The sequence below is a fragment of the Sinohyriopsis cumingii genome, chromosome 17 (assembly GCF_028554795.1).
Source record: "Sinohyriopsis cumingii isolate HCF-2022 chromosome 17, ASM2855479v2, whole genome shotgun sequence".
NCBI classification, from domain to species: Eukaryota; Metazoa; Mollusca; class Bivalvia; order Unionida; family Unionidae; genus Sinohyriopsis; species Sinohyriopsis cumingii.
Window position 1 is genome coordinate 60,909,187 of NC_142977.1, and position 72,089 is coordinate 60,981,275.

General features: G+C 36.2%; 2 long non-coding RNA genes across 5 annotated transcripts; one reads left to right on the forward strand and one right to left on the reverse strand.

The window, feature by feature from the left end:
- Window positions 1–30,112: 30,112 nt before the first annotated feature.
- Window positions 30,113–40,180, reverse strand: LOC149779058 (uncharacterized). Its single transcript, XR_016415366.1, has 3 exons — window positions 39,997–40,180; window positions 35,065–35,352; window positions 30,113–30,787 (listed from the first exon to the last, which is right to left on the reverse strand). It is a non-coding gene; the product is annotated as an uncharacterized LOC149779058 (long non-coding RNA).
- A 212-nt stretch (window positions 40,181–40,392) lies between these two features.
- LOC149779059 (uncharacterized) lies at window positions 40,393–54,649 on the forward strand. Of its 4 annotated transcripts, none has more exons than XR_016415559.1 (5): window positions 40,393–40,655; window positions 40,941–41,168; window positions 41,428–41,781; window positions 48,867–50,793; window positions 52,417–54,649. It is a non-coding gene; the product is annotated as an uncharacterized LOC149779059 (long non-coding RNA). The 4 variants fall into 4 exon arrangements; XR_016415557.1 differs by having other exon boundaries at window positions 48,867–49,295; window positions 50,385–54,649; XR_016415558.1 differs by having other exon boundaries at window positions 48,867–49,295.
- Window positions 54,650–72,089: the final 17,440 nt, after the last annotated feature.

The window sequence follows — 72,089 nt, forward strand, 5'->3', positions numbered from 1 at the left end:
TGCTGGATTTTTAGGTGCATTTCACACACAGATTCCCTAACACAGAGATCCCATAATAAAATTTTAATTCCTCATTCATGAGTAATGACAAGTCTAGAATTTATTTTGGACATTCAAATCTGCAGGTATTCCTACCTGTACACTACTTTGGAAATAAATGAAATGATGTTTTTTTTTTTTTTTGGGGGGGGGAAGGGACCCAAACTCAAAGGATATATTCTCTGCAATTTAGAGAATGCAATTGGAGAACTTAATGGGGGGGGGGGACACACACAACTGCCCACCACATGCAGGTGCCATGCATGTTTATGATTCTTTGACAATAGGCACAGTCTAAGAATCAAAAGTAATCTTTTATATGAACTATAAGGATTTATGGTACAATGGCATAGCTTCGACTGAGCAGTGTGGGAAAAAGGGCACTGGCTGATAGTCAATTCTTGCCAATTTCTTGAAGCAAATATTATTTTCACTTTTAAACAACAGTTAAATCACATGCACTTTTGAAGCTTATCATGTTCCAAGATTAAAAGCTTTAGTGTACCTCATGAATAGTGAGTCACTAGCAACTTTTCTGGGAAGGGTAAAACATGAACTGTAACTAGGGGTTAAACAATATGATTGTGCCACTAAATTATTCATATCAATGTACACAACATACAATCTATTATATATATCAATACACATTTAGGAAATAAGGAGATAAATGATTATCCTTGGCTAATGAAGATTAAAAGTAACTTTAATAACTGAAGTATTTGTTTTTATCTTAATATTCAGCCTTTTGTATTGCATGTATCAAACCAGCAAAATTATGAATGCATTGATGCGCTGGTGAATCATTTCACCCCTATTTGTAACTTATGACTTTTAAGTGTATGAGTTTGTGTGCACTTTGGGTAGTTAATGTAGCTTTAACAATTTTAGTCATAGTGCTCTGATGTCTGCAGTGAAGCAGCTTATAGTGATGTCTAGCACTGGAGCATCATGTCCCACCCAGTCCCATTATCCTGACATTAGGCTGACCAGTCCTAACTCTAACCTCTTAATGCTGAGATACTAGCAAGGCAGCTGACAGTACCATTTTTATAAGTCTTTGGTATGACTTTTTATAAGTCTTTGGCATGACTTTTGGCCAGGGTTCAAACCTGCAACCTCCCAAATCCAAAGTGGATGCTCTAACCACTTAAACCACTGGAGTTGTCGATGAGTTCTAAAAGCACCAATATATTAGTTTAAACTTTATAAAATGTATGGAATAAAGGTGTACATGATTATGAGTGTGTGTGTGTGATTTGCATTTTTAACGTAGCTTTAACAATTATTCAGTCATACCATGTATGCAGTGTGGCAGTTTATAGCAATGTCTAGCACTGTCTATAACTCCCCATTGTTGCCACCATTTTCCATTATTGTGATTTATTTGATAGTTTCTAAGAGTGACTGCATCATGCTGCTTGATGTAATCAAAAGTTCCATCTTCACAAATAATTAATCACCTTTTACATGATTGTTGTTGTTGTTGTGGGGTTTAATGCCATTTTTCAGCACATGATAGGCTGGCGGCCAGTATTAACGGTGGAGGAAGAACATGGGGAAAACCCCAGGAAGAACCACCGACCCAAGAGAAGCTACTGGCAAGACCTTTTCCATGAACAAGTTTTATAGTTATGCGAACCATATAAGAGTAACCATAATTCTTCAGTGATATAAAGAAGAGAGAATTGAATTGAGACTGTCAAAGGTGGTGCAATTAATGATGAGCATTGAGGTTTAATTTGCTTGATACATGCAATAAACTGTACTGTGCTTTTTAGTTTATGATGTAGATACAACAGGCTGTGCAAGCCAATGTGTTGTTGTAGTGGATTTAACGCCAATTTGCAGTGCATGATAGGCTATACATGGCTGTTAATACATGTATAACTGATGGAGAAAGAACCTGGGAAAACTCCATTAAGAACCAATGACCCACAGGAAGCAACTGGCAAACTTTCTCACATCCACGTTGATCAAGCCAAAGTGTCAACCACATGTGGACAGAGGTGTGATGGCAGCTAGCGGTAAAGTTAAGCACTTTCAACCACTCGGCCACCCTACTTAATTGTTAATTGTGTGTCTTCAAGGCATGACTCAGATGCATTTTTCCTGTCTTACATGTACACATAAAATTAAACCTCATTCATTTTATCATTTTAGTATTGTGTTAGATTTCCTTAAGGACATAGAATTAATAAAGAATACTGAAAAAATAAAACAACCAAATACAAAATGGCTATGACAATGAAAAGAAAGAAATATAAATCTTGTAATTGTCCAATTCAGTAATTACCTCATTAGACCTTTTATGTTTTTCAAGATCACTGCAGTAACTACAAATAACACATTATAGTTTTGTCTAACTAGTAGGAATACCCAGATTACATTGCTGTAATTACAAATAGGTATTAATAGCTAATGTATATTACGTTCTTGTAATTTCAAAATGGGTATAAATAGCTAATGTATATTACATTGTTGTAATTACAAAATGGGTATAAATAGCTAATGTATATTACATTGTTGTAATTACAAAATGGGTATAAAATGCTAATGTATATTACATTGTTGTAATTACAAATAGGTATTAATGTATATTATGTTCTTGTAATTACAAAATGGGTATAAATAGCTAATGTATATTACATTGTTGTAATTACAAAATGGGTATAAATAGCTAATGTACATTACATTGTTTTAATTACAAAATGGTTATAAAAAGCTAATGTATATTACATTCTTGTAATTACAAATAGGTATTAATAACTAATGTATATTATGTTCTTGTAATTACAAAATGGGTATAAAAAGCTAATGCATATTACATTGTTGTAATTACTAATATGTATAACAGCTAATGTATATTACATTGTTGTAATTAAAAAAGGTATAAATAGCTTATCAACTGCCACTAGAACATTTTTTTAGCTTTCAAAACTTTACCAAATACTGACCATGTTTAAAATATCGTGACCTTGATTTGAATAATTCCCCATGACATGTAGCTCAGTCGCAAAGGTGAAAGTTACTCATCCAGAAACATTACTGAATACTATGGTCATGCATAATATTTATAGGGGTTGTGTCAAAATTTTCAAATGTTTGTAACATGTACTTTGTTTTTTCTGATGTGGTTTTTATGTTAACAAAAAATAAATTGCTTCTTTAAGTGTTTGTACCTACATGTATTTGTAATTAAAGTAAGTCATAAGCCCAAAATGCAATGTGTAATGACCAAAAACGGCACATACCAGATCTTTCCTTTGTACTGAATAATCAAACATTCTTAACATTTTCTTAAGTTCATCAGGGTCTGTAACCATGTTACATCAATCAAGAGTAAAGATGTATAATATCTCTCATATATATTTAGGTGTTTATTACACTTAAAGACCTAGTCATGATTTTTACTGATATGACTTCACTAGTTTTCTTTCAGCGTGTTACATGTACTGGCTTTATCATTACATCATCACAACCTATTCTGAAGTAACAAAATTGGAATGGCAAATCTCTTTCCCTACAAAGAAGACCATCTTCAGTGCCTAAGTTTTTGCTGTCAGATTTTGTATGGATTTGTCTACCAATTATGCATACAGTGACAGGCAAACATGGCATAAATTGATGCACACACACACACACATATACACACACACACACACACTACTATCTTTGACAAATATGTATGTATGATTATATTTTTTTTTACAGCCTTTCTTCAGTGTCCATAGAATCAACAGTGTTGTGATCATCTTTTACAATGGCGGTAAGAGACAGCAGTCTTTGAAAAAAGCACCAGTCTGAAGCACGAGGCCAGTGTTTTTCAACTTGGGCCAGCAAAATTTCTATGTTCACTGGCCTGCTGGGCCAGTAAATATTCACAGATGCAAATAAAAATTGCTGATGCAAACTAAACATTGAAGAGGACTCTGAATTTTTCCAATCCGTATTATAATATCCAGTCTGGCATGTTTTTATTGACTCAACCTTCATGTGTTAATGTAGCAAACTGAAAGCGGCAGAATAAAAAATCGGAATTATTCTGATTAAATAATTGGCATTTCTTATACTAAAGGACAATAGCCTTTGGACAATATTTTTTGCTCCTGATAGATTTTGGACAATTTGTTTTGTTTTTATCAGCATCTTTTTGTTTGCATTTTACCTGTCTGTGTTTCATTGCATATTTAAAATATATTTCTAACTTCACTTTCTTTTCTTGCCAAAATGTAAGAAAATAGTTAACCCAAATAATCCAGTCATTATTGTCTACTTCTCCTTAAAGCATATATGGGTAAACTGCTTACACTAAAGCAGTTCATCTTCTATTTGGAATTTTCAGTACTGGTATTTGTATTGCAAAGATTCGTTAGTACCATCCTTATTGAATGTATCCAAATTCAGACAGCATATCACACATTTTAAGTACGGAACATTCAAGCCCTTGTATAGTGGATTGAGGCTGCTGAATTATTCAAGTTACTAAGTATCTGGATTCTATGCCTTGTGATGTCATCCTATTTTGTTCCCCGTTTCTGTATTTGCAAACAGCAAGTTCAATACGTTACCAGTGAATGAAGTTTTGACATTTTAACGGAGCCAAACTAGGTAAAAAGCCATGCCAGATAAATATGAATCTCAGCAACTGCAACAAACTAGGTGAAGGCATTCCTTTCAACCCACATGGCTGAAAGAATATGAATGCTGAGGTATGATTATGAGAAACAATCATGTACTATTCTTCAAATAAAACAAATGTACTATTCTTCAAATAAAACAAATCATGTACTATTCTTCAAATAAAACAAATCATGTACTATTCTTCAAATAAAACAAATCATGTACTATTCTTCAAATAAAACAAATTCAAGAATTGAACCCCAACCATTTGTCAAAGAACTGACAACTTCAAAATTAATGCCATCAAAACTCACCAGTCTTTTAAAAAACACATAAAGTGCTTTTACTTTTTAAAACCTGCATCCAAACCAGCAGCAACTAGTGCAGCATCACAGTGTTTATTCAAGCTAATGCATGAAGAATATGACAAACTGATTATTCACAGAGATGCAAACAAAAAATCTGCACATACTCTTTGAAAATGTCAGCTGAACTTTAAAGAACCATGTCACTTAGACAAAACAAAAAGCTTGGAGGTTGGTTGAAATTACTTGAATCACCAAGCAACAGGCACATTTGTAACTGCTATAGCTAATACTGTCAAAGTGTGGTAAAAAAAAGTAGGAGAGTCCAGACTTTGCAGTTTGACCATTGATGGTACAAATGACTTCACTGGTGATAACCTTGAGAACATACATGTTAGAAAATGCAACAAGGGTAAAATTAAACAAGGGTAAAATTAAGTATACTTTCTAAGACATATCAACATGTTAAAGGCTTCACTTAACCTTGGAGTGACAGTTAAGAGTATATAGTTCGTGTCCTAACAACATATATTGGATCTCATGAGTTGCTTCCCTTAGTATGTAATGCCAACTAACCAACTGTGTGTTCCAGTAGTGCATTGTACACTGGATGAAAATGGTAGAGGCAATTTACTTAAAAAAGGATAATTTGTAAGTTTAACAGAATGACCAGAGGTATGCCACTACAGATATATTTGAGTGAAAGGTATTTGTACTAAACAAGGACTGGCAGTGGAATTGATCAGTCCAATCAAGTTGTATGCTCCCCTTCTCTTGATCACGTATGAACAGTGTTCAAATCTGAACAAATTAATTTTTATTGGATGCATGGCTTGCTGCTGCATCCAATGAAATTCACATACCTGAAGCACAGAAATAACCATGACTAGCAAAGATGAAACCTAAACGCAAAACTTGATCCAAGCCAGTAAAGTATGATATGTAGGTCACATTGATCTACTCTTCATGGTAAGTATGTGGTACTAAGAGAAATCCATATAATCATTTAGTCTGATGATTCTATCATGAACTGAGCTTGAGAAATGAACTACAAAATTTAATCAAAATCAGTGAAGCATGAAATATAGATCATAGTGATCTACAGTTGTGATATTCTGCAGTACTCATCAAAATGCATCACCTAACAATGTTTCGTGATTCCAGGTATCACAGTATTTAAAGAGTGTGCAAACAAGTGTGTGCAAACAATCCAAGCTATATGTTAAAACTAATATACAGTGGAGCCTTGTTAATCCGGACTCCGTTTATCTGGAAACCTCGCTATCCGGACATAATTCAACAGGAACGGAATTCCTAAATGTTAATTTGCTCCGTTAATCAAGAAATCCGTGTTCCGGATCCGGAAATCAAAATCGGGGACCCAAGTGTAAAATTACATTAAAACTTGTCTCGATAATCCGGAAATAATCTGTCCAAAAATAAGAAAATTCGAAAAATCGTATGTGAAAATACAATCAGAAGAATAATACATAAAACACAGTAGTGAAGCCCTTGAGAATCTATGGCCACTATCAATAACTGAGTAGCGTGACCATATTGTAACCAGCGATTGTATAAACAATGTCTGTTTTAGCCAGTCGCCGACAGGGGTGTTAATAATTAAATAAACACACTGGGATCAAATCGTCCACGCTTTTTGACATAACATATGGTAAATAAATTAAAAGTGTTATTAAGCCTCTTTGTTGTTTACCAATTGTATGTAACAATCACAGTTTATTGTTTGCTGTGCAAATACAGTTGACATTTTTAAGCTGTGGACAGTATAGGGCTTCAAAGAGTCCAGGCAAACAAAGGTTACAGTCTTCTTCAGGAAATTGACATAATAAATGTATGTACAGTACATACATGTACATGAACATAGTGTGATGTGTTCGATGTCTTAATTGTCTAAACTTCTATTTACTGTATATGTACGTACAAGCACATGTTATAATAATGTGAAATAAACACAAATTAAAAGATGTATTCATTAATTTATTTCAACCATTATTGAATATACAATACATTACATTTAAAGCTAGCATATACATGTACATATATACGGTGTGATGATATCGTAAAATAAAAAATGTGCATGATTCAATTATCCGGAAAACTCATTAATCCGGACATATTCGCTGGAAATGAATGTGTCCGGATTAATGAGGCTCCACTGTACATTTATGTACAAATTAAGCCTTCTTCCCTGGGAGTAGGTGCTATGAAACCCACTTCAAACTTACCTAGGACTTTGGAAGAAAAAAATGATGGTGTCTGTGCTATGCTTTTACCCGTGTGGATGCTAACTGTGATGATGGGGTTAGTACAATAGCTTACCTATACTTCATAGAAGCAAGCTAAAAAGCATATATTTGTAAACTTACCAGACTGTGTACTGAGGGAACTTCTCCTTGGAATAATCCAATAATATGAATAATATATCCACATATGAATAGCCAGATCTGATTTTTAGATCACATGTTTTTTAATTATATGGACTACACCAAAAACACATTATGAATCAGAAACCCTTCCTGGACTTGCACTTCAGAATAACACTTGACAACATTTTCCAAAAACACATTCTAGGAATGGAATGAATTATCAGTCCAATTTATATTTTGATAGATTTCCAAAAAACACAGAATCTATTTCTTGCCACTCTTGCACCGCCATGAAGATGTAAAAACTGAAGAGCTCAGTTTTCTCATAGTATCCATGTACCATATTTTACACACTCCGTAAACAATGCAGATGGATACAGAAGAAATCCAAGATGCGTAGGAAGGATTTCTTCCTCGGTTGCATGATTTTCACTCTCTTTTTCCTCCTGATTCTTGTTTGATTTTTGTCTGGCACATGGAACCTAGAAAAAGTTTGATATGTGTAGATGACTTTAGATGACAATAAATTTATTTGCAGTTGGAGATGTAATATGAATATTATTATGTCAAACATAAACACAAGCTATTTGTTTAACACATTAACCCCTGGCGATGAGTTAACGTGGAAGGAGGTAGTAGCCTACTGCCAAGCTCTGTAGCGTCAAGGTCATGTAGGATACACTAAAGTGGGTGGTATTATAGAAAGGTAGACAGACATAGCTCTACAATGATACCAGATAATTGGGAAGTTCTAGTTGCACAACAAAATACAAATGGAAAAATCTCATTTTTTGGACCCAATTTTTTTCCACCCATAATTTGCTCGTGGGCGGAATCTGATTTTGTGTCCGGACTTTAGACTTTTTGGCCTCAGATCTAAGGCAGACTGGTATGAACTGCAAACAGATAAATGAACACTTGCACAAAGTAGGATAAGATGGGCATTGGAATAAAGAGTGGTCTTGATACGAAAATAATGGGTCTGTTAAGCAAAAAAAACAAAAAAACTCAACTTTTACCCTTCTGCTCATGCAAGAGCCAAATAGCCAATGAGAAACAATGTTTATAACACAAGTAGGCATTAGGTTATCGGAAAATCACCTGGAAGTTGATGTATTATGATGTATTCAGAAATGGCTTTCAGAATGTGTTTCCTATTCGAATTTCAGGCGAAAATGACAAAAACCTCCAGGGGTTAATGTGTTAACAACGATGGCTGTTATATTGGATTTTAGAGCAGCGCCATTTCATTGAGAACAAAAATGATAACATAAGAAGTCTTTTAGTGAAAGCTCCATACTAATATGACCATCCATGCTTCTGGAGTCATGACTACAGGATGTGCAAGATGACCATTGTTGAATCCATATGGAGCATCAGACTGGCACCATTTAGGACCAACCAGACATAAATAATCTTTTGGTGAAAACCTCATATCAATCTGGCTTTTCCTATGTAACGGCAGCTGCTCCAGGACACTTTCAAGACCACCACTGTTGTGACCATATTGGACAACATATTGGCACCATTTTCATTAAAGAACAACCAGACATCATCATAAGAAGTATTTCAGTGAAAAGTCCATCTTGATATGACCATCCCTTTATGTGGAATAGCAATACAATTATGGGGACCTTGTTGGCTTTCTGTCTGAGTGGCACCATTTTCATTTCGGAACAAACAGACTATGGGATAAATGTGTTTAAAATTTTAGGAAGAGTTTCAATAATAAACTTGTGCTAATGAAAGGACAAATGACAGAAAATGGATGATTTAAAAAAAAAAGACAAATTTCAGGAGTCATTTTTTAAGTATGATACCTTGATTAAAGATACAATACTATAATTGAAGGCAAAAATATCTTATTTACCTGGCTCAACCATGGCTACGAATATAATATGATGATTGTTGCAAAATCATTCACTGCAAAGTTGCAGTGGAAAAATAACATATTTTCTCCAATAAAATTTTTAGTTTAGCCATTAAATAATAAATTCCTGGACATTTTATGAGAAAAAGTAATTTTCAGAGAGCTATACAGGGTATTTTCACTGAATTCAAGTTACAGGTGGATCTCCTTCAGGAGGGCGCAAGAACCCTTGATGATGGATGATGAGCTCATAATCCCTCCTGTTCTATGACCAATGAAGCTGCAAATGGCTTAAGAAAACTTTTGAAACACATGTATTAAAGGAACGGCGTTTCTAATTTTCCTATGCAGCTAAAGGTACGGGTTAGCTTTATATTGCAACTGATATGTTGATTCAAATAAAGCTGATATCAACTTGTAAACCAGTATCTTATCATTATTCACCATCTGTAAGCTGGTATTATCATACAAAAGATTCTGATGGTTTTGTTGTAGTCTTGATTACCTCTGTTTGGTTGTAATAACTAAAACTTCGTTACTGTCTATATAAAGCTTTCTGTTTTCGCTACGCCAGGACTTAAGTTGTGTAAAGTGTTACTTTGGAAAGGACATTCAAGTTCACTTTTGAGATTCTTATACATCTGATAAGAATGTATCATCTGAATAAAGGTCTGTTACAGTGACCTTGACCTCTGAAGTCTTGACATTGGAATCATAAGACTCTTCCTTACACAAGGTACAAACCATCTACAAAATTGGCTAACTGTAGATTGTGGATAACTTGAGCAATTGTGTGGAAAACGTTATTCTTCTTTCAGTCCCATTGACCTACCCCTTTCACCTCTTGATTCTCGAATAATAGGCTTTTTATTACTCTACATTCAAATCATCTATAAAGTTTAGTAACTGTAGATGGTAAACAATGCAAGTTATTGTGTGGAAATTAAAATTATTGGTAGCATGTTATAAAAACAAATATCTCGAGGTTTCTCCAGTGTATGCATATTTACTGTTATCTGATGGCACATTTGCATCACTTGTCCATTACTGAAAGGGCCCTATGCCAGGATGCTCTGCATCAAAGAAGACGAAATTCTGTTCTGCGGTTTTGTAAAATAAAACTACGTAAATGCTGGGTTTTTTTTACAGTAAGGGTAGCGTCATCTGATGGCAAAACAGCATCATCTGTCATAAATGTAAAAGGTGTCCATGCTAAGGGCATTTTCTATCAAGTTTCACCCAAGTCTTTTAATCAGGTTTCTTTTTGAAGTTATTAAATGGGTTTTCTTTATTCTCAATAACAGCAACCACATGTGATGCCAGATTGGCATACATGGTGCAAATTTAAAAGACCTACATGCCAGAATGCAGTTTTTAAAAATGTGGACGAAATAATGTGGCTTTTGCTGAGAAGTTTAAAGGATTTTCCATTTTTAGTAAATGTGACCATATTTAAGGCAAATTGTAAAATTTGAATTCTCATCACCACAACACTTCTGAGCAGTTTCTGAGAAGTTGGTCAAGTTGGGTCCGATTTTATTCAGTAACTCTAGTGAAAACATTTAAAGTTCTTTATGATTTTATGTAACAGTACCTTACTTGATGATAGACTGTCATAACTTGAATAAATTTTAAAGGTCTTCATACCTGGATGGTTTCTGTCAAATTTTGTCTACCAATTATGGAGAAGAAGTTGCTTCAAGGTTATTGTAATTTTAGTAATGGTGGCTTATTTAGTAGCAGAACAGTATCAGTTACACAAGTTTGAAAGCCTTCTAATGGCCAAATACTTCTAGTCATATTCTACTGAGTTTTGCGATCAAGTCATTTAAAGGTTTTCTATTTTTAGTAATAGTAGCCATATTTGAACACAGATTGTTTAATGATTTAGGAGAAGTTGCTAGTTTTAGTAATGGTGGCAATATTGGAATCATTTGTATAAACTTGAAAGGTCTTTATGCCAAGGTGCCTCCTTTCAAATTTGTAAGATTCTATTCAGTGGTTTTGGAGGATTTTTAACAAAAAAAAATTTCCCTTCATTTTTCTAGGAGGATGTGCAAGATTCCATTGAGTGGTTTTGGAGAAGTTGTTTCAAGCCAGTTTGTTTTACTTCTTTTTTCAGGGTTTTTGTGCAAGTGGCATATCTTACAATACATTAGTATCATTTGTACAAAATTTGAAAGGCCTTCATGCAAGGAAGCTTTCTGTCAAATATGATCACATTTTTTCAGCAGATTTGGAGAAGTCATTCTTTGGTTTTATTTTTAGTAATCACTGCCATATTTGATGTCAGATTGGCATACATTGTACAATATTTAAAGGCTTTGAGGGTTGGTTGATGGTATTTCAAATCTTGCAATGCTAAGGTGGAGATGAAGCTTCCAATAAACATGTCCACATCAAGCAGAACTCATCTTGTTCTTCCTGTGGTCCAGTAAGACTATGGACAACTCCAAGATATTATCTCTATGAAGGTAGAGAATCTCTGCATAGAGTGCCATGGCCTTATAACAATACAACCAGAAACCAAACATGGGCAGGCAACATATACTCCGATGCTGGTACTAAGAAGCACTGCTTCACCGAGCAAGATACAAAAACCATTCAAATTTAGCAAAGAGGAACAAAAAGTACTCAATTAAAAAAAGAACTGGGAAGAGAAAAATTCACAATAGGATATGTCTGACAAAAAAGGTTAAATACAGCAACAATGGCAAATTTGGTTGAGCACCCTGACACACAAGAGCATGAAAATCCAAAGAAAGAGAGGAAAATATTCTATATGTTGGCTTTGACTAAGCAATTAGACTGGGATCATATTCCTTTCCATTCTGGGATTCCAATCTCAAATTGGAGATGGGTATATTTAGGCTGGTCTTGGGACTTGGTTTTCCAGAAAAGGAAAGCAATACAACAATAGCAGATAATGCATTACTGATATTAAAACACTGCTTCTCTTTCAGTTAATTATTTGGTCAAGTACATTCAATTTGCCCAGTTATGGAGTTCATAAATCTCTCAAAATTAGACTTTGGAAATTAAGATTGTTTCCAGCATAAAAATATTTGTCATAATCAATATGCAAGGCAGATTCTTTTATAATTAATTCTCACAAAATTTTAATGTACATATACATGTACCATTTAAATATAATACAAGTCAGCATTTTAATGTTATATTTGACATTTCTACTGATCAACTTTTAGTGATAAAACCAATAAATTTGTAGGGTTTATTATATTCCCTTTATCTTTATAAACCTTTAATTATGACTGTATAATTTAATGCAAAACATTTTTGTGCTTTATAAAAGAAATAATAAAAAATTTGATTACTTACTATACTATCCACACTATTCTATATATGTGTGCCATAGTGATGGAATAATCTTTGAATTCACAAGTGAAAGAAACTTATGATTGCAGATTTGTAATGCATTTTTGTTCTTTAAAAATTCCTTTATTTATTTCAGATACCAGAGGAATTTGGAGAGCTAATTGACCAACAAATACAAATCTTGCAGGAGCTTGAAAGAAAAGGATATCGAATAGAATGCCAATTAGAAATGAACATTCCCCAGCTAATGAGAATCATGCCTTGGCAGTTTCCTATTGATGTATGACAAAAAAATAATTACATTTCGGTCTTAGATATATCTAATATCTATTTTAGGTTCTACTTTCTAAAATATACACAAACATTAAATACTGTCAGATTTTATAGTTTTGTCTAAGAAAACTGCAATAGTATACAGGTAAGAATACATACAACTTAAATGCAGCCCAAAAGCATAACTACTTAAGTAATTATCTCTTTTCAAGACAGTGTAAATTTAAAGAGAAATCTGATTTGTTTCCAATACTTGCCAGATAAGTCAAATAGAAAATATTAAGAGATAAAGAGTTACTCGACAATATACATATGAAGGACTGTAAATAAACATTTAAATTTTAAAACTACAACTGAATTCTGGGAAGCTACTGATCTAAACAAATTTATGTACATATGTACCTAATGTATATAGTTATGTAACAGTCAATTGCTTTTTTTATCCATCCATTTATCCAAATCTGCTCTTTGTAGATAAAACAAATATTCCTTTTTTCAGAAAATATCAACAAATTATTTCCTTTCTATATGATATCCACAGTGGTCTAGTTATAGACGGTTACGAAAACAAGAGTATGTTTCAATATGGTCTCTCCTCACTTTTCCATGTGATCTGATATCGCAGACAATGATCTTTTTCCTCAGAGGGTGACGACACCCATGATATGAGCACACATCAGAAGGAAACAAATTTTGTTATCAGAAAAGTTAGGATAGATCATGTGGCAATGTAACCTTTGTTCTCAATAGCCACCTTTACCAATACTACTAATTGGAGCCATCTGAATATTTTGCTAATGCAAGGCGATCATAATAGCCCACTGGTGCTGATATAATGGTTTTAACTAAAATGAAGGTAAATGACTACATTCTGATAGCAGTCTCTAGCATAAGATGCCTAAAGGAACTGAGTGAACATCATTTTATTTCTGAATGTTGGCATACCAGGAGATATCATTATTGGTCAAGTTAATGGCAACAATTTGAACAGCATCAAAAACTTACAGGCAGTATCACGACAGATGAATAATTTGTGAGGTGAAGTAGGAAAACACATGAAAACAGCTTAACAAATATCTGCAACAAATATCAATTTGGGTGAGCAAAAAATATTTTTTTTTCTATGTTCTGAAACATGGCACCAATGGACGTTGTTGCTGTTGTTGGGTTTAATGCCATTTTTCAGCACAAGATAGGATATACATGGCAGTCAGTATTAATGGTGGAGGAAGAACCTGGGAAAACCCCGGAAAAAACCACCGACCCACGAGAAGCTACTGGCAAGCTTTCTCACATACCCACACTGGCTGATTCTGAGACTCGAACCAAAGCAGACAGAAGTGAGATGGCAGTGATCCGTAACGGAGAGCGCTTTAGACCACTTGGCCACTCGGGACCCCCCAATGGATGTGCTATCATGCTTTGTTCCTTAGGAATTCAAAATAAATCATATTCACCAAACCCAGCTGTTGGTATGCTTTTTCTTTTGTGGACACTGCTTGCAGTCTCTTCAGGGATGGCACTGGCTTTAAAAAAGTTGTTGCCCAAAAAATTGCCAACCTCAACATTCTGTCGCCAATTTTAAAAAAATGTCGCCATTTTCATAATACAGTACTCTCCGTTTATCTCAACATCCTCAGGACCAAGGTAATATTGTCGACAAAAGTGGGTATTTAGATAAGGGGTGGGGGGCTGAAAATAAATTGAAATTTTGCATACAAGTAAAAATGACTAGGATTTATGCAGAGAAAAAAAATGGAAATGTTGATTAAATGAAGACAACTAGTCTGAAATATACTTGTATATTGACCACTTACATTTGTGGAGTATACTCCACAAATTGTTTAATAATATACATGCATATGAAAAATCCATGAATTCGAGTATTTGATCATATGTAGAAAATTCATGTATCAGTCAAATCCTATTAGAAAACACAACTAAAACATGTATATATATATATAAATAAAACAGTAGTCCCCGTTCAATCGATATCCCATTGTCAACAAACACGTTTCCTGAAATAATTCACTCTGATATTTATTCTCCTAGTAGCGCATGGCTGAATAGTTGTTTATATCTTCCATGTACATGTACTTAAATTGGCCTAGATTTTGGTCAGTCAGAGACAATTACCATGATGCTGAGGCTACTAAGGGGATGAGGCAATCCACTGGGAAATGAAAACATGGGAACAAGTTTTAACATTCCTGCGAGATGTCTGGCCTTCATTTAACTCAACAGCCAGATATCTATGGTTTGAAATTATTGAAACTTTAACTGGTCACAATCATAAGAATGAACATTTTTGTTGCAAACATGAAACTTTCATGGCACAATAAATATGTTTCAATCACTGTGAAAAAAATGAAACAATGCTTTTAATTAAGTCTGATGCTGACTTTCTGTGATCAAAGGTCTTTGGCTTGCTGTGGCGAAGGTTCATGTGTTACTGAAGGTGCCGCTAAAGGTGCTCTTTGAAAGACCAAACAAATGCATGTTTGTTATTGCTACACCAAAATCAAATAACTGTAAAAGATTAACCGAGACATATTTTTTATTCATTTGCTTAATATATATATATATATATATATATATATATATATATATATATATATATATATATATATATATATATATATATAACTATCAATGCCTCAAAGGTAATCAGTTTTCTTTGAAGTTTCAGCAAAACTAGTTTTTTCCTGGTAAATTATTCTGGTAGATTTTAGTCATTCCCGTTCCTGAAGATTTCAGAGGTGGTTGATTGTAGCTACTCAGGTAGCATGGCTGCTTGGGTTATATTACAGCAAAAAGTACTAAGGCCAGACATCAGCATAAGCAGGTTATGATATAACAATGCCATGATAGGGTGGATCGTCAAAATGAACAAAGGTTTTGTTCATGTAACAAAAGATTCCAGTGCAATTTTATATCGAAGTTTGCGATTTCCTGTCATGGTACCTTTTGAATTTCTCAACTCCAAACCCAAGACTAGATACAGTGTCTAACAGCCAAAAATGTTGTCTCCAAAAAGATCACCAGATGGTATATTTTGTCGCCAATAAGGAAAAAAATTTGCAATTTGCGACGTTGGCAAAGCCCAGTACGATCCCAGAGTATTTTTATATTCTTTGTCCTTTTCTACTGCTCTCTGCCTGATCTTGAATGTACAATTTGATACAGTATTATATTATACATTATGGCACGGCAACCACATCCTGTACAAGATAATTATGACGCTAATGAACTTGGTGAATTAAGCCATGTCAAACACAAGCAAATTCTTGCTAAATGGAAAAACAAAACTGGCTACATACTCGCTAGAATGTCTGCACAAATGGCAATAGTGGCACATATATTGTATACGAGTGTCATCATGGTTTCATACCAGATAAGCTTGTCACAGATCATTTGAACTGGAAGAGCAGACAATTGCACTGAATATCTGGTGGTGGTTACATTGCTGGAAAATAGCAGCATAGCTTATATTGAGGATGCCAGCAAATTTTATAAACTCAAACCATAGCAGCAACAAATTTAGAGAATGGTGAGCAAGAGACATCATTATTGGCCATGTGAATGGCAACAATTGGATACCAGGATTGAGAACACAGAGACAAATAATTTACAAAGTGAAGTAGAAAAGGACAAGAAGATAGCTTGACCAGTGCCCATAACAAATACTGACTGTATTCTGAGCCTAGAGCTCTCTAGGCACCTGCTGACATTGTATTCACAGCTGCTGGTATGCTTTATCTTTTGTAGACACTATCTAGAGTTGTGGTTGCAGTCTTGTGTTATATTCTTTGTTCATTTTCTTTTGTTGCTCTCTGCCTGATCTTGAACACACAATTAGAAATGGTATTATATTATATATCAGGGCTTGGCAATCATAGTTTCTGGCTCATTATGTAAGTCATGAAGCTCAGCAGAATATGCTAAATATACCTTGAAAACACAGCATATGTCATCATCACTATGTAATAATTTTATGTAAATGTTTCTGGCATCATCCAAAAAAGGTCAGACACAGGAATCTTCTTCAAAATTGGCATCCAAATACACAATACACTTTGAATCTAATGTTTCTTCGTATCCTGGCAGATGTTCCTTCATGATGATAGAAATCTCACCATGGATTCCTTTCTCGATAAACTTATGCATGTTGAGATCAATGAACAACCAAATTCCTATTTTCATTTGCTAGAGTGCAGCATCCAGTGAAAGAAAAGTACCAAGCTAGATCCAGCATATAATATAATATGTAGAAATCATGAAATGTTTCAAAGACTTTGGCAAGCAGCAGCATGTCCAGTTTCAAATACACACATTTGCCTAAAGTTATTATACTGAGCTTATCCCAGATGCTGCAAACATGGACAGTCTTCATCAGAAATGTCAGTGCCATCCAATTTACTGTAGATTTCTATTTTGCTACCGGCTTAGTACATACATACATACAGACAGACAGGTATACAGACATGAACTGCCAAACAACTGCTTATTTCATCATTTATAGTCAACACTGAATGTCCAGACTATTGTCTTATGTCAGTAACTCATCAAATTTTTCACACGACATCATATAATTAGATGGGGAAATTCCTTTGTGATTTATTAGAATGAACTTATCCCTACAAATTTTTTCTGCAGTGTATCAAGAAAATGATTTTGTAATCCTGACCAGCTTTTCAGTAAATTATCTTTTTCCCAGAATAATTACCCAGTCACATAACATTAGGAATATAAGCCCTGTTATCTTTCCTGAATCTGGTCCTATTCTATCTCCATGATATAGGCAAAGGGCAATAACTCTTGTTCATTATATCCTGTTTATTAAAAATGGTCTGTTCGGTCCCATTCCACACTGATCCTTGTAACGTATTCATTCCATATATTAGTTAGCCCACGACTCTCAAATAGCATTATGACTGGTCAAAAGTTTAAATTCATCCAACGAATCTTCGTGTAATGGAAACTGGCATGCTTGCAAAACATGACATCCCAAGTTGTTGAGAGAGACCATGACACAAGAAATGTAGATAAAGGTTTTTAAAAAAAATGTATGGAAATGGGAATGGAAATTTAGTTGGTCATATTATAAGAAAACTGAACGATAGAGGACTGGCATTTTGTGACTTCTGCTTTATGGTATTCGTGGTTGGAACAGCACCTACAAAAGAAGCTGCAAATGAAAAAAATGAAGCTCAGAAGGCATCTGAAAAAAAGTGCAATTAATTACTATAAGAAGAATGATTTCTTGCATGAGAGAACAGATGTAGCTCTCTGTCAGAATATGCGCATTGCATGTCACCAATACAAGCACCAGCTTGAATGGAAAAGCTCTTATTGAGAAGGAAAAGAAACGATTGCACATTGAACCAAAACAGTCAGTCAAAAAGGAAGGCTAAAGAAATCTTTGCCAAAGCCACAAAAAGAGCTTGACTGGCATATCAACTGGTTGTGTCCATTGGAGAAAAAGACAAGTGAATGTATGGGATTATTTGTATATAGCTGATGTACTTAATGTTTATTTAAAGATTTCTTATGAAAAGAGAGAAGTATAATATATTTGCTGCAAAAATTGAGAAATTATTGTGACTTAATTATGATGTGAACACCGATGTGCACATGAAATAACTCAAGCATCAATAGTATTAGAGAACAAATTCATGTGACAATAAATACTGTGAAATTATTAAAGTTGAAATCTTTGGTAAGTTTGTTTTTCAAATGATTATTTTGTTATTTATGATCACAAGTTGCCCCAGGAGCAGTTTTTTATGACTTTAAAATGCATTTTTGGCCCACATCGGGGATGCTGCCTCTCGAGACCCCGTTGGGGGAGGACCACCAAACCCCCCTTTTCACATTTTCAGCTTTTTTTGTGGAATACCAAAATCATGTCTGAAGAAATACAATAGTCACAGCAAGGTTCGCGAGCAGAGATCTTCATGAGACGACTCTGTTCATATGTCAGATTATGTTGTGTATATTACTCACTTACTCACTTCAACCAAGATATGAGGGCTTGAAAGGTTAATGTCCTCTTATACCAGGTTTATCTGGGTAGAAGAGGCATCTTTGAGCTCTCTCAGAATGCTTCAGATAAAGTCTGAGCAAACATACCAGGTCCTGTCTGAAAGCCTCTTGGGTTCTGTCAATACAGGGAAGAGGTTTTAAGATGACTCTTTGAATGCCCATGATGGTATCCAATTCCTGGTGATGAAAATGGGTTGTATCATAAGGACTGCAATGGAAATAGATGAAATCATGAAGAACAGGGTTACGATACATGAGAGTAGTTTCATAAAGGCCCATGCACTTATGTTTGAACCAGAAGGGAACATGAAACTAATAAAAATTTCATGGATATGTCAACTGCAGGAATTTCCATAAGGACAGATACATGAAAAAAACATGTCTCAAAACAAAGTGCAAATTCATTTTGGACAGATGGAGAGGTGGACTGATCTTGCCATCTTTATCTTGGATGCCATTCACCACTGTAACCAGAAAACACTTGGAGGAATGCTCAGGAGTTTCTGAACAATCTCAACTGCTCACTTCTCAATGACTGTCCGCATCTCAAGCTACAAAAGTGTTTCCTTTGCCAGACTTGACAGAAGCTCCATCAGAAATGGAGAGGACAAAAGGATAGGGGTTGGCAAAATGAAAACTGTAGTCCCTCTATGGCAATTCGGACAGCTCACTCGCTTGGTGGACAGAGATCAATCCAACACCGTTTGAAGAATCAAGAGTTGAAGCTTACTGTATGTCAGTGGGCGATCAGGGACACAAGTCAATGGCAAGAGAGGGTAGAGAATCTTTGTTTCCCATCCCACAGATTCAATGTCTCTGAAACTGTAATGTTAATGTGCATATATTTGAGCTTAGCACTGCAGGTATAGACATGAAGAATGCAGTAATGAAAAAATGTGGGCACACCAATGAAAGTTAGAGACACTGTAACAAAACAATATGTAGATCTCAAGCACACAAAACATTTTAATGGGCACATTCCAATGCAGTCATCAATTACCACAGACAGAAGTGGATTTCAGGTAGCTGCATCTTCCAAATACTCGAGTGTGCACAATCATAGCTGCCAACCTTCCAGGCTCACAATTAGTGAAAATAGGGATAAAAAGTCGTGAATTTGGACAAGAATTCGTGAAAAATACCATGACAATAACTCCATCCACTCTGACCGTAAATACTACATTATATCAAATTCGCAATATAAAACTAAAACACTACATATATGCAGAAATATTTATTTATCAAGACATGATACTGTGGCAGACTTGAACTTCCTCAACTGCTTGATCGTAAATTTGTTTTCTAAACAGTTCAGACTTCTTGCCGGCTGGTTGATCTTGGTGACTAAAATTACTGACAAATTTTCTGCAGCTGAAGAGGCCCTAAAGTCTTATTCTTCCTCACAAGAGAAAATACACTTTCGCTTGCACTGCTGCTGTGAGGAATGCACAGGAGCTGAAGCACTTTTGGTCCTTCCACAGGAAAATTTGGAATCGATTTTCAAGTCCGGCAACATTTGTCAGAACAAATGTTTAGCATGGTCTCCAGCTGATAAAGGTAGATTGTGTTCGACAAGAAAACTCACAAATAATGCTTCAGCGTTGGTAGCCTGCATTTTTTCCGCCAATTGTTTAAAATATTCCGGAGCTGAAATCTGCGAATTCTTAGTTTTCCCAACTTCTACGTGTTTTCTGCAACCGACGTGCTTCCTCACATCGTCTCTGCGATGGCGCACTGAGTGCAAAAAGCATGATGAATATCAATGTTTAATGTCAGAATGCACGGCCAATTTTTTATATATTCCAAATTAAACTTCACTTTTTGAGTAATAGAGTTCTTTTCTCTAAGTGGTGAAGACGTTTTCAAAATCGTACATGCGATGCTGAACCGTAACTCAAATCAGTGTTGGTGACACATGCGCGGAGCAAAATTCCGGTTAGACCCCAGTTTCTCTCAAAAGCATTTGTAAAACTACTCTTATACATACAGATTAAAATAGGCTAAAATGCTTGCTACCGGGCCAACTGTACTAATCGGCTGTAGATCTACTAATATCGCGACCAGCAGTACCGGACCGTTTCGGCAACTGCGAATATCACGACTAGCGCTTAACGGGAAATCGGTTATTTTATTAAAGATTTAAAATAATTGAGGATTGGAGAATTCGTGAATTTTTGGCTTGTGGCGTGAATCCGTGAATCGCTAAAAAAGTCGTGAAATTCACACCAAATTCATGAGGGTTGGCAGCTATGCACAATGCATTTTCCTACAATATTGTTAGTGGAAACAAGCGGGTGATAGCTTGTGTTTATTTTGAGTGCATTATTCACAAACTTGTATGCACTATTAAACAATCTGATATACCCATACCATCTTCAACATTCAAGCCAAATATTACATTAGATTGTGTGCATGCTCTTAGGCGGCCATTATATTACTATTATTTTTCTTGTTTCTAATTCAAGTACAATGTCATCATTTTGATATGGCAATCATGGCTGTTTTGTCATAGCCTAGCATGCATGCAATATAATTGCAAGTGATCTTAAAAACTGTCCACAAGAACTGAGCAACTAACTTTCCCACTGGGTACTTCCTAATGATATCATTCAATCACAACAGCAATAAAAAAGGACTGGACCTGAACTGTACCGTAAGCGATCTATATTTTTGACGCAAATAACACTGCCAATAACATTTTATCCTGTAGTGATCTCAACATATTTTCTAATCAAAGGCTCAGATAATCTTCATCAAAGGTAAGGTAAGGTTACATCAAAGGCAAGGTAAGGTTACATATGATTGCTGCTTGATAAGATTTTTCTGGCTATGCCTACAGGAAATGCAAATGGACAAATGCCAGCTCAGAGCCACCTAATGTGGTCAGCATGACAAAGTACCATTCTGCTGACCTCTGTCCATCTGATGCAACTTCATGAAATTTTCCAAGATAGCATTTCAGATTCATCAGAATATACTATATGGCGTCATCAATTAGCCAGAAACAGCATTTTAGTGTAAAATCAATATGTATGCCACTGTTATCATCTACCACCATCTTGTCAGCTAACCAAAAGCCTTCAGTTGTATGTAAACGCATTATATAATCACTAGCAGTCTATCATTTTTATGTTAACAAGAATATATGCATGATATTACAACTACCCCGAGTTGGCTCTAAATATTTGTCACCTTTCACTTTTATTTACATCTAAAATCATTATACAATTATCAATGGGCTATTATGCGTGCCTTGTATTAAAAAAGAATCAAACGGCTCTAATTAGATGTATTGGTAAAGATGATAACTGAGAATAAAGATTACATTTCCACATGGTCTCTCCATGCTTTACTTGTAAAACAATTTCCAGATGAAATTCATTTCAATCTGATGTGTACTCATGGCAGTGGTCATCATCATCTGAAGAAAATGATCACTGCCTGTGATCTCAGATTATATGGAAAAGTGAAGAGAAATGTGGAAATGTACTCATGTTTTCACAGCCACTATTTCCTACATTACTATCAATTAATAAATTATATACTTTATTTATTTATTATATCAATTATATAGCTGCAGTGGATTTTGTGACAACTCAAGTATTAAATTATATTTACAGAATAGATCTATATGGCACACATACGAGAACATACTAACCACTGCAGTCCAGGCTCTTCATTCCATTGGATATTCAGTGTCCGAGATTACTGATGCATTGTCACGTGACAATTATGATATACTGAACAGACCCATCACAGTGGACACATTTGCACCCAGGGAATCTCGGCTTCTGCGCATGTTTTTGTGAACCTTCAACAATGTTGTTTTATTCCGACACAATAGATATTCAGCTGGTATGCAGTGTCCAGAGTGGACATATGGAGTATTCATAATATTGTTGTACTCTGACATGATATTCAGCTGGTCTGCAGTGTCCACTCCATTCATAATGTTCATGGCTTCATCTACACTTACATTTTGACAAGGATTGTAATTTTCTAAGCAGCTTTTTTAATGGCAACATACACTGGCCTGACATGATGCAATTTGTTGTGACTGGGTTGAAGTCTCGGGAGATTATGACTATCATTTATATGAAAATATTGTGATCTTTTATCAAACCAATCTCTTCATTATCCCCCTTACACTCTGGTTTCCAAATAGGGCATCCTTTGACCAGTACATGGCTGTCTAAGTGAGCTGAAGAATACTTATAAAAACTCTCATTCCCAACCAATCTTTCCTTTCTCTCTCCATAACATCTCTTCAGTTTGGGGCTTCTTTCTCCTCCTGCTTTTGTGTTACATAGAGAATGCTCTCATCTATAACCAGCTGAATAAAAAATGATGGGGAAAAAAGTCAAAAAATTAAATTCACTGCATCTGGGATTAAATCCATTGTTCGCCCTGGTGTTGGTCCTGTGAATGGCCTCTTGTCAATGTGTGTTCAATCATTTATCATCCACCGATTGCCTATTCTTTTATTTTCTTCTTCTTCATTCTTTTCAGACCACTCTGGTGGCCTAGTGGTTAGAGTGTGCACCTCGGATTCATGAAGTTGTGGTTCAAACCCTGGCCGAGCCATACCCAAGACTTACAAAAATGGTACTAACAGCTGCCTCGCTTGGCGCTCAGCATTTAGCGGTTACTGTTATGACTTGTTGGCCTGGTGTCAGGATAATGTGACTGGGTGGGACACGATGCTACATGTCTGTGGCATGATGCCCCAGTGCTAGACATCACCATAAACTGCCACTCTGCAGACATTGTAGTGATATGAATGAAAAAGTGTCAAAGCGACTTTAAAAATCCAAATCTGAGACACACATACACTCATTCTCATTTTCATCCCTCTTGCTGTTGTCATCAATGGGAATTTCGATATCCCTATCTGGTCTTATGAAATCCTGAAAATTTTTCATCAGTCTGTCAAGTAAAAGTCTATTCCCAGTGGTTGATTCGTGTCATTTTGCATCATTTTCAGATCTAAATAATTCCATTACTTCTGCCACTATCAGACTAATAAAAAAATTCCTTTGTTCAGCAATGTTCACTCTATCTCTGTAAGCTAAAATTTTATTGGTTAAATGGCCTGCACAATTTGGAAATGGCTTGAAATCAACCAGTGGTTTGCACTGCTTTAGCTCATGTGGGAGACAGGCCTAGACCAATACTGCTAGTCCAAAGTGCTGCCTGGGATACAAGCTGGGTAAGCTCCACAATGTTATCATGGCACTCGGGAGATTAGGGAGGTAAAGTACGATAAGTTATTTTTATTTTAGCAGCAGGGATTAATGAGTTAAAAAGACAGAAACTTTCAATTTATAAATGTACAGTACAGTTCACATGATTTTCAAAACCCAATGCTTCTCACTTCTCAGTGGTAATGGATTAAAAAAAATGTACCATCTCTCTGTTGTTTTGGGGGGTTAGGGTTAAAAGAGCAACTGACAACTATTTAATCAGTGTTTAAATGCCTTATGTCATAAACCTCAGTGTTAATTTAATGATTATATCTACAAAATTACATTTCAGATTTTTTTAATGAAAATTCACACATGAAGGTAGAAGTAAGCAAACTTCCACACATTTGTAGTCAGATCCAGTGAAAAAGATTACTCTTCTGATGTGTTGTGTGATGTGATTTGGATTTTTAATGTAGCTTTAACAATTTTGCAGTCATATCGCTATGATGTCTGCAATGTGACAGTTTAAAGTGATGTCTAGCACTGGGGCATCATGCCGCAGACATGTAGCATGATGTCCCACCCAGTCACATTATCTTGACACCGGGTCAACCAGTCCTAACACTAACCTCTTAATGCTGAGTGCCAAGCGAGGCAGCTGTTAGTACCATTTTTGTAAGTCTTTGGTATGACTCGGCCAGGGATTGAACCCACAACCACCCGCATCCGAGGCGGACGCTCAAACCACTAGGCCACCGGAGCGGTTTACTCTTTTGAGATTCTCTAGGATTACTGCTAGAAAACAGAAACAAGATTATTTCAAATTTCACTCTATAAAATTATGATTTGTTATTTGATACATTGTAACTGTTTTTGATAGCAACCTGTTTTTAAGGTTACTTCCTTATGGAACAAATATCAACCTCAGTAGTGCTCAAGCAAATTAGAAAAATGTTAATATTTTTAATGAACTTAGGTGAAAATTTCTTTGTTTTTAAATTATCTGTCTCATATGTTTTATTAACTTCTTTGAACAATGTAAATATTGTCCTCTCTCTGCTGACTTATCTACCATAAATCAGATTTGTATAAAAAAAAATGTCCGACTCTTTCATGTCCAATCATTTGGAACTATCAACCAAAAGATGTTACAGTAGCATCATCATTGCATTACTTTCATCACAGATGCTTGAAACAGATGCAGTGTTTAAAAGCTAGTTATGATTGACTTGTTTGTATATATGTATATTAAATGTCTGTCCATGTCTGTGTTTGTGTGCAAATGAAAAAGCTTTCAATCATGCACATTTATGTACATAATACTCTTTGTGCTGAATTCATACTCCATTGGTCTTCTGTACACTAATCAAAAATATATAGTTTGGATGATGATCATTTCCCAGCTACATATATTTTTGCACATATAAATAACAATGGAGATTATTTTTGTACCAACTGTATCATAAAATAAAAGATTTCATTATTATTATTATTATTATTATCTCCACTTTCCCACCACCTGACTAGATTCTTAGGTAGAGAAATTCACTTTGCATTACAATTTTAGTTGTGTGCTACAGTATTGTTTGTGGGATTTTATGCCATTTGTTACCACACGAGGGACTATACTTGGTGCAGTATTGCATCAAACAACTTTACCCATGTCCACCAAGCAATATCTGTGAGACGATCTTTCAGAGGCAGGAGGAAATGAGATAGTTCCTGATTTTAAGAAAAACACAAAACAAAATGAAAGCACTAAAAAAATGCACAATACATCTGCCATGTGCTTAGTAGTCTCCCATGTATGCAATTTGCACAATAAATTAAATGTGCAAAAACCATTATTTGCTTATTAGACTCATCATTACCATGACTTCTTATCTTTTCACCACAAACTCTATAGGTTTTCTATTATCCTAAATGCAAGCTATCCACAAAGTTTGATCAAGGCACTTTAGAATAAAAGGTATTATTTAAAATCCATTTTAAACTGCCACAATACCAATGTAACTAAGTGATCTAAGGCACATGCCTTTACAGCCACAATACCCAAAGGTGGCCCCAGGTGACTAAGTGGTCTAAGGCACATGCCTTTACAGCCACAATACCCAAAGGTGGCCCCAAGTGACTAAGTGGTCTAAGGCACATGCCTTTACAGCCTCAATACAAAAGGTGGCCCCAAGTGACTAAGTGGTCTAAGGCACATGCCTTTACAGCCACAATACCAAAGGTGGCCCCAAGTGACTAAGTGGTCTAAGGCACATGCCTTTACAGCCACAATACCAAAGGTGGCCCCAAGTGACTAAGTGGTCTATGGCACATGCCTTTACAGATCACTGTCATCTCACCTCTGCCAGCATGGTTTCTAGTCTCAGGTTCAGCCAACATGGGTCTGTGAGAAGTAACTTCCCATGGGTCAGAGTTTCTTCCTGGGGTATTCACAGGTTCTTCTTCCACCAGATATACTGGCTGCCATGTATAGCCCAAAATGTGTTGAAAAATAGCATTATGCCCAAAACAACAACACCACCAGTAACCTGTGATCTGAGAACCAATAAACCTCTTCCATAACTTAAATGCAAGCTCTCTACAAACTTTGGTCAGGGTATGTGGTCAAGAAGTAAATATCTGATGCAAAAGCTTTTTCTCTTTCAGTCAAAGTGACCCTGAACTCTGACACCATAACAGATAGGTTTCATCTTTATGCCTCATTCAAGACATGTACAAAGCTTGGTCCAAGTCTGGTATGTAGAGCTGATGCTATTGCATAAAAATAATTCCCCCCACCCCAAATTACCTGATGTTGTGTCAAAGCTGATTGCAGAAATGTATACGATCCCTCAACACACTTTTCCCTCTGCTCTTTTCACACACAGTGCACACCATGCCCATCTTTTCTGTGAGAGAAAGCAAACTGAATTTAGCCTTACATAAGTGCTGGAAATTAATTGGAGCCTTCATTTGTAAGGAACCATGATTGACAGTTTGATCATGTAAGACAGTTGAAGAAGTTTCCATTTGTTCACAAGATAGAGATAATTCTTTTTGTTCACTCAATCATAAAAACCTGAACTTGCACAATGCTATGTTGTTCTGTACTGGAAGAAACAGCTCTTTGCTGGAAGCAATAAGACAAAATGTTCCATACCCAATTATTTTCAAAAGGAATACATTTTTGGTATGCTAGTATGTGAAACATGCCTAATTTTAGGTGATGGGAAAGTAAGTTCGTGTTTTCGCATTCTTAACGTAACTAACTAAACTTACCAAATTCTGTCTGGCTTGGGGTTTTTTATTTTATTTTTTTAAATGGTATTTGTCAGCATATAATAGGCTAGACAAGGCAGCTAGGATCAATGGTTGAAGAAGATGGAAAAAAAAATGGTAGAACCACTGACCCAAGGAAAAATATTGTCAAGTTTTCTAACAGACATTGGCCAAGCCATTATTTGAACCCATATAGACAGAGGTGAGATGTGAGTGACTGGTAAATGCTTTAGACCACTCAGCCACCTGGGGCCCCAACTGGTGAAATGACTCAACCAAGTTACTGTAGATCAGCAAATTTAACAGATCCTGATGGAGGGTCTGTACCTGAATGCTGTGGATCAGCCAGTCATCAAACTTTTGGAAAATTGGGAGTGTGCTCAGCAGCTCAAGGCTGAGACCCTAGGTCTCAATGCAGAATGGAGGAATGTATCACCCCTACAATGCTAACCAATATCTTCATCTGTAGAGAACCTATGAGAGATTTCCTCAGTAATGATTGAATGAGGAAGAAGCAGGAGATCTGATTCAATTCGGGCCCCTGAGATCTTTGCCAAACAGGAAACAATTTTTATCTAATGTGCAACTAATGATTTCAGGCAAAAGTCTCCGGATAAATGGTGGTAAACTAAAAGGACTAGATCCCCCCGCCCTTAGCCAACTGAGAGGAAGTAGTGGGCCTTACAGGAGGCATCAGAGCAGCTACTTCCACAACAAAATAATTTGAGCTGATGAAGACAACATCAGGCGAATGGTTGGGCCTCACAATGTCCATCAGAGGTAGAGGTGACACAGGAGCACTCACCACCATTGCTCACAACTTCATGTGGTGAATAAGGGTTCTTTGTCTTCTAGATGTTCCAGTGGAAAGATGAGACTGCTTGTCTTACCTGAATAGAATGGATGATGCTGTACCCTCAGTCTTTCTGGTTGATGCTACCTAATGAGATGATGGTGGTACACGAGCCACAGCATCATCAATACTCTGGTTCCCAGGTCAAGTAGTATATGTAGCCCTCAGGGACCGATTGCATTGAGGTGGAGGGCCTCACAAATGGATTTATAGGGAAAATACTTTTAGTTCCACAGGCAGGCTCTCATTCCTGAATAGGATGTGATGGTCATGTGGGAAAAGGGGGGAATTCGGTCTGAACCCTGTTTTCATACTGCAAGGCCTGTGTAATGATTGGTAAACAGTGATCGGCAATCAGCACAGGACAAATGGTTTTTGGGACGAACGACCATGACCAGTCCCTTGAAAGAACTGACCAGTGACCAGTAACTGGTCACCAGATATTGCCCAGTCAGCTAACAACTATATGCCAGAACCTTGTTCGTCTAATTCAGCACTATAATGGATGTGGTACTACAACACCCAATGCAGTGGGTGCAACACGCTACCCAAGACATAATGTGTGAAGTACATCTACTTCATGGAGAGTGCAAGATGCAACTCTCAATGTGAGATGTGCTTGGCTGTTCCTCCCTTGCAAGGGGAGGTGACACATTCTTTGATCATTCTGTCCCTCCCTATTGATGGGTATTACCTGTCTCTGATGAGACTGATCCAATATACTCCAGGGAACCAAGAGCACTGTTTTAACCTGAAGATCTAATCATCTTGCAGTGAGACCCTGGGGGCTCTGTGAAAGAGTAACCACACGCCACAGACATGCAGCATGATGTCCCACCCAGTCACATTATCCTGACACCAGGCCGACTAGTCCTAACGCTAACCTCTTAATGCTGAGCGCCAAGCGAGGCAGCTGTTAGTACCATTTTTGTAAGTCTTTGGTATGACTCAGCCAGTGATCGAACCCACGACCTCCCACATCCGAGGCAGATGCTCTAACCACTAGGCCACCAGAGTGTTTACACTCGTAAAGGAAAAAAGACTGCTCAACACAGTAGCATCTCTCAATTGGTCAAATGCACGAACAGTGTCCAAAACCTCGAGACCAAAATAGTACTGAGTCAAATATTTGTCAAAGTCTATTAACAAAGTCTGCTAGCTAGTTATGAAAAAATAGTATTGTGTCAAAATTTTGTCAAAGTGTTAGCTGGTTATGAAAACATGCATTTTTTAAAGGTTTTGTTTTTATTATTTTAAACCATACATGATGAGAGATCAGTATATTTTGTATAGAAACCTGAATGTTTTCTGTCAAATTTGGCATGCCATTGTTTGATCAGTTGCTTCACTGCATTCCTACTTTTAGCAATGACGACAATTCTGGATTGCAGTTCTGCATTATTTATATACACTTAAAAGGCCTTCATGCCAGGATGCTCTCTGCCAAATTTGGCTGAATCCAGCAGGTTTCGAAAAGGAACTGAAAATAGAATTTTTCCAAAACATGTATAAATCACTACTTTGTCTATGCCGATCCCACCAAATGAAGAAAATCTTAAAATAAGCCATTATACTGACATGAAATATCAGTTAACTAACATATGCATCAAAATATGTTTACCCGATTTCACTATCTAACCAAGCCATTTTTGTCACATCAGGCTAGCAAGGTTATCTGAAAACAAATCTGTGCCCCAAATGCAACGAATGTATAAAATAAAATTACAAGTTGCTGTAATGGCCTTGAAATCTAATGAGGTCATCTACATATAAATAAAGTATATGCTTGCTCATTATCTGGCTACACTGAATGGTGTTTTTTATTCTTGGGACAGATGGATGTACAGATATGGCTACACTGAATGGTGTTTGTTGTTCTTGGGACAGATGGATGTACAAATATGGCTACACTGAATGGTGTTTGTTATTCTTGGGACAGATGGATGTACAGATATGGCTACAATGAATGGTGTTTGCTATCCTTGGGACAGACGTCTGTACAGCTATGGCTACAATGAATGGTGTTTGCTATCCTTGGGACAGATGTCTGTACAGCTATGGCTACAATGATTGGTGTTTGTTATTCTTGGGACAGATAGATGTATAGATATGCAGACATGTGTAAGAACAGTCAGATATTACAAATTCATTCTGTGTGGGGGTATAAAAATGTTGATGGATGATGCAAAATGAATTACAATGGAAAAAAGGATCATATCAAAAGCTCAGTTAGCCTTATGGTTTTGCAATATTCCCTTTATCTGTACCTTTTTTACCACAGACTTTACCTTTATCTGTACCTTTTTTTACCAGTCTTTACCTTTATCTGTACCTTTTCACCAAAGGCTTTACTTTTATCTGTACCTTTTCATCATAGGCTTTAAGCTTCATGAGTGCTTTCTCCATGAGGAACCAAATGGTGGGCACTTCCTACCTCCAATATGGCTGCTCTTTAGTCAACTGGAATATTCTGATTTCAAGGCTCTAACTTTGGCTTAAGCTGGATGTTATCACTGGCAAAACATTTCACCACAGAGTACATGACTGGCTTAACATTCAATATGCAACCAATCTGTGGAAATACAAACTGATGGCTTTTTGACCTGCAAGGAAAAGACATAACTTGGATGAGCTATGTATAGCAAGGGACAAGATCACAATTAGAATCCAATTTGTTTCTCGGACTTTAATATACAATACAGTAACATCTAATGGACACAAATTATGAATGATTTTTTTGCAATTCTGTCTGTTGTTAAACATAAATCAAAGAAGAGGAACATGGTGTCTCTCCTGCATCTGCATGCTTGTCATTAAAACAATGCATAACTTTCAAAGAATTTACAGTGAAACTTTTTACACACAAAAAGGAATGCTTTATTTTACCATATACAGTTGAGACAGGAACCTTAAAATGTAGCCCTCAATTAGATTAATGGGTGATAAAAGTCACTATCATATCTCACCACATATAGGTCAGACAAGAAGCTTAAAAGGCAATACTTAAATGGATTGATGATACAACACACTTTTAAATCTCACCATATATAGGTGAGACTGTGAGCTTAAAATGCAATATTTAACTAGATGGATGAGTCATAAAAGTGACTTTTACATATCAACATGGACTAGTGCGACAGTAAGCTTGAATTCTGATACTTAACTAGATGGATGGGTGATAAAAGTCTGTACTATATCTCAACATACACAGTTGACACAGCAAGCAAAAAATGCAGTACTTAATGAGATGGTGGAGTGATAAAAATCACTATTATATCTCACCATGTACAGGTGAGACAATAAGCTTAAACACCTCTGTCCATGTGGAGTTCAGTCCTAGATTCAGCCATTGTGGGTATGTGAGAAAGCTGCCAGTAGCTTCCCATGGGTCAGTTGTTCTTACCAGGGTTTTCCTGGGTTCTTTCTCCTCCAGTTATAGTAGCAGCCATGCATAGCCTACCTTGCACTAAGAAAAGGCATTAAACCCAAAACAGTAACAATAAGAACAACATCCACAAAGTTAAAAATGCAATACTTAAAGAGACGGATGATAAAAGTCATCATTATGTCTCACCATATACAAGTGAGAAAAAAGCATAAGATGCAGTACACAATAAGATGGATGGGTAATTAAAATCACAGAATATAGGTCTTCTGCTTTATCTCACCAAAAATCATCAACAAAAAAGCTGGATATTTACCACTACCAAATTACTTCAGATATGAGCCACATAATGAACATGTTAGTTCACTCATAGCTTAATGTTAAAAACAAATATACATGCATATACATGCTATTAATGACAGATCACTGAGTGAGAGGACTTGTCATTCAATCCAAATCTTGATCAAACAGATGCTTGCAAAGGAAGTATCTATCTACTGGCACTTGTTTATGTCCATTAAAATGGGAAACTGTTGACAGCAAACTCTTTAGCAATATTATACTATTTCAATAGCTGGAAAAAATAAACTGTAAAGGACAGACCAATCAGATTGATTTCCACCCACCCACCCTGTCACCTTCAGAGTAATATTCTCTCACTTATCTTTAGAATGGTGATCACAAGCATGTGCTTAAATGTAATATCTCACAATGTATGCATATAGATTAACACTTCAGTACAAGCTGCACATTGTTTTCCATTTGATATCTAGGTAACTGGGGGATATTTAATGACTATTATTATATACAGTCACTAAATTTCCAAACTGATTTAAGTTTACATCATTAAAAATCCTCAGTTTGAGAACCTACTCTATCACCACTCCAAAAACACAAACCCATTTTTGCCTATTCAACAAAAATCCACACAGAACTGTCACTTTCATGGACAACAAAGTTCCTTTCAGTTAATTGGTACAATGCATACAAGTAACCACTAAATTTATATATAACACTGTATGTTCACACATTGTTTAAATTAATTACATTCATGTCTTAAAATGTCTCATTTTTAAAGCTTTTGCCTCTATGAATATAAAAATAATATATATACTGAGCCATAAATTCCCCCAAACTAAACATCTTTCCATTGATGCGCTTATATCAAGTATAGTTACTACATCTGGATTATCTGCACAAAAGCCACAAACGATAATCTGCAAACTCATCCCAATTAAAACTGGAAATGTGAGCCCAATCTTACAGAACTTTTGCATTGTGAATAACAAAACAATTTATTATCTAAACTAATAAGTTAAAAACTTAAATCATGATGTGATGAAATGTGATAAGGTGATAAAATTAATGTAAAGCATCACACAATGACTCTTTGGATCATGATCAAAATTGGGGATTGGGACAGTCACATATTTCATTTCCTTTTAAGTCATTATTATGGAACTACAAAGATGATTAGAATCTTCAATGATAAAAAACTATTAAAAAGTTTAAAATGTTTGTCAAAGTAATGTTCCAAATAATAATGGGACATAACAGAGCTGAAGAGGAAAGCATGTCAAAGAAGGTAATTTGATTATGTCCCCTTAGCAAAGATCCAGTAATAGGATCTCACTGGTTAGTTGCATATTTGAACCTATTAATTATGAAGGTAGAAAGTATGAACTTAATAAACAGGGGTCTTGTGTTTATAAATTCACACAGAAACTAAATATGTAAGTAATCTGATTTACATGTACTCTGAGTTTGTTTGGTGACAACATTTGGCAGACTAGCACAAGAAATGAAATGCAAAACTTTGGCTTCAGTTTAACAGCCAACTTAATTTATGTGTTTATATGTGTCTGCTACAGATGTATGTGTGTGTGATTAGGATTTTTAATGTAGCTTTAAAAAATATTCAGTCATATCACTATGTCTGCAGTGTGGCAGATTATTATGATGTCTAGAACTGAGGCATCATGCCGCAGACATGTAGCATGATGTCCCACCCAGTCACATTATCCTGACACCAGGCCAATCAGTACTAACACTAACCTCTTAATGCTCAGCGCCTAGCAAGGCAGCTGTTAGTACAGTATTTGTCTTTGGTATGACTCGGCCAGGGTTCGAACCCACGACCTCCCACTTCCGAGGCGGACACTCTAACCACAAGGCCACCAAAGCAGTGCACTACAGATGTAAATATCCTCTCAAAGCTGAGATGGCTTAGGAGTAATGATCAGCATTCCAAATTGTTATAATAACAATGGCCTTTAATCATGAATTGGGCAAATATCATTTAGGTTGCCTTGTCATTGGAAAATATTCAAATTAGCCCTGGACTGTTGGAATGTACACGATCAAAGAAGGATTGGAGGTTGTGTTATTTCATGTAAAAGCTATCAATTGTACAAGGAATTAACACAAATACCTAATAAAAATCTCATAAGCATGCTTTCTGCTAGCGACGAAGTCATAGCTTCAACCAGTTCAATCTAAAGTGAGTGTATAGTAGTTTTGGAAAAAATAAAATTACTGTCCAAGTTACTTACCGCAACGGTTTGTTTCTTTTCTTACAAAGTATAAGCAGCTATATAACATGGAACATGTTTTGTCCATATTACATACTCACTGTATCTGATGCTATATTCAAATTGGCAACATATTATGATTTTGATTGTTCAGAGAACGCTTTGAGTCATTTTTCTATAGACCTTGCATTTGCTTTAAGATGGTCTAAAATGTGATGATTTTAGTCTGCAGTATTATGTATACATCGTTACAAACATGGACAAAAGTGTGGGAAAAAAACAGCCCAGTGTGAACCACACCAGGCTGTGCCATTGATGGATATAGAATACAATAAGTACCCACTGATGAAAGAGATAGTGCTACTGCTATTAGTACCAGCATTCCATACAAATTACTTCTTATTTTTATCTTTAATGTACAATTATTCTCACTTTCTGAAGTCTGTCATTGTCTAATGAAAATTCACAAAAATACTGTCCATTGAGACTTAAGGTCAAAGTCAAATCACCTAGTTAACTGATTTGACATATTATGGCCAAAGGGAGAAAACTCTTGTATGTTAACAAAAATAAGCATTTGAAGTTAGTGGATCTGCTCTTGCTCATTCTTCACTCACATGGAACAAACCTGACATTACTAGCCCCAAACACAGATTTAAAAATGACTGACAGCAAAATATTTAGAGTGTGTGTCTAGTATCAGACAAAACACCAAAAACTTCATTTCTTATCCAAAGTTCTCAAAAACTATTATCATTATTTTCTAACAAGTTCTTTGCATAACACACTGTGTTGTATGACAGACTCAGGCTTGGGCCAAATCATGCATGTGAAACTTGTCAGCAACACTGAACTAGAATACTGTAAAGTACACATTATACACACCCACCCTATGTTTAATAATCTCCTATGTATGCATTTAAGACATTAATGTGCAGAAGCCATTATTGTTTGTTAGACTTACCAGTATTCCAGCGAGATATAAACAGGAAAGAGGGAAATGTGTCCTGTCAGACTTTGTATTGCACTTCCTGATTGCAATTTCCATTAAATTTCAAAGTGCCCCTTATCAATCACTTCTGACCTTTCATTTTGTCAAGGTGACAAGCTCTTGGTGGGTCTTCTAGGGTCAAGTCCATTATTTTACTTTGGTCTCAGACTGCTGAGAACACAACCACACTTCATTATTCTGCCATTGTGCTGTGGGTGTTGGTAAATCCAGACTGCATAATTGACTTGCAAAAACAGGATCCTAGCAAAAGAGAAAATTAACAGAATATGTTCAGCAGATGTACATTTTATTTTCAATTTATTCATGCAGTCAAAATGTTAAATTTATAACCTATTTTATGATTATTTCAACAGGTGATTAGTGAGATTACCCATATCTTTGCACTGCCATCAAGGTCTTTGCTCTGTTTGTAAACTAAAACAGCATTTCTGATAAGAAATATCTTCAGTAATATGAAATACAGTAAATCCAGTCACAACAGTCACCCTTATGTAGTGGTCACATGGTTGCAATGGCCATTCTAATCCCTCCCCCCAAATGCCCTATATAAAAGTCATGTATATAGGAGAATAACAGCCACTTGCTTTCCAAAATTAATGGCCCAATGTTCTATAATGAAATAACGGCTTCTCCCTGCATTAAGCAGCCAGTGAAGCAAATCCATAGTGACTGCCTTATATATGTAAATTAGACTTTTGTTTCAGTAAAGGTTTCAATTATGCACCTGAGGATTTGGAAAGAAAAGTGAAGTGAGTAGGGCATAACCGATTAGCATTTTTCTACTGATTTCTGATTCCGGATTTTGGGCATGAAATTTTTCCGATTCCGGATACGATTCAATTAATCGGAAATGCTAAATTAAAAGGTTTTTCAAATTAACTTTTTAAACCGTGTTACACACGTTTTGCATATCACACCGATGTCACAAGGGGAAGGATATGGAAGGACTATAGCAAAATGCAACGAAGTTCAAAGCCACAAAGAATCCATGAAATTTTTTATTTTTTGGCCAGTTCCAACCCATTCTTTGTTCAACAATTAGTTGATCTTGCCGCCAGGCTTTTATTTTCCCGCCTTAATCATTTATGTCGGCAAGTGGCCAGTTCCATCCTGTACTTTATTCAACAATTAGTTGATCTTGCCGCCATGCTTTAATGTCGCGGTCAAATAAAAATAAAACAGGCTTTTGTTTGGTCCTATAAAGTTGGCCTCTTGCGGAATCATTTTCTTTTAATACCTCATTAGCATGTGTCAATGTATTCAATATTATGCCTTCATTATTGAGGATGTTGACATAAACGGGTAGGACTATTATATATTTTAATAAATTTAAATCTTTCGGTCTAACTCAAGTATTATCGTTTCACCCCATTGTGTTGACCATATTGGACTTTTCTGACTTCTTATTTAACTTTATTAACGCACTATCGAATGACACGCAGTGTTAGACACGGTGCTATAGAAATTCAACTTTATTATTTTTATTATCCGAATCGGTCGTTCCTGCCTTGTCCGACTCCGATTAATCGGAAGTTCATACTATCTGGTGGAATCCGATTTCCGGATCAAAAGTCGGTTATGCGCTGGAAGTGAGACTGGTATTTGACTTGATTTGCTATCAAATGACAGCTAGTCACAGAGCTCTCAAATCCCCCACCCCAAAGATATAATGACAGATTCATGTAAACGAGACTCACAATATCTGGAAAAGACATGCAACTCTCATCAGACCCTATGCACCTACCATGACTAATTCACTGATATCAAGAACAAATTTCATGAAGTCCTGAAGCCTCTTGTCACAGCAGTACCAAAGGCAGACAAGCTCATCATCCTTGGTGACTTCAATGATAAAGTAGGTGGAGATCACCAGACATGGCCATGTCATTGACAAATATGGTTTGGCAAATGCATCAACAATGAACACCTAGTGCTGAGAAAATGTGCTGAACGTGACCTCCTAATTACCAACACAATCTTCCACAGGCCAAACTGTAACAAGTCATCAACATCAAGAGGATTGTCCAATACAAACCTGGAGAGTTGCAAAACTCACTTTTAGGTCACGCAGCATCCACACAGATCTGCTTCTGCAGGTTTTCCATCAACTTACCAAACTGATGATCATCAAACTGAAGTCTTCCTTGAACTTTGATTTCACCTTGATTCTCAGATCCATGCTATGGCAGATGTATTACACCATCCACATACTTTAAACTCCACTGCCCATTAGACCCTGGCAACATGCATTTGGAGTCTGGTGTATAGGTGGAGGTTTTGGTAGTGAACCATACAGAGCTCATAATTTTGCAGGCTGGGAATTAGTTTCTTGCTCTTATCCCCAGTTCACTCACTAAATGTGCTGCAAAACCTCTGTCAATCAAAACTAGATTTATTCCAATCACTCCCAGCTTTTCATGCTTTTGTATGGATATACCTCCTTGCATGTGAGGAAAGGGTGTCAAAACTGACATGCTACAAGATGCAAAATGCTTCTTTGCCTGCCTTGGCCAGGCTTTAACCAGCTTTTCAAGGCAGCAGCTCATGAACTGAATGCTGTCAATAAAATATAGCTATCCCAGTACGAACATCATTTAATTTTCAATGCTGTTTGAGATTGTGTTGATCCCCTCTGTTGAAGCAAAGCCTATTGTTCCCATGATCTGCAGAACACTATCAGCACCTTTGTTTTCTCTGAGTGTGGCCTCACTTTTTCAATGATGGGTAACAGATAGAAGTCCTTTTCTTGCCAAAGATGCTAACTGCAATTTCTGGTTTGTGGTGTTCAAACTTTCCAATGTCACTGAACCTTCACTGGAAAGTCAATACCAGCAAATTCTAGCTTGGTGGTTCCTCACTGTCTAGTCAGTTTGATTATTCGTTGGGCATACGACTAACTGAATAGCAGCAGTTGTCTGTTTTTCACACTGATAATAGGATGCAGCAGAATGCACTTTGGCCTTGGAAACTAGTTCCAGCCTCAAGATGGACATTGCTACAACACATGAAATTCAAGCTGCCTGCAATCTGACATAATGCAATCCAGATTCCTCACATGTATTCCTGAAACCAGTGGGTGGCTAGATGGTCAGCCTCATGGATGTGCATGGCTAAGGTGGTGGCTGTCCTAAAACAAACTGTGAACTTAATCATCGTGTACTAGGCCTCTTCAGTGTAGACGTGCTACTGGCCATCTATAGCTTCCTCTATTCACACCAGCACAGGCTAAACTCCCGGCCACCAAATACTCTAAGCTCCCTGCCAATATTGTCCTTTGCACTTGGGGCCATAGCACTAAGAAATGCCAAAGCATCTGATTCGAGCTGGTGGAATGGTAGTCTTTCATAACCATGTTGGCCCTTCCTAGCCACTCCACAAAGGCTCAACACTGTTCCTGGAAGCCAGAACTGACAACTTGGCCAGAGGCTCAGGGCTCAACCCTACACCTGGTTGTGGAGCTGGTTACTGAACTTCAACTGCCAGGAGGAATCCAACATGTCATCTTACTCACTTTGAATTATCTGCCTACTTGGGAATAGAACAGTCAAATGAACAACAGTAGCCATTGTGTAATTGTTTATCTCCATTCATTCTTAGTCTTTAATTGCATTTATGGGTTGCCCCCAGTTTACAAACATGCAAAACAATTTTAGTGTTTGCTCTGCGTACATCTACTTAAGGCATGTTTTCAAAGAGGTAATTCTTCTAAAATAAATGATAATATTTTTACACACATGTATCTTTGATTACTATGAATGGGACATTATATTCCTGACCCATTTTTAATAGTCCTCTATATAAATAACAAACTTCTGTGCAGAAAAAGGTACTGATGCTTTGTGAAGAAACCATTTTTCTTTCTTCATTCACAATGACTTATGCTTCACCTGTTGACTCCAAAATCAATAGGATTCTTTCCCACCCAATGTGCAAGCCAGACACAAAGTTTGGTAACCATAATCAAGGAAGGAATTATGTTACTGTTTATAAACTATGTTTCTTCTTTCAGTCAGAGAGACCTTTTAACTTTTGAACCTGAAATTGATATTGTTCCTTTTTTAACCCAAAGTTTGATGATTATAGATGGTGGAGAAGGAGTTATTGTGAGAAAATAAACATGTTTCTTTTTCAGTCAGTGACCTTGATCTTTGAACTTTAGACCCTGAAATCAAAAGAGTTATTCAATACCCAAAGAGCAAACTATCTTCAAAGTTCGGTAACTGTAGACACTGAAGAACGAGTCATTGTGAGGAACCATTTCTTTTTTAAACCATCAGTGACCCTGACCACTGAATGTAGATGGTAGACAACTGAAATTATTATGCAAAAACCAGAGGGCCCTCTAAGTCACCCAAAAACTTTGATGGATGAACAGATAACACAACAACACAATACAATCCACCTTATGGAGGGCATATACAATACTGAAGAGACTTGGTCTCCTTGATATTGTAAATGAAGGCACCAAAACATTTAATGGGGGAGGGGCTAGCCCTTTTCTTTCATAGCTGGACAATGTTTTTTCATTTGTCTCAAGATAATTTCTTTTTCAAAGTAGTATAATGGATCAAATTCATGTTTTTATTCCACAAGTGATAGCAAGAATATTTTTTCACCAATTTGGGGGCCCAAATTTTTTTTCTTAAAAGAAATACCAACACCCCACCACCAGATTTAATGGTCAGTCCCTATGGTCATGAACGGTCTCGGTTTTTCTGTGCATATTAGCAGATTAGTTTTCGAATAACCTTAATAGTTTCCATGTTATGTGTATATGCCTTTACGCATTTACCCCACCCCACATCTGTACCTGCTCTTCTAATAACAACCATTTCAATACAATATATGTTCTCCCTAACACAATTTAACCTGTGCCTCTGTTACCTGGTGCTTCTCTCTGGTATACTTCTGTACTTCTGTTCCTTATGACCGCACCTATCTCTTAAACCTTTCAACACTCACCTATAATACCGCAATTCCGCACTGAATACACTCCATGGGGGGTGTCCGCCAAAACCAATCACTAACCCACCAATTACATTTCCTTCCACTACCGCTCATACCTTTATCACTCCACACCATCTTTCACTTACAAATCCAATTCAAACATCCACTCCACCGCAAAATGTTCCTACCACACAAACTTTAAAACAAAAGCATTCAACAAATCCCTTCTCAACTCCTTTTGCCCACACTCCCCGAACGCAATCTTGCTTATTCTCACAGTCGGACTGACGTCATCGAGTCACGTGCTCAACATAGCAACTCGTCCGCCATATTTATTTGGGGGACACCTTTGTGAAACATCGAAATTCGAAGAATTCAGTTATTATATTAGATTAATTGTTAAATTTAATTGAAATGTCTTACCAATATCAAGACAATTTCGCTTTCGACGCACAACAGAGGTATTTGGTAAAACTGAAGTTCATTGCAATTGATATTTGTTTTTAAGGTGCCCGCTGATACCTGGATCAATGACCCGAAACAATGGCCAGCTACTGAATACCACGATCTTTATAACTACCTGATTAAACATCCACGTAAGTATTTATTTTATTTGACGGGTGAATTAACGTATTTCTTTCAATGTAAATAATAATATTATTAAATGTTGAAAATAACGGTAAACTACAATAAATTGATGCTTGTAAATAGTGAATAGTGGTGATTGTAAATACCATGTTGACAAAGCTAGTAGTGTAAGAATTTGTATAATAGAAAGAAGGTATTGTCAATGTATCTTTTACATTTTCATTTAATAGATTCAACTAATTGTTTTTACATAATTATTCAAATTTAAAACAACTTATCATTTTCATTTATAGGTATTTATTCTGCTAAGGCAATGGAGAACTATAGGTCTCTAGAGGCACACATTTTTTTGTGTCAGGGTGGGTTCAGACTGTTTTCCATATGAAGACTGACAGTGGACATTATGTTTTGAAAGCTGATGTGAAACCTTCTTGGAGAGTGACTGAAGAACCCCACCACCCATGGGTTGCATTAAAAAAATCAGGACCTGTTATTGCAGCACATTGTAACTGTATGGCTGGGTAAGTACATGTAACTTAGTTACTATGACATAAATTTAGACAATAAGGACACTGTCACCTACTCAGACAATTTCTTTTCATTGTATACTGGAAATTCTGGGATAAATGCTGAACTCTGTAAACAGCCCAATAAATTTAAAGAAAGAATCTAAATCTGTAACCTTATAGTTATACATATGCATATTTTAAGACTATAGTTGCACCAAATTAAGTATATTATATCATAATGTTAACAAAACATTTTATTGCTTTATTATAGGTTAGGAGAGACTTGTTCCCACATTGGTGCATTACTGTTTAAAATAGAAACTGCAGTGCGACTGGGATATACATCGAGCACCTGCACAGACCGCCCATGTGAATGGAATGCATGTTTTGTGAAGAAAGTAGAACCCAAAAAACATAGCTGAGATACAATTTTATAAGACTGCTGCCAAAGAGGCCCTAAAAAGATCTAAGAAAAAGATGAGAAAAATGCCAGAACCAGCAACCGCTGAAGAGCAGAATCGATTTCTGAAAGCACTGGCTAGTTTGGATGAACCTTGTGTTGGTTTCAGTGCCTTTAAAGAGTACAGTGGTCAGTTTGTTTCTCTTGGACCTGAGCCAACATCTAGTAAGTTGTCACCATCCTTCAGAAGCTTTTATTCAGCAAAAAATGAGAAAATTGAAGGCGTCGATTTAAACAAGATGTGTGATTCAATTTATGGAAATTGGCAAAAATATGAAACAGACAACAATTTACTATTAAGTTTGTTTAATAACAATGAACAAAACTATGATGCATGTAAATACGGTCAGCTGTGTACAAAAATAACAACTCATGAGGCATTTCTTTTCATTTTGTCAATGAATTTCAATGTATTCAATGTGATTAATTTATTGACATAATAAAACAGCTTAATGTAGTAATTTACATATATGAGTGTGTTTAATGATAAAAATATTGCATTAAAATACATTTCTGTAATATTTGTGTCACAGTATACATGTACATGTAAATAATTATTGTCATGGATTATGTTTAAATTTCTTTTATAATGTATTTGACATGTCATCATGAAATGTAACAATTGAAATAAAAATCTCAAACATATATTCTGTGATCCAGTTTACTCTTTAAACACAATCCCAGTCCACAAATTAATTAGGGCAGCACACACCTTTATTATTTTGTCACAACTCTATAACACCGATTCAACGCTTTCATCTTTAATGCTTTTGACACATCTGATTGGTAAAGTCCCTTTCAATACAGTAAATCTATTTTTCATCTATCCGATCACACGTTCTCTGCCTCCCCATGCATTAGATATGTAACTGATGGATCCAAGAGGTGTACAATAAATAAAAACTTTAACTGTGCAGTGTTTCTTGTATGAACTATAACATTGTGCCCTTGCCAATAAATTTTTGGGTGCTTCAATGAATATTTCAAAACAATCTGTTATTGAAGTCAGACGAGGAAATTTGGATTTGAACACTGGTGGTATTGTGCTGAATATTGTCTCTCTATCAGTCCCTTTGATCATGAATCCAATTTTTGCATGCATGAGATCAATCCATTTCCAGAAGCAGTCAATTGTTGTTGATTTGAGACACATTATGATGTAGTTTCACAAGTGTTAAAAACAGTTGTTCCTTTAGTGGCATGCTGGCTTTATTTGACCATTTACTGGTAATACATGTACTTAAAAAAGTAAACAGCTGTAAAATTATATTCCAGCTAATGCCAGTCATCATCTGGCAGGCATCATTGTTTCCCTCTACAGAAGCTGATGAAAGAGAGGTAGCACTAATTATATGTTCCAGACTTGATGTTTTCTGTAAGGCATCATTTCTTTCTTTTCTGAGATTGTCAATTTCCATATATAGCATTTCTCTCTCAGATTTTTCCAATGGTTGTTTCATTGGCATAAAATGTGGTGCAGTTGAAATTGACTCAACTTCAGGTGACTTTGTTTCCAGGTGTTGTGATTCCTGTGTCATTGTCATCTGAAGTAACAAGATGGTATATCCATTTGTTTGTTGTCATCCATTAACTTCAACTTCTTCGTTGCCTGACATGGTTCAGCCAATTTCACTGTTAAAAGAAGCATATATATATATATATATATATATATATATATATATATATATTACTTATGGGAACGTTACAGACTTTCACAAATCTCAATATTTATTGACCAAATTGTTCATCTTGATTAATTTAAAGTTATACAATATACAAACTTGTACCAATGTTTTGTAAATTTGTGTGCACATTTTATACAAATCTCTCTCTCTCTCTCTCTTCTGCACTATCAAGACATTTATTGCAGAAACTCCACTTTAGTGTTGTGAACGGTTTAAATGAAGGGATATAAATTAGCATAATACTTACCAGGAATGAAATGTGCTGAACAAACGTAACAGTGTCCGCATCTTGGAGACCAGCGTTTATTTTTATTAATACTGCCGTCAGGATTTAGCTTTGCTCTGCTGATTGCATGTAACCATCTTTCTCTTCGTGAGGATTGATTGGGTATGATATAAAACTTTTGAGCCTGATTTTTCCTCTTGTTGGAATGACAACCTGGTGCACAACAGCTCTTAGGAATTTCACAATGGATTGTGATTACTTGTTTTCCCCCAAACAAATATGGCGGCCGCGTTGTGATGAACGTCACGTGACAATTCCCCGGATGTCCGACTGCAAGAATACATTTTACCTAACTCAAACATTGCACCCAGTGATGTCGACTTTCTCAGAATATCCTAAAGTACATCTCTACAACACTGTAATTTACACAAATTGCTTTCATTTCATCACCGATACATATACCCGGAATATTTTCAGATGAAAATTACAAGGGAACTGTCACCCACATCCCCACCCCCATCAAATAAAGCCCATGAAGTATTCTTATATTTGATTTATGTTTTAGCATACACAGAGAGGGATGTATGTAGGAAAGAGACTATTTCTTATATTTTCTTTAGCGCACAACTCTGCTTAGTTGATGTGATATTCTGCATGTAGAATCTAGAAATGTTTAATATGTATTCCATAACTTTAAAACCAATGTATCGATGTTTTCGGAGTGGGGGTGGGGTTTGTATTATGCATTAGTGATTTTATTAACCTTTTCTGATTCCGATGTGTTAATCGATAACAAAGCTAAGACAGGAAGAGAGAAAATTTATGTTTATTTCAATGTCCGTTTTACAAACAAATCCTAATTTTGAATGATAGTTTAGAACATATAAGAATGGATTATGTTCATTGGAGTTATGTTGTTGAAGGGAACAGTACTGGTTGATAGATACATACATACAAATACATATATAATGTGCACATAGGACAGTTTTACTAAACGAAGACTGGAAAACAATATAAACGGATGACAAAGAAATGAAATGTACAAAATTATTACTGTACACGCTCACATATTATAGTTTAATATATGAAAACATTACGCAGTGAAGGAAGGAAGGAAGGCAAATATTTTTTTTTTTTTAAATTGCATATATGTCGCGATTTACTACGTGTTAGTAAGCGTCTCTCGGTGCTTTGTCCGAAAACAGTATGGAGGAAGCCGGGCACTATGATGTTATGGTCTATTTTTAGCACAAGGTAGATTTAAGTACAAGCGCCATAGAGAATTCAAGGATTCGCAGCAAACCAATCAACAATCGGCAGGACAGCAGTTTTATTACAGGGTTATCATTGTTAAAAAATTATGTTTACCAAATGGGAAAGCATATACAGTATAACATTTACCTTTACAACCATCTGGCTCAAGTGTTCCGCAGGTGTTGTGCATGAACTACAGCTGCAAAACCCAGACAACTTCTTAAGATATAACAAAGTACAAGTACAATAAAGGTAACCATGGATTCATGGGAAACGAACCATCACCCATCGACTGGAACATTGACCTACGGTATTTAAACTACAACCACTAGAGAATTTAGATACTCATAACTAGTGTATCCCCTAGGGGTGCAAGACTGAGAGTCAAAAATCTCCTTGGTGTCAAAACTGGGGGTCAGACTGAGTAAAAAATAAACTTTGGTATCAAAACTGGGGGTCAGATTAAAAATTTGGGGGTCTCTGAAGCGCAAATGAGGGTAAAGGGAAACACTGATAACCCATCAAAGACAACAGAGAAGGGTACTTGCAGATGGTGTGAACATGTGTACACGACAAAGGAGGGAATGGACAGCGTGAGGGTGATAAACATGGACTTCTTAAACTTGCAGGATGTTGAAAGCAATCAAGAATATCACCAAAAAGAAAACAGCTTAGGAATATAACCGTGCAGTTCCATGGAGAAGACACACAGAAGAAAAGAATTTACTCACGATTGCAAAAACATATAACATGGTATTTTGAAAACAAGTCTGCAGTAGAAGAAAACAGCAAATCTGATGCAGAAATTAAAAGGACTCAACTAGTACAATTCAGCTGGCTTGGAGTTACTACACATCCGGGTGCTGAACATCGGTGAAGTGGTTGACCAAGGTTCTTATTGAACGTGCCAAAAATCTAAAGATATGTCAGTTACCAAAAGACTGGACATTTGGCACCACTGTTTAAAAGTGGAAATATAAGTTAAACCAACCAAACACTGCCCTGTGTGTCTCATTTGTTTCATGCAAAGTTAGGAAATCATTGCTTAAAGATGCCATCATCCAGTACATAACAGGACACAGTTTAACCTGCAAAGAACAGTATGACACTGTTCCCAGAGGCTCTTGCACAGTCCAGTTCTTAGTCACGTCAGAGGAGCTGACTGAAATACTGGACATAGGTCTACCGGTTGATACTGTGTATTTTCACTTCAGGAAGGATTTGACAAGGTGTCCGATGAGAGCTTACTCACAAAATAAAAGCCTACCAAGTAATTAAACTGGCTTATTTCAGGGCTTGTTTAAGTTTGCATTTCTGATCAGATTTTCATAAAGCTCTGTATACAAGCTTATATTTTTTAGCTTAAGGCAGAACTTGTTCTCACTCCTAAAGATACAGTGCAATATTTTGTAAGAAGTTTCTTTTCCTAGTGATCATGTATATTGCAAAGCTGGACAAGTTTACCTTGTTTTATGGCCAGTTCTGGTAAGATAGAGTGTTGTTTAATTTGTTATTACAGCCAGTTGCAGTAACATGAGTGCTGGATATGTTTATGTTGCTGTATGACTAATTGCATTACCATTGAACACTGGACAAGTTTACCTTGTTATATGGCCAGTTGCAATATCATAGTACAGGTTGAGTTACCTTGTTATATGGCCAGTTATAGTATCATAGTATGAAGTTTACCTTGTTATTATGGACAGTTGCAGTAACATAGTACAGGTTGAGTTTACCTCATTATATTGCCAGTTATAGTATCATAGTACAGGTCAAGTTTACCTTGTTATTATGGCCAGTTGTAGTAACATAGTACCAGTCAAGTTTACCTTATTTTTATGGCCAGTTGCAGTAATAAAGTACAGGTTGAGTTTACCTTGTTATATGGCCAGTTTCATAGCATAGTACAGGTTGAGTTTACCTAGTTATATGGCCAGTTGCTGTAACAAAGTACAGGTCGAGTTTACCTTGTTATTATGGCCAGTTACAGTAACATAGTACTGGTTGAGTTTACCTTGTTATTATGGCCAGTTTTAGTATTATAGTACATGTCAAGTTTACCTTGTTATTATGGCCAGTTGCAGTAACATAGTACTGGTTGAGTTTACTTTGTTATTATGGCCAGTTTTAGTATTATAGTACATGTCAAGTTTACCTTGTTATTATGGCCAGTTGCAATATCATAGTACCAGTCGAGTTTACCTTGTTATATGGCCAGTTGCAGTAACATAGTACTGGTCGAGTTTACCTTCTTATTATGGCCAGTTACAGTAACATAGTACTGGTCAAGTTTACCTTGTTATTATGGCCAGTTGCAGTCACATAGTACCAGTCGAGTTTACCTTGTTATATGGCCAGTTGCAGTAACATAGTACTGGTCGAGTTTACCTTGTTATTATGGCCAGTTACAGTAACATAGTACTGGTCAAGTTTACCTTGTTATTATGGCCAGTTGCAGTAACATAGTACTGGTTGAGTTTGCCTTGTTATATGGCCAGTTGCAGTCACATAGTACCAGTCGAGTTTACCTTGTTATATGGCCAGTTGCAGTAACACAGTACTGGTCAAGTTTACCTTGTTATTATGGCCAGTTGCAGTAACATAGTACTGGTCGAGTTTACCTTGTTATTATGGCCAGTTGCAGTAACATAGTACTGGTTGAGTTTACCTTGTTATGTGGCCAGTTGTAGTATCATAGTACAGGTCAAGTTTACCTTGTTATTATGGCCAGTTACAGTAAGATAGACCACTGGCTATGTTGAGCTTGTTTTATTTACCAGTTGCAAAAACATAGACCACTTAATAAGTTCACTGTGCTGTGTGACTAATAAAGTAACATAAAGCATATCTCATTTATGATTTTGATTATTATTCATTTTTAACAGATGTATGATATTAAAAAAAGTGACACAATCTAGGAAAACTAAATGAAATGTCTGTTTTTGTACCTGCCATTCGTACTTGCATGATGAAGTTCAATTTAAAATACATTTTCAATGGGGATGGCAGTGACTTAGTGGTTAGCTTCCTGGACTTACAATCGAAAGGGTGCAGGTTGGAATCCTCCCATTGAACCAGCCTGGTTCAGCTACCATAGTGTGTCTTTGGGCAAGGCACTTTACTCCAATTACCTTGGCACCAGATAACCTATTTGTGTTGCTGTGCTTTAAAAAACCAAAGTAAACAAAACAAAATCTTTATTTACAGTTTGCATGCTAACTCTTCTGTCTTTCATTAAACATAAATAGTTTTGATTATTACAAAATCAAAATAAGTTGTATAGCAATATCTGAAAGAAACCATTTGATAGTATAAGAACTGCAGGAAATATGTCAGTTATTAATTTCCAATATCCATATACATTTTGAAAATTATATATAAGTAACAAACAGTTTTTCCTTGTTGCTATTTAGCATACCAGCTCATAAAGCCATTGCTATAGATAGGGCCAAACACATTGAATGGCCTACATCAAATCAAATATTTAATTCAGTTTTACTTAAACAAAAACATTACTCATTCTCATTTGGACCAAGGCACAATTACTGAGACAAATGTACAATTTCTGAGACAAAAGTACAATTACTGAAAGAAGGATACGATTACTTAAAGACTTGTGATATCTTGCTGGTCCTTGGTAAAGATGGTGCCAATCTGAAATCTATTATGGCCACCATCACAGTCATCTTGAAAATTTTATAATATCTCTGCATGAACAGTAAGTAATATTTACATGAGTTTTCACCAGTAGACTTTTTATGATGTTCTGTTGGACTTATATGAAAATGGTGCTGATCTGACATCCAATATGACCACCACAGCAGCTGCTTCTCCTGAATGGAAACTCATTTCTTGAAAATGTTATCTCTGCAGCTCTCTAAGTGGACCATTATCTAGCTTGGGGTTTTCACCTGTAAATTTCTTATGATGCCTAGTTGGTCCTAATTGAAAACATTGATATTTATACCGCTCTAGTAACCTAAGAGGTTAGAGCATCGGTCTCAGATGCAGGAGGTCATCAGTTTGAATGCATTTGCATTTTTAAATCAGATGTTAACAACAACAACTTATTTTTGCATTTATAGTGTTCCTGAAGAAATTGATGAGATAGAGGAGACATCTACCATCTGCCAGAGCCAGCAGGATGAAGATGACTCAGAGTCAGAGTGAGGAAGATGACAAGTAGGTTGAGTTGAGCAGCCAGCAACCTCCTTTCAGAGCTAGCAGGAGAAAGACATACGTAGGTTTATCATCGATCTTCCTTCTCTGAAATTCACCAAGAGAAAGACATCAGGTAGGGTGAGTACTAAGCTCCTGAAGTAAATGACAAGGTTGAGCAGACATCGCCCACCTCTCAGAGCCAGCAGAGGAAGATGACAAGTGGGTTGAACACTAAGCATCTGCTTCTCAAAACCAGAAGGTGGAAGAGGAGATTAACAGCTTGCTGTATCATTTCAGGGCCATGAAGAAGAGCAGTACTTTGTACAGCCACCTGCCTCCTCCCAGGGTACCAGGTATACGGTATACTTCCTCCCTGATATTTATGTTGTTTGGGTTGACATCTTACTTCCAAAATAAATGGTGTTGCATAGCATTTTCAGGAATATCACACACACTTGACAGCTCGTATTGACAATTTTTGATTGATTAAAGTTTCATTGATGTTCATTATTACAATTGCTTATAGTGTATTTTACATAGAAGTTTAATTTGGCATGTGAGTGTATGTGTGCCTGTATAGTTCATTTGTATATAGTGTATTTTACTTAGAAGTTTCACTTGACGTGTGTGTGCCTGAGTGTGTAGTTTATTTGTACATAGTGTATTTTACATAGAAGTGTTATTTGATGTGTGTGCCTGTATTGTTCATTTGTACATAGTGTATGTTTACATAGAAGATACATTTGGCATGTGTGCATGCCTGTATGGTACGTGTGTGTGTGTGTTTGTGTGTCTGCGTCTGTATGTGTGTTTCATTTGGTATATATGTGTGCCTGTATGATTCATTTGTGTATATTGTATTTTACATAGAAGTGTCATTTGGCATGTTTGTGTGCCTGTATGATTCATTTGTGTTTAGTGTCTTTTACATAGAGGTGTCATTTGGCATATGTGTGTGCCTGTATGATTCATTTGTGTATATTGTATTTTACATAGAAGTGTCATTTGGCATATGTGTGTGCCTGTATGATTCATTTGTGTGTAGTGTATTTTGCATAAGCTTCGTTTGATGTGCGTGTTTGTACTTGTATGGTATATTTGTATATGGTGTATTTTACATAGAAGTTTCATTCTGATACTATTCTTTTTCCGATGCAAATGCAGTCGTTCAGTCAGTACTATCCATGTGAGACTTTTAATCATATATGACAATTCAAGCTTCAGACATGAGATGAAAAAAAACCTGCAAAGTCTGTTTAATCTGTTTTGTTGCATCAGCTAGTTGGCAAGGTTTACTGACATGCTATCCCTTTGTTAGCTTGAGTAGTTGTTTTGTTTCAGCCAGTTGGCAAGGTTTATTGATACAGGGTCCATAGGGGACCCTGAAAAGCCTTGATTTTCTTGAAACCAAAAAGAATTAACAAATAGTTTTCATTTTCCAGATTAAAAGAAAAAGAAAAGGGGACAAAAACCCAAAACAAAACAGTCTCTGGCTAGCTAGGTTTGTGCTGGAATGAAAATTTCCCCATCTGGCCACTGCAGTCGTACATTTTGAACTTCCAGTTGTATGAAGCCCAGATGTAGCTGCGGTTTAAATTCGAATCATTTGTACACTTTTATATGTCTGGCTGTTGATTCCAACTTCAGTGGCTAGACGAAGAAAAATATAAAGTTTGGCTTATAAGATCTTTCTCAGAGAGCTTTGCAAAATGCAGATTATGCAAGAAGGATATTGATTTGAGTGCAATGAGAGGGCTCTACAGTCAGATGAAGCTGGACAAAAACCCACCTAATACAGCTGATATGGCAAAACAAGAAGCCTTCAGCATCAAATCATTTTTGACAAAAGAAGTATGTGAACATAGATTCGAGTTTTAAAATAGAAACTGTAAAAAGTCTTAATTATGAAATTAGTTTGATCCGGTTCTGTTTATTCAGTGGAAAAATGACAAACAATAATTGCAATGAAGATGATAATTCAAAAAATAAAGAATACAGTTAAGCTGAGAGAAATGTTAATATAATATGAATAGTTTCAAATATCCATACACTGTTTTAAATAAGTGATAATATAAATAAAACAAACAACTTTGTTACTTTGTTTTGTTTTGTGGGGGTGAGTGAAGAAGAAAGGTAGGTACTGAAAAAGCCACTGAGACAATGACAACTGCTGCTGATGACTATGCATTGAAAGCTGAGACTCGTAGGAAAATTTCCTATATCACGACATCAAATAGTTTGAGGAAAAGTGTTAAGGACAAAGTCACTGAACTTGGAGCTTTTGAAAAAGATTGATGACAAGATACAATACCTGAAAAATTCACTCTGAAATATTGTGGAATTTGTAAATAGTTTAGTGTAGACAGAGTAAAATGAACATTGTTCAGTGACTACATTATTCTAATGCCCAGATGTACAATGTTTAGCATTGATGGGAAAGATATCAATAATCATACTCTTGACTTCATGTTGTTTTTTTTTATTAAAAAAATGAATTTGCAAGAAATCCCTTGTAAGAAGTAATAGTAAGTATTAAGTTGTGTTTACATACAATTTCAATGATGCATCCTTTAAAATTAATGTAAGAATGCACCTGGAAAAACATGATTTTAAACCTTGACAAACCTTGAGTAATTTGAAAGAAATCTGCTACCAACCCTGTTGATATGTTATACCATTATTAGCTTTAGTAGTTGTGTGGTATCAACCAGTTGGCATGATTTATTGACATGGTATGCCATTTGCTAGCTTGAGTAGTTGTGTGGTATCAACCAGTTGGCATGATTTATTGACATGGTATGCCATTTGCTAGCTTGAGTAGTTGTGTGGTATCAACCAGTTGGCATGATTTATTGACATGGTATGCCATTTGCTAGCTTGAGTAGTTGTGTGGTATCAACCAGTTGGCATGATTTATTGACATAGTATGCCATTTGCTAGCTTGAGTAATTGTGTAATATCAACCAGTTGGCATGATTTATTGACATTGTATGCCATTTGTTAGCTTGAGTAGTTGTGTGGTATCAACCAGTTGGCATGATTTATTGACATGGTATGCCATTTACTAGCTAGAGTAGTTGTTCCATCAACAAATTAGCAAGTTTTTGTTGACATTGTATGCCATTTTTAGCTTGAGTAGTTGTTCGATCAACCAGTTAAGCAAGGTTTATTGACAGGGAATGTGATTTTTAGCTTGAGTAGTGTTACGTCAACTAATTGGCAAGGTTTATTGACATTGTATGCCATTTGTTAGCTTGAGTAGTTGTTTTGCATCAACCATTCGGCAAGGTTTATGGACATTGTGTGCCATTTTTAGCTTGAATAGCTGTGGGAAAATTCATAAATCTTAGCATTTTATAAAATATGATGACATCTAGATATATTCCTATTTATAAATGTTTTTTATCGTACAGTTTTAATTTAATGTTTTTAATCTTCATCTACTGTTATTGACGAATATGTGTTTCTTTTCAGATTTTTCTGATGGCTGTGGACAGTTTCATTGCCTGAACACAAGACATTCATATAGACTGGCTGTGTACAGTTGCAGTACCTAAAGACAAGGAGTTCATATAGACTGGCTGTGGACAGTTGCAGTGCCTAAAGACAAGGAGTTTATATAGACTGGCTGTGGACAGTTGCAGTGCCTAAAGACAAGGAGTTCATGTAGACTGGCTGTGGACAGTTGCAGTACCTAAAGACAAGGAGTTCATATAGACTGGCTGTGGACAGTTGCAGTGCCTAAAGACAAGGAGTTCATGTAGACTGGCTGTGGACAGTTGCAGTGCCTAAAGACAAGGAGTTCATATAGACTGGCTATGGACAGTTGCAGTACCTAAAGACAAGGAGTTCATATAGACTGGCTGTGTACAGTTGCAGTACCTAAAGTCAAGGAGTTCATATAGACTGGCTGTGGACAGTTGCAGTGCCTAAAGACAAGGAGTTCATATAGACTGGCTGTGGACAGTTGCAGTGCCTAAAGACAAAGAGTTCATATAGACTGGCTGTGTACAGTTGCAGTACCTAAAGTCAAGGAGTTCATATAGACTGGCTGTGGACAGTTGCAGTGCCTAAAGACAAGGAGTTCATATAGATTGGCTGTGGACAGTTGCAGTGCCTAAAGACAAGGAGTTCATATAGACTGGCTGTGGACAGTTGCAGTACCTAAAGACAAGGAGTTTATATAGACTAGCTGTGGACAGTTGCAGTGCCTAAAGACAAGGAGTTCATATAGACTGGCTGTGGAAAGTTGCTGTGCCTAAAGACAGCAGTTAACATACAGTAGCCTCCACAAGCAGATATATGTTTAATTAAATACCAAATAACATTCCATTTATTTGTGTTTAATTGAATACTAGATAGTATTCCATTTATTTGTGTTTAATTGAATACCAGATAACATTCTAGAATTGCCCTTGGTAGATTAAGAAACCTAAATTTTGTATGCCAGCTAATTTGTTTCTAAGCGTTCGGAATACAATGTTAGTAATAGAATTGAACAAGTTTCAGTCTTCTGTTTTTAGAGAAGAATGCATGTGTATATGTAGCTATGAAGAAAATAAGTGTTTTCAGATAAATACATAAACAGTGTATTAGGTTCCTTTCTTTTATTTTGGAGGAATGGTTTTGGTTTGGTGCTTTATGGCACATCAACACAATTAGGCTATTTGATGTTGTAGTAGTATAATGCCTTACCCAAGGACACACCACAGTAGCTGACCCAGTCTGGTCTGATGGTAGGATTCAAATCTGCACCCATTTGATCATGAGTCCAGCACACTAACAATTGAACCACCATGGCTTCCTTGAAGGAATACAATTGAAAGCTTAATGTATCCAGGACTTTATAAATGTTGCTGAAACATTCTTTGCAGTCTTTGAGATTATTTTATTTAAATACAGATTGCAACTACCATCTCACTTTTGTATGTATGGGTTCGAGTCTTGAGCTAAAACTTTTGTTCTACTTTGTATGACCGCTCCGGTGGCCTAGTGGTTTGAGCGTCCACCTCAGATGCGGGAGGTCATGGGTTCGATCCCCGGCCGAGTCATACCAAAGACTTACAAAAACGGTACTAACAGCTGCTTCGCTTGACGCTTAGCATTAAGAGGTTAGTGTTAGGACTGGTCGGCCCGGTGTCAGGATAATGTGACTGGGTGGGACATCATGCTACATGTCTGCGGCATGATGCCCCAGTGCTAGACATCACTATAAACTGCCATATTGCAGACATCGTAGCGATATGACTGAAAAATTGTTAAAGCTACGTTTTAAAAAAATCCAAATCCAAATCTACTTCGTGCAATTATTCTGCTTGAAGACAAATTGATGTAACAAAGTTCTCTTCCAGTATTGAACCATCTGCTACGATAAATGCTTCAGACCCAAAAGATTTTGGTTACAGTTCAGTTTTGTTTGTCTTGCTTTTCTCTTTGGTTTGAATGAATATATATAGTCCTTTAAATCTTCTTTCTCATATTGCCAATAACAAATCAATAACTCTGAACAAACACCATTTACAAAAATAAGGTTTTACTATTATATTTGTTGTTTATGATAATGTGTTAGATATGAAAGACACCACCCTTAGAAAAATGGAACTTTATTTAAAATTATTGATGCTTTCAAATACACTAAATATTAATTAATGTCTTGTAATCAGATATTGACTCGAAACTGAAATAAAAATGATGTAGCAAAGAAAAACTTTGTTTTTTTTCCTGCAGTTTTTAATTGTACTGGTTATAGACCAGACGTGCATGTGGGATGGCCTGTTTATCTTCCATCCATTATCACAAATTGGTTATTACTGATGCTCCCAGATTACATGCAGAATGGCCATGAAAATTTACAAACACATTCATCCCAGTCTCTTGTTGGTCCTAAATGAAAATGGTGCTGTTCAGTGTTCCTTTAAGGGACTCATTTCTTTCCTTGCACCTTGATATGTACAAACACCATCTATTTAAAGAGTATCACAGGCCTACATTTCATGCACAGTTACTTTGTTTTAACATGGTTTAATTTTCCAGATAGGTTTGTTGGTAGGACTTTATTAGCCAGAGATGCATGTAACTGTTTGGATATATCTTGATGAGTACAATGGCATCCTACCAAAAACATGGCCAGACATGTAGAAATCTCTTTTTTTCTATGCCATGTTCTAGCATCTTCAGCATCTGTATCAACAATTTTGAATACTTGTCATTTGGCACCAACTCCAGCAACACATGCAATTGCATTCAGTTAGCCTTATTTACGAGCACTGTTTCAGATTCCTTCATTATAACTGTTTTACACATGACTAAGCGTAGGTCATTTAACTACATTTTGGGCTCCAGTAAAATGTTTTTTTTTTCACTGGAGAGCCTAGAATTAATTTGAAAGTGCACAGCTTGCTCCCTACATGGTCTGATTTAACTACTTAATATTTCACCAATGATATCTCACTAGCACATGGCTATTGTGGTCCTGGGTGCCTGGAACAAACCTAATAATATATCAAAGCACCATAAATCTGAACACAAATCAAGTCTGTGAAGTATGTTCCTCCAACAGTATGACTGTTATGATCTACTTCAAAATTGGATAAAAGTAACCAACCCACATATCAGTTGTAAATCAACAAAAGTTACTATCTAATTTGAACTTCACTGTATAAGTAAACTTTTTTTCTTAAACATTTTTCTTTTAAGATCTAAAAGACAAAGTTGTCGAATTGATGGTGTTTTTAATTGAAACACAGAACGTTCACCTCGGATGCGGGAGGTTGCCATTTCAATCCCTGGATGAGTCGTACCAAAGACAAAAAATGGTACTAGCAGCTGCCTTGCTTGGTGCTCAGCATTAAGAGGTTAGTCTTAGGACTGGTCATCCTGGTGTCAAGATAATGGAGCTCGATGGTACAATGATCTTACCTGTGTAGACATCACCATAAACTACCACACTGCAGACATCGTAGCGATATGACCAAAAAATTGTTAGAGCTACATTAAAAAGTTTAAATCACACACATCACTATTGAAGCACAAGCATATGTTAATTAACTGATCGCTGAGTCCGCCCATCTGTCACTCAAATTTAAACAGATTGCATCTAACTGCTAAGCTATAGTTTGCTGACCACTGTTTTGACTCGGTGTTAAATAATTACAACCAGGCTGAAAGCTGGTCAGAGGAGCTCTGGCACCTCTATGTTTGTAACTGTATGACATATACAGACTTAAATTGTCATCATGAAATTTTCATTATACACTATGAATTTATTTCATGTTCTGTAATAAAAAAATTAGTGTATGTATGAAATCGAGTCTTAACATGTTAAATAAGATTTACCAAGGTAGGCAAAATATATCTTTTAAAAACTGCTGGAACATTTGATATGTATAAATCAAGGTTTTCACTTGAATGTATACTACTTGTGGTTATTGTCCTTACAGACCTGTAGATACACTTGTGTTACATTATTGCTCTTACAAAACACAAGAAAAGTGTGTAGACAATAGGTTTTGTAAAAAGAAATACTGTATTTCCCTAGAAAAACAAGGCAAGAATGAGAAAAAGAACTTACAGTTTTACGAAGCAAATCCAAAAATAATCCAAGAATAATCCAAGAATGAAAAAATAGAAGTCCTAGTAATAAAAAGTCCTAATGAGTTCGAATCCTGATGAAATCCAAAATAGAAGGCAATCACGTATGATGTGGTCAGCATCGTCCTGATGTGTAAACAGTTCGTTGTTGAATCACGGAAAATAATATTCCAGTGCTTAAATTATGTGTAATTTCGATAACTGTCTTTGAGAGCACAAGTATTTCCAGGGAAAAATAATCTCTTAGAATCAAAATAATTTGAAGAAAAATTTAAAAAATCAACTCAGAGGGTCACAACATAAAACACCTGGACGTCTCTAGTGTTAAGGCAAGAATAACTATTATTTCTCAATACATCAATGCTAAATCTGGCTACGGGACAAAACAGATGCCTGGATCGGGGTCATATGATCATGTTTCTAGAACAAAATAGAAGCTTTTTACATGCCCAACATCACATAGTCCCAGTATGGCCTTGACTTAACATATGATTTTTACTCTGGGAAAGAATTTTAAAAAAGCTGTTTACTTTCTCTCTTTTTGATTATGAATCAAGGTCAGGAATTAGGTCAGCATTAGATACAAAGTTTCTATTATTTGTGTTTACGAAAAGCTGAACTGAATTTCTGGAAAATGTCAAATCCAGTAAAGAAAATTACATTACAATAGCATGTAATAGAATATAAAAATATTTAAAACTAGCAAATAAACAATTAAATTAAATCAAATATAAATTTAATCAAATATACATAACAATGGTAATAAGTTATTTTAAACATGTTAAATAAGAACATTTATTTAAAAAATATAATTTATCATTAAAGTAAGCACATCTTTTTTTTTTAAATTATGATTGGCATCTGCCTTTGAAATCAGTTTTCTAAGCTGTATAGTCTCTGCATGTAAATATAATTATAAGGCTCTCCCCAGACAGTGCATCAGTAAATAAATATGGAAGAACAATGAATTATACATTTTTAAGGTCAACTGATCCAACAATTTTTTTTAACCTTTTTATTATATCATTTTCAATGTTTTGTACCATGTATAATTCTCTACAATTGATTGCCCATCATGCTGAGCAGATGAGGTCATACTCTGAGCTTTCTGTAAAGCTAAGCTAAGTTGATTGTCGTACATCCATTTCATGGCCAATCGTAAATCTTCATTTAATATGCTTGTCAGTGCTAACACTGTTATCAGTAACATTGTCATGCATTATCTGCATCCACAGATACTGAAGAATGTTTGAAACATGGGGGGGGGGGGATTATTTAACATAACCTGAAAAAGAGGTGGCTCAAAATTTATCCCTGTAGTACTCCAACAATCAATGTTTATTTTCTAAAATCTAAGATAATACCTCAACAACCCTTGGCTTGTACTAAGATGGGATGAAGATCATATAAATGAGGCCTTGCAACAGTATACGCTGATAATTTATATATTAAAATGATGTCAAAGAGTATTTTTGTGGTGTAAGTTTTGTGTGGTGTAAGAATATGGCTCCAGTTAATTTCCTATAAGCATAATATGCCTTGTAAATTCCTGTTTTGTCTTCAAAGTAAATGGTTAAGTTCTTGTCATAAAGTAAACAAAATAATGTGATATGGGTGACAGGTGCCACTTCTAGGCACATATCTGCACCAGATTACACTCTTGTATTGTTACCATCATACAGAAAAATATGCCATAATGCGCATGTTCCAAAGAATACACAATTTTCCTTAAACCTATACAAAAGGATGCCGAAATCTAAGCCAGTGATCACAACCACCAAGTGTCACAATGGTCTGTAAGTGAGTCGTTATGGTATTCAACAAGGTGAAATTTTTGGAGCAAATACTTTCGAGACCCCAATACGTAATGTAATAATTCTGGAGTATGTACCATTTGTATATAGCTCTCCATTTTAAGGATTTCTTAGATTTTCGTGATTACTTGTTTGATTTTGGGAAGTCAGTTTTGGGGAAATAGTCCTCAGCCAGAACAAGTAGCCAACTGCTAGGGACAAAGGTCACAGTGCAGTGTTAATGAGATTTAATGATGGCATAATTTAATTTTATAGTGAATTCAAGCCAGAGCCACATTAACGACCGTGGAGCCAAGTGTTCCCTTTTAACATCTAGTTGTGTGGATTGATTGTGTGACTGCATGTGCAGTATTTATGATGGGGATTGATAAATTGTACAATAGAATAATTGAGAAGGGACTGTTCTGTTATCTAGAGACGCATTCTACTGTTGCTATGATGGTATATATAGTGTAGAGTTAAAGGCGAAACGAGGTTTAAAATCATGATTTAACTGACCTAGGGTATCGTATGGAGAATGGTTCCCTGTATTTGGTGTTTGAATTGCATATTTGCACGACGTGAAAATACTGGCTTTACGTTACGGAAAGGTAATAAGGAGAATCCATCCAGTTGTGATGTTGGCAGGCAAATGTGAAGTTGTGGTGTAAATGTATTAGGACAGAATTTTTGAGTAAGAGTAATAAGATTGAAATTTTCGCTAAATTGTATTAAAAGTTTTTCATTAAATTATATTGGAAGTAATTATGTACTAATATATATTGAGATTAATTTAATTTATTTCTGTATTACAACTATATACTATTTTAATAAAGATTGCGCCTTTATGAGCAAAGGCAAAATTCTCTTGCACTATACATTTCTCTTGTATCATAAAGTCAGCAAAAACTACACTCGGTAAGTTGTGTAGGTCGTGGAACTTACGAATTCCAAAAATACTTTTGAATGAGTAAGTAGCTGATGTGGCAAAATCGTCTGTCTAAAGTTGTACACAGGCACGGACGATTAAATAAGCAAGAGATGGGAGCATCGTTCTGATTCGAAATGAGCGAAAACTAGCATCTTGACGAATGCCCATATAAATTAAGAACATCCTTGCACAGAATTAGTCGCTCGTTCAGAATCAGAAGAGTCTGTCTCTCATTCCAGCGATTCCTGTACTTCATTCCCCAAGATGTAGCCGTATCGACACTGTCATGAGTGACACCTCTTTCAAGAGAGCCTGAACTCATTCTTCTCTATCTTTCTCACTATGGGCAAAGACATTTCTTAACTTACGAGGAATTCCTTCTCATAGCAATAAATGAGAAGAGGGTTATGATACACAAATCCTTATCATAACAAATGTGTAGTTGTGATATTTGTGGTCATGTATTGATTTGAGAAAAATTAATGTTGACCTCTCATGATGGCATAATCCATGTATTGGGAGTACTACATATATCAATGTGGTAGTGCATGTATAGCTAACTAATCCTGGTGGTAATATTTGCCGATTATTTTGGGCATGTCTTGATGACACCGTGGTAAACAACCTGAATGCTAGGGAACATCCAAACTAATCAAACTCTCCCACCTAGTTCCAAATAATAGTCCAGACCTGAAAAGAGATAGGGTTTGTATTTTTAATCTCAAACATTTTAGTAAGATGTAGGCAAATACAGTTAAAAGGTGCTAGATACAGAGACGTCCATTTGATTTTAGGTGTCCGTGAACATAAAATATCAAAATTTCAAATACCTAGCCCAGTTAGAATCATGCCATTTCAATATAAAGTTTTGAAGTTAATACACTGAGAGCTAGAGCAGCATTTGTTTTCGCTATATAGTTCTATATTGGCCTGTCAGATTACTGAGTGCAGTTTCTCTCAAATACACACAAAGAATCACACCATAATGTTCATAATCTAAAACATAATCAATTTCCTGTACATCAATACCACAAATTTCTAAAGCTATGCAAAGGATCACCACCAAAAGAAGAAAGGGGAAATACTCCCAATTTTTTATTATTATTGGAACTACATTAATGCATACTGATCATGCAGTAATAATTATGACCTGACTCTCTGTGCCTCTTCCGCTTTCCCAAACACAACAACAGCTGTGTGATCGAAACATTGATCGTTCGTTTCCGTAAGTAGTTGTAGGAATACACATCGGTTTTGATGTATTTAGTGATTGGTATGAGTTGGAGCGCACCGCATGTTACTACAGCAGAGTTCAAGCGTAACTTGTCTCCTTCCGCCGCTAATTGATCCATATGAAAATAGTAGTTCAGAAGATAGTTCTCAATGGCGATGAATTGCAGGTGGATCAACGAAAAAAAGCAGAGTTTGTTCCTACTGCAGCAGCATGGGAAGCATACAGACTCGGATCACAATTGATCTTACCGGTGATAATAGATCGCTTAGCCATCCAAATCAAGTAGCATGACGACTTGCTAACCAGCAACAAACATTCAGTATTTGGCAAAGAAATGTGTTCAGCGATATGTTTACTAAACATGATTTTTATTATTCTTAAAAACGCAAAATTACCAAGTTGCATAAATTATACTGCAGTACACAAAATTGTATTTCAAATTCGTACATCACAAATATCATTTTTTTAGCGGCATGAGAATATCTTCATGTAAAAGAAAAATTCACTCCAAAATATGTAATTGAATCTAGTATATAGTCTTATCTTTATTAATTTTGACTGATTTTTTGTATGCTATATAGATAATTGCATTAAAAATATTTAACAAAATCATAAATATTTTCTTTTTAGAAGTATACTGTTGTACATGATAATGTTCAAGTTCTCTCTTTTTGTAAGATGGAATTTTGATAGTGATAAATGTTGATGTAAACGTATAAATTGCATGATTAATATATCGGAAGTTAAATATACGAAACCATCATCTTTTTATTTCTTTATAACTGTCATCACCCACCCCATCAGCTCAATGACTAAAAGCGATTACTAGAAACACCGAAATACGCTTTTAAAAAAAACGAAATACACCGAAATATACATGTAAATTTTACATGTTTTCGGTGTATATATCAGTGTACAACCGGATATTATGATTTATAATAATAATAATAATAAGCAAAACAAACTTTGATTTAAGCGATTTTCGTACGATTTATTTACATTTTACTAATTCATGTACTAACGTCTCTGGTTCATACTTGATTTTTCTCGATTAGAGGGTTATTATAAATGGTGAATCGATGAGACCTTAACACCTACGATAGTTTATTCAGGAATGAAATTATGACAGTGAGAAGCCAGGTTGTGTATTTACATATTTTCTGTGTATAGATCATATACTTGTGTTTGAAAGTAAATAAAGACGTAGTTTAAATACATAACGAGATAAAAGAAGGAAAAGTCACATACAAACATCCATTAGAAGGCTAATTTGATCAAGGTAATTTTCTTGAACAGGAAAGTTTAGTAATTGTTGTTAAAATCAGAGTCTAGCATTCGATATATCCCATTTGGATTAAAGTAGTTTCCCGACTGAAAGTAAAGAGTCACTCAAGTGTCTGATAGATCTAGACGATGAAACATTATTTTGGGGGAAGAAACAACGTTGATGTGCAAATTTTCTTTCTTTAAAATAATGCAATCTGGGATTTACTGCTTCCTATAGAAAAAAATTAAAGCATCAAACACCGAAGTAATGGAGTTCACCCATGTTCTATGCATGTCAATGTTTACACATTTTTTTCAGCTTCTATTTTCTTCTCTTTTTTGCATCTGCAAGAGCTACATCGCATGATGACAGCATGTGCTCTAAACTTGCAAGTCTCTCACAAAGTTTATTGGTGTAGGGAGAACATCATAAATTCAGCGTAAGAGGAAACTCATTTTCTGGACATCTGATCTTCAGCCTTCGCTCCAAGACAGTTTCATGGACCACACAGCTTCCTAGTTTAGTTACACTCCCTGTTTCTTCATTCCAGCAGCTTTAGTTTGCCTGTCTTCCTCTTATGCAAGGCATATTTCTTCCTGGATCTGGCACACTTTTCTTTAGTACTTGCCGCATAACTCACTGCCGACTTCCTAGCCACATCCTTCCCGTTGCATCTGTGCCTACCATGTAACTGTGTCTCCATCTGGATTCTTCCTCTTCAAACGCCTTTGCTGGCACCCAGTTTCTACATCCACTGCTGTTTCTCTCACCTTCTCATCTACACTGTCTTTGACCTTGAACTCCCCTGTTTTGATGATAGTGGTAACTGAAGCTTGCTGCCAGTACTGTATGCAAAGATCCCATTGAAGCTCCTTGGCACTCCCATCTGTTGTCACAGATATGTATTGAACATTATTTCAGCTGCTTCTACTGCTGTCAATGGTTCCTGGTATACTACAAGTGGCCAAAGGATTCTTTGTAGAATACCATGTTGGTAACTCAAGACCTTGTACTTTCCAGGTATATCACCCTTGTGTGTGGATTCCATCCATTCTCTGGGTTATCGCTTCATGTCTGTCACGCTCTCGCTGACATTTATGGTGTCCTCAAACCACTTACGAATGCTCTTAACTAGCTGCTCACTCAGTGATGGTATCTCTTCCTGTTTTCAATGTGTATATATATTGCTCCTTCAAGACCAAACATTTTAACTAAGATGATTTAAACTTCATTCTGGCCCAGCTAATTGGGTTTCATAGGTCTTCAAATACCCATCTACCTTCTGCTAGTGACTTGGATGCAATTGTCATATTATCCATGAAGGCCCTTTTGGGAGGCTGCCGAAATCCAGATGACATAACTGGTCTTCGGCTCATCTTCTCTGCTGACTTCACAAGGAGAGTCATTATATCTGAAAATAATACCACAGTATGGTACATCCAGTTATCATGCCAGCTTCTGATATCTGCCATGCTGCTGTGTAGTCCGACACGGTGAAGCGCATTTTGAAGTTATTGAGGTAGTGTTGAAGCATGTTCCTGTACTTTTCATGTACAGCCTATTTCTCTAGAGTCAGGTTTACCGAATACGACCATATGCGTTGGCGAGGTCAAACCACAACACTGCCAGTTCATCCATGTTTTCCTTCTCATCCTGGATGAGCTTAATTAACATCATTGTGTGCACAAGGCAACCAGGAACTCACATAACTTCCCTTTTCTGAACTGAAGTATCGATGTACTTGTTCCGAGGCATGTATTTCGTCAGACGCAGGGCAAGGATGGCTAGGGATATCACCACCACCCCTACCACGTTTAGAAGGGATATTTTCCTGAATTACTTGACTACTGGTGAATTATCTTCCTGTGAAATAAAGTAGCCCTGTGCAGGCATATTAATTTCTGTTAAATTGCCTCTTCTGGGCTTTATTAGCTTGTAAATTGTTCTGGTTAGTCTTGGACAGTATTTGTAAACCTTGTAAGGAACACCATTTCGTCCCGGAGCTTATGATATCCGTGCACCATTCATAATCTCCTCCACCTATTGTAGCACTGTTTCTGAATTGCCAATTGGAACTACTGGTTCTTCTGGGTTTGTAAGTCCTGGCTGCTCTTGAAGGTCTTTCACTTTTGTCACAGTCGCTCATTCAAGTCTCATTGATCTGTTTTCTCCTTTCAACTTTGTTATATAGGATGGGAATCAGTATAAACAAATAAGGGTCAATTAATACTGGTTAGCACTGTTAAATTCAATTACATCCCAATATCTTGTTGTGATGAAAGATACATATGGAACATGAGACAAGAGGATGGCTGCTAGAGAGAACGGGTAGAGTAACTAGATAAGCCTGTCACTCGCATACGAATGCCATGGACTTGTGTATGTCAACCCCCATCCCCCTCCCCGATTTTTTAAATTGTTAACTTTAAATGTCATTTTTGTCTTGTTTGCCTTGAGACCTTGATATGTAATATGTTCGGCTTATAACAACGACTTCAGATTACATGACACGCTGGATGATAGCCCTTCAAACAAGGCGTGTATTAAATAACTTCTGCCACTATTCAAAACAAATACATGAGGTATTTACAGCTAATAATAGGTGCATAATAAGAACACACCAGAAAAAAACCCTGTTGACATACATCAAAATTTTAGCTTTAAAGAGAGCTTTATAAGGTATGTTTCTAAACGAAGATAACAAAGAGGCGCTGGAAATATAATATCTGAGTTTCACGTGATCTTGATCTAGCAATACAAAACGTGTAAATAATATCTTAAGTTAGATGTATGTATGTATGTATGTATGTATGTATGTATGTATGTATGTATGTATGTATGTATGTATGTATGTATGTATGTATGTGTGTATGTATGTATGTATGTATGTGTGCATGCATATATGTATGTATGTCTAAAGCATCAGAAACAGCAGCAAAATTAGCGCAACGGGAAGTTATAAAATTCAGTACTAATGATAATACTATGCGGAATTTAAAAGTTAATATACATAACGACATAAATTGGCATATGGCCAAACTCGGTTTGATAAGAAAACTCGTACATGAGTAAGAGCTTCCGAGAGCACCCCTACCCTACCCCCCCCCTCTCTGCAATGAAACACAATTAGTCTTCGATTCAAGGATACGTTTGAAAAAAGACATAGTTTTGTTTAAAATAAGAAGGTAGAGACAGGGACATAATAGAATGGGTAGAAATTTTAATTTTATAACTGGCTGTTTTAATTTTTATTGATAAGGGTTTAAATTCATGTGTGGGGGGGGATTGTTGGTAAGTCTTACCTTATGTAAATGGGTTGGTTGATTTGTTTAACATAGAATGATAGGGGATAGTAGGGACATCACAGATAAGCATAATCTCTCTAATTGTGTGTGTGTGTGTGTGTGTGTGTGTGTGTGTGTGTGTGTGTATGTGTGAATATTGCTAGGTATTATAAAGAGTATGTGTATGGTGGCTTTGTTTTGTAGAAAGGAGGCTCGGGAAGGTAGAAATATTACAAAGGATGAAGAGATCAGAAATTGTAAGGGGGACCATAGAGTGGTATGGAGAAAGTATTTACAATGATAATGTTTTCAAATTATATTTTATTTAAATTCTGTTAGATGTAGTCTTGTATGAATTCAATTGTAGTTTTGTTCCAAATAGGAAAACTGGGGAGAGTAGGGACATTTTGGATGTAGGTAGACGTATTAAGTTTATGCGGTGATTACATGGCAATAAGGGGAGATAACACTGCATTGTTTCATTACTGAGGGATTTAAATCTTCTTTTTTTTTTATATAGATCCTACCTTCTGTGAATGGGCAGATAGTTTTGACTGAAATAGGAAGGCTGGGAGAGATAGAAACATTATAAAAGAAAGTTCTTTCAAGTCATACCATGTGTAAATGGGCATGTTAGTTTTGTCTAGGAAGATTGTGGAAGGTAGGAACATTATAGAAGGAAATATAGATTTCAACTTTATAAGGTTTTTTAAAAAATGTTTCTGGATAGTAGATTACTGGGTGTTGATGGTAGATTACTGTGTGTTGATTGCAGATTAATGGTTGATGTAGGTATTAGATAATAGACAACCATGTAGTGGATAGTGGATGATTGGGTATTGATATGTAAGGATTATGAGAATGGTACTTTTGTTTGAAAATAGAAGCGTAGCCTATTATTCATTTCCAGTAGTATCAATGTGGGGATTTTCGACTGGTCTTTCTGATATAGGCCAAAACCTTCTATACCCCTTGACATTGCCCCGAAATCATACGCAAGATTTTCATTTAAGCAAGTGTACACGAAACGTTGGCGAGCCTTCCCCGTAGTGAGCCTCAAGTGAGGTTATTGTACTGGCAGACCTGATGGCAGACTCATCAATATTCACTTGCAAACAGTTACCAGATCTTCACATCTTGTAATTCAATCACTTGTTTTGGGTTACTGATGCCTCGGTTTAGTATATGTGCATGAAGTCATCAGTGGTTTTCACGGGTCCTATCACGAATGCTGTTATGTTTTTTCCTGGATAGCTATCAAGTAATCTTTATTATTTGTACGGATATTTTATTTATGCTGCCGTCAGAAGTTCAAAATAAACCCGCATTCGCGAACGTAAATGTAGCGAAATTATTTTGACAGCATCGCCAGCAAATCTGAATGGTGGACATATAGTGGTTTGTGTTTCGATTAAACTGCAAGTAAATCATATTACACGCACATGTGAAAATTCAAAAACACAGAACACGTAGAGTTTATGACTTTTCAATTTGACAACAGTACCAAACTGAGAACAATATATTGCTCGTAAAGAAAAAATATATATGTTTATTTCTAATCCTCGACAATGTGCTCACTTATGTCAACCGCTCCGGTGGCCTAGTGGTTAGAGCGTCCGCCTCGGATGCGGGAGGTCGTGGGTTCGATCCCCGTCAAGTCATACCAAAGACTTACAAAATTGGTACTAACAGCTCGCTTGGCGCTCAGCATTAAGAGGTTAGTGTTAGGACTGGTCAGCCTGGTGTCAGGATAATGTGACTGGGTGAGACATCATGCTACATGTATGCGGCATGATGCCCCTTGCTAGACATCACTATAAACTGCCACACTGCAGACATTGTAGCGATATGACTGAAAAATTGTTAAAGCTACGTTAAAATCTAAATCACACACACACACACACACACACTTATGTCACATCCCCCCTACAGTATTAGGACTAATAGGGCAGAAAGGTGGACATGTAAAATTTGAATGACTCACGAGCCCACAGTCAGCAATGTCGACGACCTAAATACATAAACAACTCCAGGTAAAATATATAACAATTTAATCAATATTAATAATAAATAAAACTATTCAAGTAATTTCTGGATACAAATGCTTTTCTTCATTTCATCACATGAGAGTTAACGTCCTAATGTGAGAGAGTCTCCTTTCAGTGAGTAGTCCCTTGTACTCATCTGCATTCGTTTCCCTCTTCTTCTATTATCCCTTCTCCTTCCCTCCTGAACTCTTCCTGTGATGCTTCATGTGCTATTTCTCCTTCTGCGTGCACCTTCCTGTGCTACTTCTTTTACTCTTTCTTTATGCAATTCTTCCGTACTAATTCTTTCACTTTCTCCTTCCCTCTCTTGGATTTTCAGCGCCATTTCTTACGCGCACCCTGGAAGCTTCCTGTAAAAAATATAAGGGACGTACATCCTGTTCTTCCTATACTAATCTTCGTAATCTACCACTCTCTCACGTACTTTTCATCAGACAAATGGCGAACACTTTTACCACACCCTTGTCACATACTAACTGTGAGTTCAGAAATCTGGCATTCTTAGCGACACAAAGAGCTCAGGTCCCTTTGAAGCGACTTGTCGACTCAACCGTCTCTATACTAAATAAACCATAGCCGACTACCTGCTGTTGGCCTCACAAAGCCTTTAGTCGAATGGCATAAGCCTTACATAACCATTTAGCCAGCAAGGAAGTTAAAATCACGACAGTAAATATGGAAAAATTCTGACTATATTTCCTCACAGTGAATATCAGTTGAACTTTTCTCTTCTTGGTTGAGTCAGTGTTAATTTAATATAATCAACGGAGAATACAACCGGAGTAGATTTATCGGTGAACTTCAATTCATCATTGAAGAGATAATCCCTGGGTGTTTACATACGTGACTGTGCATTCAGTGCCTGAGTCTTTTATCACGTGCTAATACAGCGAATCCAAGCTGGCATCAAGTTGGTATTGGCACGTTATTGTGGTTACACCAGTTGATTTCTATTTGGCCCTTATCAAGATTATATTTCAGTGTATACGAGGGTTGGTTAATCCCGTTTCCACAAAGATATGCATGGACTAGTGGAACAAAATCACTATTAATATCGGCATCACTTGTAAACGGATCCAGCACCACGTCAACAAATTCCGCAACCTCATCACTGCGGCCCGAATCCACCACTATATGTAATAGTAAATCTAATCTTAAACACAAACAACAAAGACGGTCAATAACACTTCACTTTCATGTATTTCATGTATCTCTATTCTTTCGTCTTCGTTAATTTAAAAAGAGCATGCAACCAAATATTTGAAAGGTGTTGTCATTCGAATCTGACCTAAATAGAATATTTCTATGGTTTAATGTGTTCCCTTCAGCATTAGGATTTTCCAATGATTTTCTTTGTTCTAATAATTGATAAGTATTAACAACGCTTGCGGTAGTAGACGTGTACAAAAGAATGAATAATATCCGGAGCAATCTGCAACAAGTTTAAAATTATCAGTAGGATGAAACCAATCAATATTTATGTTTGTTACGGCAAATATTTCAGAGGTTACTCCATCAAAAATACATACATCTTTATTTACCAATTTACCGTTGCCAGCCATAACCTTAATATCAGTCAATTTAATTTCAACATATTGTTTTGTCGCAACATACTCACCATCCACATAGTGTTTGATAAACGCAATCGACATCCCAGAGACTCCGATTCCCCAAATTCGTTGATTTCAGTCAAGTTCTTTGCAACAGCACCCTGAAGCTTTGTAGCAATATTCTGTATGTCTCCTTTAGACGTTCGCAGTTTTCAGTTTCATCTTGGAAAACCACAGGCTCACAAGGGTCAACATCAGCAACAACCCTACTGGTAAACTCAAGTCAATCCGCTTTCGTGACAAACTTGGTTAGATCCACATCAGCACTGCGTTGGGTTGAGTAATTTCCGTAAAACTTAGTAATAGGCATTTCATATACTATCAAGCGTTCTTTTCTAAGTGACAAAGTAAAATCAAAAGCGCTATGGTGTTAGTAAAAGCTCAAGTACACGGAACGCTTCAATAACAAGATATCCCCATATTGGTCTGTCTAGCAGAGTGTGTAACGGCAGAGTGGAATAAAGCAGCATTAGATAACTTTGTCTGACTCGGGTTAAATAATCAACTATTTTAAGTAGTGGTGTAATCTCTTTCGAGTCAAAATACAAAAGACGATTGGTTGTAACTGCGTGTGCAACTCAATGAGTCACAGACTTTCAATAGGTTGAAGTTCATTCCGCATAAAGATACTATCGAAATGCTTGCCTGACTTTGGCATAGAGAATTAGTATGTATATTTATATTGTGTGCTTAAGTCCGTGCTTGTAGGCTATAAATAGGTTGTTTAAGAGCCTAAAGCATTCAACAAACATACTTGTTTACAATTTAATTTTAATTTTCCATTAAAAAGACTCAAACCTATTCAAGTACAAATGTGAATAAATAGGGACTTGGTAAACAAATAATTTATTACTGGTCTATATAAACCGTTTGCTATCAAAATCAACAGTTGTGTTCAGATATCATTTGGGATCAATTATTTATTTAAATTATTAATTGGAATTATTAAGTACTTATTGATTTTGGATTAAAACATGATTTTGTAATTATTGCGAATTCATTCAAAGACATTCTGGATTGCATCATTGTGGAACATCATGACATTCAATACTATTGGAATTCATTCGGAATATTATATAGTACTAAAAATGTGATTAGACACTTAGGATTAACTGGGATTTAATTCACGATATTGTAAGTGTTTCTTAACTTTTCATTTTGTATCGTAGAGAAATACGTTGTTTATTGATCTTACTTAAATTGTTCCCTTCACTCTCTTTCTGTTACATAATTTAAGACTCAGAGTTGTAACAGAGATTGGGGTTCGTCCGGGATATGAACTTCTTTAAAACAATTTAGAGGTATTAAAAATTAATATGCAATACAAATTTAAACTGACTTTGTTTCAGAATTTTCATTGTCCCTGGTAAAGATTTTAATTTTACACATTTGAGAAATATTTGGGGAAATCAGAAAGTATTTACAATGCCATCTAATGTAGAGATCAGTGTTTCAAATCCTACATAGGATGGGTTAGAGTCGATGAAAAACAGCGAGTTCCTTGAACTTGACAGACAATTTAATATTTCTGAAGCGAAAGTATCTCTCATTAAGTAAGAGATAAGGAATATTTTGATTCAGTATTTGGTGGTTCAGGAAATTTTGGATAACAGTACTTTGTGTTTGTTAGGTAAATCTATACCTGGTATTGGTAGGAAATTCAAGGAATAACATTTGATAAACCAGATGGAATTTTAATTAAGAAAGCTTCAGCTTGAAACAGAAATGATGAAAAGGCCAATTCACAGAAAGGAAAAGGTAAGACAGACCCAGGGAGGAAGAGATGGAGAGACCATAAAGAAATGCAAATTCAGAGGGGGGGGGGGGGGGAGAGGCAAATAGAGAGAAGCGAAACATATGCAAATTCAGAGTGAAGATTATTAAATCAAATTCGGAGATATGAAATGGTGAAACAAATGCATAGAGAGAGAGAGAGAGAGAGAGAGAGAGAGAGAGAGAGAGAGAATGAAGAGAGCAAAATGTTGATGCACATATATAGAGAAAAAGAAGAGAGTAAATACAAATGCACATGCTGAGAGAAGAAAGGGAAAAATATAGAGTAAAAGAATTAAAACTGACAGGCGGAGGACTCTCCCACGCCACTACATTTACACACTATAAGGTTTTGATGTTATCAGAATTATTAGGTTAATACCCCCTTTCAGGAAATAGACCTGGTTAAATTTGCTCTTTTCTGTGAAAAAATTGCGGAAAACTTGAAATGGCCAGGAGAGCATTGAACCTTATTATTACAAAGTGTTCTTAATAGTAAAACCCGTGAAGTCTACGCCTCAATGTCCATACAACAGAGTGACCATTATGGTGTGGCTAAGGGCTTATCACCTGGTACATAAGGCAAATCGACAAAGGTTTATGAATTGTAGAAAAGAGACTGGACAAACCCATGTCCAATGTGCAAGGGGCAAGGAACAACTATTTGATAGGTGGTGCACAACCACAAAAAGATGATAAAGGCTACATTAAATTCCGTGACAGTTCAAATTGATTGAAGAGCTCAAACATTGTATTCATATTGATGTCAAGACTTATCTTGATCAGCAAAAGGTGCAGACTTTAGATAATTCTGCTCGCACAGTTGATAATTATTTATTGACTCGGAAAGTCTTCCTCTTAGCAGTTGTTTGGGAACAAATCATGTCAGTCTCATACCCGTACTTCCAAATCTCAATATGGGGCAACCTTTAGAAATCAAATGTCTAACAAGACTGATCAGAAGTCATGGAGACTTATGAACCATTCATGTGAGACGGTTCTATATCACTTATCGGTGATTTTGCCAAGCCTGTTCCTGTTAAAATATTAAGGGACACATGAGCTTCCCAGATTCTTGTGTTATCAGGTACACTGCTTTTGTGTGAGAAGTCTTCTTCTAGTGAAAGTGTTCTTAATGAGGAAGCAGAGTCCGGCTTTGTTAATGTTCCTCTCCATCGTGTCAATTTTGCATCAGACGTAGTTTCAGGACATGTGACCATTGGATCAGTAAATTCCTGACCTATAGTAGTTATTCATTATTGCAAAGCGTACGTCCTAGTTGGAGATAAGCCCGTGATTAATCCATTTGTTACTGACAAGCCTTGTTTGGATCAAAATTTTGATCTTACTGAGAGTGATTTCTCTGACTTTTTTACTGTTTATGCAGTTAGCAGAGCTATGACAAAAAGAATCCTTGAGAATGATGTCAATCAGTCACACTTGCCAAATGTGAATGTGATCACTTGTTTCCTTATGTTCCAACACGAAACATGCAAATAATCCTAGACTCGGAGACTAATCGCCAGATAGATCATCAAAGGAGATATTAAGGTCATGCGACTGCTCTTGGCGGATGCGGACGCGGTACTCGGATGCATCATATATTGACATAAACAA